The following is a 70000-nucleotide window of genomic DNA, read 5'->3' as shown; positions in this document are numbered from 1 at the left end:
CTATTCATCAAAGAAGCTTAAATCACTTACAATCACATGGGGGGAAAAAATCAGCTTTACAAGTAATCAAAGAGTTGAAAACTAATGTATTTACACTTTTCAATTTGGGGGATATATTTCTTTTTAATAAGGATGCACAGCATAGGAAAGAGTTAGTGAGACATGATCAAACAGTGCTAGCAGACATGTGAAATGATTCCTCCTTTTACAGAACTCTTTGATTCCTTAATTTATTCATACACTTTGATATACGATTTCTACTCCTCAGAGTGTTTAAAACAAATTCAAATAAAGATCCAAGAAAATCATGTGCTATAAAACAAAATAAATATCAATCATGCAAGGATTGATGAGACACTAAAAATTGCATTTGTGAAGGGTTCATTATACGAGAACACTTTAAAATATGTAAAACTAAACAGATGCACCTTTTACGTAGATAAGCAATGTAGGCAGATGTAACACCTAAGCAAACAAAAATAAATAAGAAAAGGGAAACACATTAAAACACTATGAGTACTAGGACTACATGTAATTCTTCTCTTTGGTGCACATTTTTCTACTTCCTAAATGTGGAGCCAGGAATACAGATTGTTGTCCTAATTGAATCTTTCCACTGATTTTCTTCACCAGGTGTGGTACATTGCTTGCTTCATGAAGCTACCACATTTAAATATTCCATTTAGTATATATGGGCTTGCTGAATAGCTGTGTTGGTTTATTTTTTAAGCTATTCTGTTGTCCAGTTCTCCTTGACCTTTTTGCCAAGGTCAAGGTCTTGTTGACCTTGATACCAAGGTCACCGCCATGCTGGCGTGACTCTCCAGGACCCAATAAGCTTTCCTTAATCCCTTGATCCCGACTCACTCCTCTCCTAAAGGGCACCTGCATGCTGACTCTTGACCACTGACTGACCTTGTCTCATCCTCCTCTAACCCTGTCAGTACCACTGACCCCCTCCCTTCACCCTCACTGACACCATCTTTCCTACAGAATTGGGACAGCATCCGGTAGATGGATGGTAGACGAACAATACGAGATTCCCCACACTGACTCCCGTTGAAAATAAATCAGAAATAGTTGCACAGCACCGGTCGCTCACCCCGGTAATCCTAGTTTCTTGGGAGACTGAGATCTAAGGACTGTGGTTTCGAAGCCATCTGAGGCAGGAAAGTCTGTGAGACTCTCATCTCCCATTAACTATGGTGGGGAGTAGTCAGAAGTAAAGCTGTAACTCAAGAAGGAAGTAGGGTGCTAGACTTGAGCCAAAGAAAGCTCAGGGATAGGGGCCCAGGCCCTGAGTTCAGGCCCTAGGATTATCAGATAGATAGATGATAGATAGATAGCTACAGAGATAGATAGATAGAACATAGATAGATAGATAGATAGATAGATAGATAGATAGATACATACATACATACATACATACATACATACATAGCTAGATACATAGCTAGATAGGTACATACATACATACATACATACATAGATGATAGATCCGAAATATAAACATAGAAGAAAGCAAAGTGGCCACACAAAATTATGTCCAAGCTAGCATCTTTCAAAGGTACCCTAAATCCTTCAGGGGAATTTCAGCTAGCTACTCATAACATCCACCAAAGAAAACATCCTCTCTAATGCAAGAGATGTGATTGTGTAGTTGTTCAAGCATACACTCATTTAGATCCTTCCATTGGCTACTGGATCATTTAGAAGCTTAGGGTTTCACACTCAAGGAGACTATAAGGAATAGGACCTAATCAATACTCATTGATCACTTATCATCCTTAGGATCATTATCCTATATATTAAGCACCATCAATTCTGAGCCCCTATGTCTTCAAAAAGCATGGTATACATTATCCAGTTCTCCTGACAAAACTGACGTGTGAAGCCAGGCACCGGTGGCTCCTGCCTGAGGATCGAGGTTCAAAGCTAGCTCTGGCAGGAAAGTCTGTGAGACTCTTATCTCCAATGATCCACCCCAAAAGCTGGAAGTGGAGTTGTGGCTCAAGTGGTAGACCACTAGCCTTGAGCAGATAAAGCTCAGGGACAACACCCAAGGCCCTGAGTGCAAGCCCAAGGACTGTCCCCCAAACAAAACCTGACATGTCTACATCATCTCCACTTTTCAGCAAGACACAGCGTCTCCAAGTCAATACCTTACCCAAGGTTGCATCACTGCAAAGTACCAGGACTAGACAGGTCTCCAGTGCCTTCAAAGCCTGTGAGCCTTCCATCATCTCCAGGGGCTATCTGTGCCTCCTTCATCCCTTCTAATGTGTTCATAGCCATCCAAATCAAGAAATCCTTCTTGCCAAGCACCAGTGGCTCGCACCTGTCAGCCAAGCTACTCAGGAAGCTGAGATCTGAGGCTCACAGTTGGAAGGCAGCCCAGGAAGAAAAGTCCCTGTGAGACTCTTCTCTCTACTTCATCACAGAAAAAGGGGGGCTGTGGCTCAATTGTTTTGTACAGTACTAGCCTTGAGCAAAAAGGAGCTCAGGGACAGCGCCCTGGCCCAGAGTTCAAACCCCAAGGCCAAGGGGAAAAATTCCTTGATGTTTAATTCCTATGGCACCTGCTGTAAGCCCTTTCTTCCTGTTCCTCTTCTTGGGAGAAATTGGTCTCCAGGTATTGAAATCATCACTCTTCTGTCTGAATTGTTAAATCACTGCCCTCCCTGGCCGTCTTTCAAGATGAATCATTCTAGATCTTTCCAGGACCCATTTTTTTCCCTTGGATTATTACTCATTTTCACTCTCCTTTCACACTTTTTCTTCTCTGAAGGTTTCTGGCATTCCCTCTCCATTTTTAAAAGTCGTTATAAATAGCCAGGCACTGTCGGCTCACGCCTGGCATTCTAGCTACTCGGGAGACTGAGGTCTGAGGATCAAGGCCAACCCAGGTTCAAAGCCAACCCAGGCAGGAAAGTCGGTGAAACTCTTACCTTGAAATCAACCACAAGAAAACTGGACATGGAGCTGTGGCTCAAAAGTAGTATCATGCTAGCCTTGAGCCACAGAGTTCAGGGACAGTGCCTAGGCCCTGAGTTCAAGCCCCACAACCAACCAGAACAATAAATAAATAAAACAGTACTTATAACTGTCCAGGGGGGCTGGGAATATGGCCTAGTGACAAGAGTGCTTGCCTCATATACATGAAGCTCTGGGTTTGATTCCCCAGCACCACACATATAGAAAATGGCCAGAAGTGGCGCTGTGGCTCAAGTGACAGTGCTAGCCTTGAGCAAAAAGAAACCAGGGACAGTGCTCAGGCCCTGAGTCCAAGGCCCAGGACTGGCCAAAAAAATTTAAAAAAATAAAAAATAAATAAAAACCAAACTTACTTTGATTTGGGGGCTGGGAATATGGCCTAGTAGTAAAGTGCCTCATATACATGAGCCCTGGGTTCGATTACTCGACACCACATATATAGAAAAAGCCAGAAGTGGTGCTGTGGCTCAAGTGGTAGAGTGCTAGCCTTGAGCAAAAAGAAGCCAGGGACAGTGCTCAGGCCTTGAGTTTAAGCCCCAGGACTGGCAAAAACAAAAACAAACAACAAAATAAGAAGTCTTTGGAAAGGAAAGAAACAAACAATTAAAAAAAAAACTGTCCAGGGAAGCTTTTGTTTGTTTAGAGAGGATTGTTGCTGTTATTGTTAGAGTAGCTTGGAAAAAGGTTGTGGACAGAAAACATTCTAGTCTATCCAAATGCCTTCAAAGGAAAGATGGATTGTACAACAGCTCTGAGAGCTAGGACCAGGGAAATAACTTAGAGAATAAAAATAGATGAGTTAAAAATGAGGGAAGAGGTAACAAGTTGGATAAGAAATGTACTCACTGTCTTTTGTATGAAACTGTAACCCCTCTGTACTTCACTTTGACAATAAAGAAAAAAAATAGATGAGTTGAAATGAAGATGAATCAGATACATGGGATTATGTTTCTCTGAGGCCTTCAATCTTACCAGAAAGCCAGCTGGATAAATGGTTCTTGGATTTGATTTATCAAATATAAAGTTGTTTTTCTTCAAAAAAAAAAGAAAAAGAAAAAGCCTTTGAGCTGGGCATTGGTGGCTAACACCTGTCATCCTAGCTACTCAGGAGGCTGAGGTGTGAGGATCAGAGTTCAAAGCCAGCCTGGGCTGAAAAGTCTGTGAGATTCTTATCTCCAATTAACTACAGAAAAAAAAAATTTAAGCCAGAAGTAGAGCTGTGATAGTGGTAGAAGGCTTGCCTTGGACAGAAAAGCTCAGAGACAGTGCCCAGTTCCTGAGTTCAAGTCCCAGAACTGGCACATACACACACGTAAAGTGTTATGTATACTCAAGGCCTGTCACTCACAGAATTAACTACCACCAAAGTCAGCCATTGGATCTGCCTGCCTGCCTGAACACGCACAGACCTAGTACTTTCTAGAAAGATGGCTTCCAGCAAAGTATAGAAGCAACAACATTAGACTGGGTAAATCCTTTCTCCCTTGCAACTTCCCTAAATGTTTTGTTTTCCTTTTTCTCTTGTGTCAGTGCTGGGAATTGAACTCGGAGCCTTCCCCATGCAAGACCAGCATCCTACCCCTGAGGCTATCTATCCCCCATCCAGTTTCCCCAGATTGAAATGAAAAGGCTTCAGGCTGGGTAGCCTCCACCGTGAGTCCTTTCTAGGTCTTAGATTTCATAATGATCCATTGTTTCCAGACCCTTGGTGAAGAAATCGCTTGGTGGGCCTTGTCCGTGAGACGCCGGATGTGTGGGCGTGTCCCCCCCATCCCCCCATGTCTCCTGTCTGCCTCTGGAGTTGGACCATCCGACAGTGCCTCCCTCTCTCAGTCACGACTTGGAGCGATCCATGCAGAGCTCAAGATGAGCGCCACATGTCTCTGAAGGAACAAATGAGAACTAACTTCCGCCTTGAGGAGAAAACTGGCTGATTCATTTGGAGATGAGAGTTTCATGCACTTTTCTGACCCCGTGGTGGCTTTGAACTAGGATGACAAGCATGAGCAATCAGGGCCCAATGATTGGTGGATTCTCTCTGTGTGAGAGAAACTTACAAAGACACTAAATGGGAGACAGGCACAGAAACAGATCAGCCTAGAACATTCCACTTGGGAAAGTGCCAAGTGAGGAGAATAAAAGATGTCATTTGTTTTCACAATCATTTCGCAAAAGCAAGACCATTTTAATACAAAAAAAAAAAAAAGGAAGGTCATTTCCCCAGAATATAGGACAGTTTTTAAAATTAAATAAATTTGGCTTCATGAACAATTCACTTCACAGTCTTTTTTTTTTTCTTTTCTTCTCAGTCTGCCACAAATGAAAATTCCATCAAAGACCCACACCAGTTAGAAAAAAGAGAAAAAAAAAAAAAGCAACTGTAAAGAAAAAATAATTGGAAGGGAAGTAGGGTACCTATAATTCTAGTGACTCAGGAGGCAGAAAGCTGAGGATCACAGTTCAAAGCCATTCCACACAGGAAAGTCCATGAGACTCTTACCTCCAATTAACCACCAAAAAAAAAAAAAGCCAGCAGTGGAGCTGTGGCTCAAGTGATAGAGTGCTAGCTTTGAGCAAGAAAGCTCAGGAACAGTGCCCAAGCCATGAGTTCAAATCCAGGAACACCAAAAACCCAACAAACAAAGAAAAGAAAAGGAACCTGTCCTCTTAGTTGGGCCCCAATGGCTCATATCTAGAATCCTACTTACTCAGGAAGCTGAGATTCTGAGGATCTCCATTCAAAACCAGCTTGGACAGATAAATCTGAGAGCCATGTATGTATCTCCAATTCACCAAGGGGAAAAAAGAACACACAAGTGGAGGTGTGGTTCAAGTGGTAGGGCAACAACCTTGAGTAGAAACTTGCTCAGTGAGAGTACGAGGCCCTGAGTTTAAGCCCACGCACCAACACACACACACACACACACACACACACACACACACACACTGCCTTGAAGCACACCATTCCTGAGTTCCAAGAGCCTAAGGACATCCTCTCCTCCCTCGGCGACTGCACGATGGGTATCACCTCTGTCTAGAATGCGCTCTACAGGACCCCTTGTGGGGTCAGCCAGAAGTCGCCCTCCTTCCCAGCCTCCTGTGCACCCATCCAGTCTCAGTAGGGACCAGGTACTGACTAGAGCATCCCTTGGATCAAAGGTCACAAACACCCAAGAATCAAAGCAGCATCCAGTACTGCATGGTGACGGACATTAGCACCAGCTTTCTGAGCTTGATGATGCCAGTGAACTCGAAGGGACTGTGTCAGACCAGACAGTGGATGACCGATCCCAAAATGTCAGCCATGAGCAACACCAGCCAGCTATGCCTGTCCTTGCCCTCAGATGTCCTTGAAACGTTGGCTCTGACCTAGTGGACCCTGCCTCCCCAAAAGGCAAAAAAAGTGGAGGCCCCAGCAGGTGCAGTTGTCAAATCTCCAGGGAACCCAGACAAATGCCACCGCTGTCCCCTGTCCATCCCTCAGAGTCCGTGAGCCACTTCCCTACGCAACCCATCCTCCCACTCGCAATCTGCACGCAATCTGTGTGCTTCCATGTCACCCACTGCAGGCTGATGTCGAGGTAGGAACCCCTCCGAGGCAGGCCAGAGCCACAGGAAGGCACTACCCTGAGCTCCCATGAGAACCTGCTTCTCTTCAAGTTTCAGGACCCCTGGAGGTGCCGCACCCTCCCATCTGAAACAGATTCTACCAGGTCTCCTAGGTTTTCTAGAACATAGGGTGTACATTCTCCAGGCAGAGGCTTCCAAGGCCCCATAAAGGACCAAACCTCATCAGGCCTTTCCTCCAGCAGCCCATCAAGATAGCTGGGATCCCAGTGGTGGGGAAGATTGGAGAAAGAACAGTTCCACCTGGTGTGGTCGGTCCATGGAAGCCCTCCAGATATGCAAAATTAGATATGTTAGGTTCTTTAGTCCTGCTCATGCATGCCAGTCCCGGGATTTGAACTCAGTGCTCACACTGTCCCTGAGCTTCTTTTTGCTCAAGGCTATCACTCGGCCACCTTGAGCCACAGTGCCACTTCTGGCCTTTTCTGTTTATGTGGTGCTGAGGAATCGAACCCAGGGCTTCATGCATGTGTTCCAGGTTGGGACAGGATGTTAAGGATGTGGTAGGTGATGGAGTCCCAGACTGGGACTGGTTGTTAAGGATGTAGTGGGGTGCGGGAGTGGCCGGCCTAGATCAGAATCTCATAGAATGGGGTGAGGTGATGAAGGACCTGCGTGGTGATTGTGGGGTGAAGACCCCAGAAGACTTCGGCTGAACCCAGTCCACCAGGCACACCGGGTACGTGGCTAATGCTGACATGCTCTTTACCCCCACTGAGCCTCAGCACTGCTCCTCGTACAGGAAGCACCCTGCAAGGCCCAATCCAGAGGAATCACCACACGACATTCTCCTGCCACTCCCAGCCAGTGGCTACCTACATCTGAGCACCAGGAAACAGGATCAGTCTACCTGAGGGTTTTACTGCCATGATGGTTCGTTCCACCTCTGGACTTGGCTGGTTTGGAGCGACTGACGAAAACACGGAATCGCCATGATTCATTCATTTAAACAGGCAAGTTGGTCATACCAATTGTACTGTACATTCTAAAATGATTATGTAAATGTGCTCATACATAGTAGGTCCTCAGCAGATAAAGGTGAATGGCTCCATGATCAGTGTTAACAGAATTATTTATGGCTGTATGAAGTGATCATCTCTGTAAATGAATGTAAATGTACAAATATTTTTACATGTTTGCTTTGTTTTTTTAAAGCCAGGTGCCGGTGGCTCACACCTGTCATCCTAGCTACTCGGGAGGCTGAGATCTGAAGATCAAGGTTGAAGCCAGCCTGGACAGGAAAATCTATGAGACCCTTATCTCCAATTAGTCAACAAAAAAGCCAGAGGTAGAGCCATGGCTCAAGTGACAGAGTAATAACCTTGAGCAAAGTAGCTCAGGGACACTGTCTAGGCCCTGAGTTCAAGACCCGGGACCAGCACCAAAATACATGATTTAAAAAAAATTTTTTTAAGCAATCCATTGGAAAAACTACTTCATAAATCTGTTGAGAAATATGTATTACTTGCACAATAGAAACAGAAAGAGAAAATCAATTCCCTTACAACATCATAGCCCGGGATTCTATTGCCATGGGGTGATTCTAATTTCCTTCCTTTAGCTCATTCTCTGCTTTGCAACCATGAATATGTGCTGCTTGTATAAAATAATAGATGATGGTTTTTATCGATGGCTTCTTTGGTATCAACCTGTCCTAGATGACAGGAAACACATGAATTGATCTAAGAGATTGCTCCCTGGAGGTTTTTTTTCTCCCCCAATGGAGTTCAGGCAGGGCAGATAAAGATAAGAAGCAAGCATACAAATCAGTGTTTGGCATGCAAATACAGCCAGTCTGTGGCTGGTGCCTCACGCCTATAACCTGAGCTGCTGAGGAGGCTTGAGGTGGGAGGATCAGGATGTGAAGGCCAGCCTAGACTGACAAATCTGGGAGACTGTTATCACTTAGCTCAAAAAGCTGGAAATGGAACGGAGGTGTGGCTCAAAGGGTAGAGCACCAGCTTTGAATGGGTGAGGGGAAGCCCAATGAGAGCTTGAGGTCCTGAGTTCAAGTCCCAGTAATGGCACCAAAAAAAATGCAGATGCCTTGCCCTAGGCAGAGCCAGAGGACCCCAAGAAGGAGGTACCCCCTGGCTGAAGGCCAGAGAAGCACTCAGGCAGTGGTGAGCTTGAAGCCAAGCCTGAGGACAAGGAGAAAGAATATCCACGTGCCTCATAAATACTAACGGAGCCTCCACTTCCTGCCAGGCATCTTTGGTAACAGGATTCGCAGGGTTCCTGCTCCACGATACGAGGAAGGTTGTCCCTAACCCTCCACCCTCAGTGGTCCATCCCTGAGCACTGCACCCACCCGAGAACCTGCGATTGTGGGGAGCAGGGTGTGGTGGGGGGCTGGCCTCTGGGACCAAAGCTACCTAAGGACTCATCCATAGCCATATGGGAATAAATGACAGAAGGCACAGAATTACCAAAAGACCTCAGTTCTGCTCCCCTGCCCTGCCAATCATCCCCAAGAGTACACCCCTTCTTCCATCCCCAGGGATCAGTTTCCACACTGTATGAAAAAACAAAAAAAGATAGAATAGCAAGATGCCAATAGTTCTGCTGCCAGGATTTCTAGGCTCAAAGCCCAGCATCTTGACCTTGGCCGACATAGCTTCAGGAAAGCTCATTTCTCCTTCCAAGCGACTAGGCAGGAAGATAAGACCTAACCCCAAGAGGTTTCAGGGTACAGAGGATTGAACAAGAGAATTCACAGGAAGCTCCTAAGGAGACATCGAAACTGCCTTGTACTTGGCACATGTAAAAGGCAGCTGGAGCTCGCATCCAAGTCTAACCCTGAATGGTTCTAGAAGATTTGAAAGCCCTGAGGCCAAGCACCACCGATAGCTCACACCTGTAATCCTAGTTACGCAGGAGGCTGAGATCTGAGGATCGTTGTTCAAAGCTGGCCCGGAAAGGAAGGTCCATGAGAGTTTGATCTCCAATCAACTGTCAAAGACCCAAAAGGACAGCTGTAGCTCAAGCAGTAGCTTTGAACAATCCAGGCCCTGAGTTCAAGGCCCCCCTGAGGTCAAGCCCCCAGTACTAACACACACACACACACACACACACACACACACACCCCAAAGTCTTCGGGCATCTCCCCTGGAGGAATATAAACTCATGAGTGGTACCAGCCACAGCAAAAGCAAAATTCACAGGTGAGAGCAGCTAGAATGTGCCAAGGACAGAGGCTATAAAACCAGGCCAGGGAAGGGAATGTTTATCCAGCCTCAATGGCACCATCCCCTATTCTTGAGGCAGCACTGCCACCTGCTGGTAGCAAAGGGACCTGGCAGTTGGCTGGAGATCTGAAATAAATCTTTTATTTTTTATTTTTATTTTTTATGTTTTGGTCAGGCCTGGGCTTGGACTCAAGGCCTGAGCACTGTCCCTAGCTTCTTTTTGCTCAAGGCTAGTACTCTGCCACTTGAGCCACAGCGCCACTTCTGGCCGTTTTCTATATATGTGGTGCTGGGGAATCGAACCCAGGGCTTCATGTATACGAGGAAAGCACTCTTGCCACTAGGCCATATTCCCAGCCCTGAAATACATCTTTTAGTCCAACCTAGGGGGAAGGTTGTGCAGTGAGCTCAACCAGGAACCTCTGTGTATATATTGTGTGTGTGTGTGTGTGTGTGTGTGTGTGTGTGTGTGTGTATGTGTGTGTGTTCCATTTCCAACATTTGCTGTGCCTCCAGAAAAAAGAATAATACTGAGGGTCAGGGCAGGCCTTCAGCCTTTTCTCTTTCCATCTTTCCATCTCCCCTCTTCCTCCTGTCTCCCCCTTCCTCCTTGTTTTCTCTCCTTTTCACCTTTCCCTCCCTTTCTTCCCTCCTCTCATTCCTCCCTCCTGCTCCTCCTCTCTGTATGTGTGTGTCTCTCTCTCCTTCTCCCTATCTCTTGCAATAAAGGGAGCTCAAGACCCAAAGCAAGGGAAGGGTTTAATCCCTGCTGCTTTCTCTCGGCTTCCTTCTTTTTTTTTGGCCAGTCCTGGGGCTTGGACTCAGGGCCTGAGCACTGTCCCTGGCTTCTTCCCGCTCAAGGCTAGCACTCTGCCACTTGAGCCACAGCGCCACTTCTGGCCGTTTTCTGTATATGTGGTGCTGGGGAATCGAACCTAGGGCCTCGTGTATCCGAGGCAGGCACTCTTGCCACTAGGCTATATCCTCAGCCCCTCGGCTTCCCTCTTGAAGCCACGAGACATAGATCTTACTTCCCGACCAAGAAATATAATACTAGCTCCAGGGCTATCATTTGTTGTTTGTGTTTTTGTTTTTGTTCTAGTTTGGTGGCTTGAACTCCGAACGTGGACATTGTCTCTGAGTTTTTTGGGCTCAAAGCTAGCATTCTACCACTTGAGCCACGGCACCATGTTCAGTCTTATTTTGTTGTTGTTGCTGCTGCTGTTGTATTGGGTGGTTAATTGGAAATAGTCTCATGGGCTTTCCTGCTCAAGCTGGCTCCAAATCTCAATCCTCAGATCTCAGCCTCTTAAGTCACTGGTACTACAGGTGTGGGCCACAGGTGCTCAGAAATTCCAGCGTTTTTGTTTTTTTAAGGCTGGATGCTCAATCCATGGTTGTGCCTACAAGATACTTTCTGGACTGACAAAGTCCTGCCTAGCTCTGCATTTCACATGGAAGAAGCCTCCATGAATCTCTCTCCTCTGAACTCCCATAGCACGCATACCATTTGGGCATCAATTAGTACCTGAAATTCTAGGTGTTTAATAGTGAGATTAAGAATTCACTATAAACAAACAAACTGGGGAGTGGGGCAATGGTACAGGAATTTGAACTCAGAATCCCTCAAGTATTAGGCAAGTACGCTACAACTCAAGCCACGTACACCTCAGCCTTTATTTATTTATTTATTTATTTATTTATTTATTGTTGGTCATGGGACTTGAACTCTGGGCCTGGGCGCTGTCTCTGAGCTCTTCAGCTCAAGGCTAATGCTCTACCACTAGACCCACAAGGCCACTTCCAGTTTTCTGGTGATTCATTGGAGGTAAGAGTCTCACAGACTTTCCTGCCTGGGCTGGCTTTGAACCACCATCCTCAGATCTCAGCCTCCTGAGTAGGTAGGATGACAGGCGTGAGCCACTGCTAGCTGGCTACTCCTCACTAACTTTGGTCCTGAAACCACAGGCCTGCTCCATCTCCCACCTAAGCCTCCCAAGAAAGCGGTACAAAACATCTTTATAATACCAGCCACATATTTAACCTTCCCTAGATAGGGTGTTGATCGGCTATGGACACAAAGGTTTATAGAAGCTGAGCTGAGAAAGACACAAAGCTGAAGACACAGGCCTCTGCCCTTCCATCCACACATCCTCAGGACCAGAGCTAATACCAGAAAGTCATTCGTTATCTGATGGAGCTGTCTCAGGAAGAAGAGAAGAGAGGCGATCAACTGGGAGAGAAATATTTTTGAGAAAAAAAGGAAGTAGCAGGGTAAACAATATAAATTTGGGTGTCAGGAAACCTGAAGCAAGCATGTGATCTAGAGCGCCCCTTGCTTTTCCACAGGCCTCAGTTTCCCCCATTGGGGAAGTTAGACTCCATGGACTGTAATTTGAGGTTTATTTGTATCACAAGTTGCTTTACTGAGTCTCTGCCCAGCTACCAGCAGCAGATGATCAAATCCTAATTACTAAGGTGACACAGCAAGGCCCTGAACGCTCAGGTCAATACTGGAGCTCCCCGCTTCCCCCTCTTCCACAATAGACAGAGGAGTTTTTCTAGAAGGCTCCAAATTCTCTTTAAGGCAAGAAGATGCAGCGAACAAAAATGAGCAGAAGATGGAGCCACATGCCTTGGAATGTGTTTTTTATTTCTACAGTTGTGTGTGTGTGTGTGTGTGTGTGTGTGTGTGTGTGTGTGTGTGTTTTCTTCCCAGGACTACAGGTGGCAGAAGTGAAGCCACAAAGGCAGTAAGCACCAGGGCTGTCCATCTCGGGCCTGTTTTAATGGCAGGGTGGGAAACAAGATCGCACAATCAAGGCCACCACTCCACAGAGGGGATCCACACCTCCCAGAGGCCATGCTCATCAGCTAGCCCCACTTCCCAGCTGTTTTGTCCCAAGTCCTCCAGGGGTCTCACCCCTCACACGCACCCTGTTTCTACACTCCAATGGCTTACCCTTCACTTCCCTTTCCCTTCCTTCTGGAGCTGATCATCAATGCCAACCCCTAGAGGTGACCGGAGAAAGACACAGGCGAGTGTCTGGCAAGAGGTGTCCCCCTCCTCCCTCTGGCACAGGTGCAGCCTGGCTTCCCATCTTGTCAAAGCCTTTTTCCCCCATCTCTTCTTCCACTTGAGCCTTTTCCATTAGAATGCAAGTGCCTGCCTGCCTGCTGTCCAAGGTCTCTCCCCAGTCCAGAGAGGGCATGATCGCTGATGGAGTCAGCAGCTCAGGCCCCTATCAACCAGAACCACTGGTCCTAGAGATGAAGGCACCCTCCAGGAAAGACCTGGACACACCGGTAAGTACTGCTGTGGAATCCACGATGGTTGCATGAGTGCAGGTCCACGGATGTATGTGAGGACAAGGTAGTGTGCATACGATGCACGTGCGTAGAATTTGTGCGTACTGGCCCATCCATACGTCAGTACCCCCTTCTGTTACTATGGGCATAACCTCTGACCCCGGTACTGTTTGTGTATGAGGTACTGAGGAATGGAACCCAGGGCTCCGTGCATGCAAGGCAAGTACTCTGCCACTAAACCACATTCCCAGCCATGACTATAGTTTCTTTTCTCTGGGTAAATGTGAATGAGCCGACACACAGATGTTTTCTCTTCCCACCACCTGGGTTTCAGGCAAGCAAAAGGCAAACTGGAATATGCATCCAGGAAGGGAAACACATGGGCAGGATTTATTCCAAAGTCCTGAGTCGATTCTGTCTTTGCAAAGGATAACAGATCATTATTTTACCCCCTCATGCTGGCTGCATTTCTCTCTCAAGCTGTCAGGACTCAGGATCTTCCTGCTAGGGTCAAATGGGCAATTTGGAAGTTAATTCTCCATTGTCCCTTGTGACATCAAGCCAGTATTAGCTAAGTGGCTCAGCACCCCTCTGAGCTATGAAGAATCCAACCCACCTGACCTAATTTCCGTTACACGACCAAGATCCAAGAAGCAGTTAGCATGGTGGTTGTGAACGAAAACAGACCTGGGGTGTTTTATTTTGAAACTTCAGCCTCAATGTACAAACAAAACTCAGCAGCTTAATCCGCCATGTGGTTTTTAACAGAAGATCTTTCATTTATTTTATTACTACAGAGACAATGTACAGAGGGGTTATTTTTTCCTAAGTAGGTAATGAGTACCTTTCTTTTTGGACAATGTCACCCCTTCCCTCGCTCTCTCCCAGCTTTCCCTCCCATTCCTACCTACAAATGATAGAGTTCATTTTCCACACAGTGGTAAAGGAAGATCTTCGGTACATTGTAACCCCCAAGGGCCTTTCCATCCTGACATGAACAGCTACAATGATGATGGAGTTCATTCAGGTTTAAACAATGTTTAAACTGGTTCAAGTTGCCCAGGTCACTGAAACAGGAACTCAGGTTAAGACTGGCCCGGAGAAACTGACAAGCCACCTTCACTCCAATTTACAATTGTGATTTAAAAGACTTTAAGCAGGGGCTGGGAATGTGGTTCGGTGGTAGAGTGCTTGCCTAGCATGCATGAAGCCCTGGGTTCAATTCCTCGGTACTACATACACAGAAAAGGCTGGAAGTGGTGCTGTGGTTCAAGTGGTAGAGTGCTAGTCTTGATCAAGAGACTCAGGGACAGTGCCCAGGCCCAGAGTTCAAGTCCTGGAACCAAAACAATCAGGTTAGGAAAATGACTTCCACTTCAGAACTGGTTGAAGTGTTTGGCCGATGTGTGCAGAAAAGACAAAGAGGCTGGCAGGCAGAAACAGTGAGGGTTTCATTCAACCTGCCATCTCTGAGGCTGTGAGAACTTTACAAGCCCACAAAGTTATCCATTATTCTGTGAGGACCATGTGACCACAGATCCTGTGTTACCCTGAGCTCAAGGGAGAAATTAGAGTTCAAGACAGCACGTGGACTCCTTTTCCCAATGAGTTGATCGGAGGAATAGCAGACAAGAAAGTAAGCTTACATAATCCAGAATGAGGCCTCAAATACAGCAGGGAAAAATGATCAGATTAGTGCTTGAGGGTAGGGAGCAGACAACTGAGAGAAAAATGGTGGACAAATACAGTCATAATAACTCAAAACCTGTGAAAACAAAACTGGGAGACTCGAGAGGGTTGATGGGAAGAATCATGGAAGGGGTGACTGTTCATACATGCTATACATATAAACTGACAGGTAGAATGGAAACCCCTCTGTACATAAAGTATTTTTTTTAATTCCCCATATGGGGGCTGGGGATATAGCCTAGTGGCAAGAGTGCTTGCCTTGTATATATGAAGCCCTGGGTTCGATTCCCCAGCACCACATACATAGAAAACAGCCAGAGGTGGCGCTGTGGCTCAAGTGATAGAGTGCTAGCCTTGAGCAAAAAGAAGCCAGGGACAGTGCTCAGGCCCTGAGTCCAAGGCCCAGGACTGGAAAAAAAAAAAAAAAGAAGAAAACCCACAGAAGATGAGGTGTGGCTCAATGTGAGGAACCTGTGAGACATAAAGAGAGAGAGAAAAACAACCACCACCACCTCTGGGAGTGTGGCCAGCCTTTTATAACAAGCCATAGAAACTGCACTAACAACAACAAAAAAAAACAAATAACTACACACAAAAAAAAATAAAAAGAAAGGTAAAGAAGAGCCAAGTATAGATTGAAAGACTTTAAAATCAAGACTCAAAGTGGTAATCTAACCTGCTCGTGCGGGGAGAAATCTGAGGATCATGGTTCGAAGCTAGCCTCAGCAGGAAAGTCCGTGAGACTTGTTTTCCTATCTGCCAGAAGTGGGCACTATTACTTCCTGGCTCGAGGTGGTTAATTTCAGATAAGAGTCTCACGGACTTTCCTGCCCAGGCTGGCTTCAAACCACAATCCTCAGATTTTAGGACACTGTATGTAGTGCCGTTGGCCTCCTATGCTTGAAGCCCTGGGTTCGATTCCCCAGCACCACATATACAGAAAATGGCCAGAAGTGGCGCTGTGACTCAAGTGGCAGAGTGCTAGCCTTGAGCAAAAAGAAGCCAGGGACAGTGCTCAGGCCCTGAGTCCAAGGCCCAGGACTGGCAAAAAAAAAAAAAAAAAAAAAAAAAAAAAAAAATTCCCCATATGTATTCACTGATGTCTTGACATTTTGACCAAAGAGGTTCTAGTGCCTCATTTTTAAGCCTTTTGTGAAAACTGACATGTTAAAACACCATAAAAGATTTAAAACCCTAGATATTTGTGAAATACTCTATTTATGAATGTGCATAAATGTATTTTAAGTTTTAAAAGAGGAGGGGGCAGAGCTTACAAGTTATCTCAATCATTTAAAACCCCCAAATTGGGGACTTTGGAAAAAAAAAGTAGATACCAAACTGCTTTTAGTGTTGCTTTTTGTTGTTAAACAAATTGGAGCTTTCAAAGGGTTGGTCTGTAGGCACCGCTCCAAGATGGAGAGGTGTTTCCTCCCTTCATTTTACACTACTGCAACCAATAAAGGCTGTTTGTGTCCATGTCAAAGACAAAAACTGTGTTAGAGATCACATTATGTTATAATGAACATTATTTCTGAGACCCTATGGTTGTCATTAATAATATTAAAACCCCAAAACTCCATGACTAAAAGACCCTCAATGAGACTTTTTTTTTTTTGGCCAGTCCTGGGCCTTGGACTCAGGGCCTGAGCACTGTCCCTGGCTTCTTCCCGCTCAAGGCTAGCACTCTGCCACTTGAGCCACAGCGCCCCTTCTGGCCGTTTTCTGTATATGTGGTGCTGGGGAATCAAACCTAGGGCCTCGTGTATCCGAGGCAGGCACTCTTGCCACTAGGCTATATCCCCAGCCCTCAATGAGACTTCTTTGGTACTGGGTGTAAAAGACTGTCCTACATGTAAGATAGGCAGGAAAATATCACCGGAAGCAACTGAAAACATGGGACTGCTTCTCTACACTGCACTTCTTGGTCTGGAATCTGGCTGAGTTGGGGTCAGCTATTACTTACTTGAAGCTTGTCATTCGGGGCTGGGGAAATCATTTGAGGCTAATTTTTCCTCGAAGCCAAATATCTGCTGAGAGTTAAAGAGCTCATGACCCTTTCTAGCCAAGAATTCCCATAATAAACAAGTTTATAGGTGCAATTCTCTTAAAACCATAGATTTTATTCTAGAAAGAAATCATCCACAGAATTAATAAACCAAGCATTTCATAAGTTCTAGAATGCAACTTTTTTTTTTGCCTGCTTAACAATGTTATCCACGGGTTACAAGACAAAAATCATTTGTGTTTTGCAACCAACATCTTTGTCTGAATGCCCTACTGTTTACTAGAGCCATTATTCTTAAAATGTCTACAATCATCTTGTTTCAAAGAGTTTATCCATTATAATAAATGGGAGTAGTGTGAGAACCTGGCTGCTTTAAGCCAAGTTAAGAAACAAACTTCCTCTTTACACCTGCTGCCCTGCCTGAATTTTCACATGCTAAAATAACCATTCTCATTCTTGGCTACTGGAGGCTCTTGGAGACAGTGGCCCTGCCTGGCAGTCACACATCCCCGTTTAGATACTCTGTTCTTCAACGCTCTGACGAAAGCCTCTGGACCGGTGACTCCTGCCCAAGTGACTCTATCTTCTTCTCAATGAGCGAGATCTGCAGCACGGGCAAGAGCAGCTGAAAGGCATCTTGGATATATGAGGCACTGTTGGATGCCTGGCAGGATTGAAAAGACAAAGGACCTCAGTCACACAAAAGAGAAAAGGAAAGACATAAAAGAACAGATGAATGGGTGCAAGCTATGTGTGTGTGTGTGCTCGACCCAGGCTTGAACTCAGGGCTTGGGTGCTGTCCTTGAGGGTTTTTTTTTTTCTTTTGCTCAAGGCTATATCACTCTACCACTTGAGCCACCACTCCGAGTCTGGGTTTTTGGCATTTAATTGGTGAGATAAGTGTCTCACAGACTTTCCTGTCCAGGTTGGCTTTGAACTGTGATTCTCAGACTTCAGTCCCCTGAGTAGCTAAGATGACAAGCCACTCGCACCTAGCTAATATGTGCACTCTAACTACATTTGTAGCTTACTAAGTTAAGAACAGAGACTTGACTAGCTCTATAAGGAAGACAAAGACCTAACTTATGCTTAAGAGAGCATCACCCAAGTTATTAGCATTTTTGTTTAAGCTTGTCCATCAGAAATAGTTGCTGTTCTTTGGCATCCTGCTCGCTCCCGACATTCAAAGTGTGTTTATTCTCTGATTGAGTGGACAGATTCTGCCCCAGCACTGGAGTTCATTATTGATGAGGCTTTCTAAGGGCTGTCAATTCTGCGCCAATAGGACTTGCAGCCCCGCATGACAGACAGCTCAGCTCTTCTCCCCAGGACTGAGTGAAAACAGGGAGCATGAGATAGCGACTGGCAAACAAAGAAGGAACACTCCTCTCCAAGATGACAGCGAACACTCTTTTCTACCTGCACATCATACTGACCAGAGGTGTCATGGAATCATTATGCTCGGTTTGCCAGAGGTCATCTGTATCTGACAACAGAATCGTTCATTCCATAAGGATAAAATACACAATTTCAAGGACAAGAGTATCTCAAGTCTTTCCAGAAGGTTCTAGAACTTTCTAGATCTCAAAACAGCACAGGAAACCCATGCCACATGAGATGACCGCTGCTGCCTTCATCACTGGCTGGTACTCCTGCCCCAACGTCAGCGTGACATTTCATTACACATTTTCCAGCCAAAAAGAAAAGAAAGGGGGAAAAAAAAAACAAAACCTTAAAATAATGAGATTGTCCCAGATTGTAAATTCCAGGACAGGATCGGCCCCCAGGTTTGCGAAGTTCTTTCAACTCTACCACTCTGCCAGAGTTCCCATACCACAATCTCCTGGGAGTTCAAAGAAAACTGTGTGTGTGCTGAAAGAATTAAGAGCATCCCTTTAATAGTCATTTTTAAATATGTTTGAAATGGCTGGAAACTAAAGTCAACATCCCATATTTAAAATCCAGTCCATTATCAAAATATTTCTTCTAGACTAAGCATATTCAAAGCAAATCATCCCGAGTCTAAATCGTCTACCCAGACCTTTTTCTGGAGGTTTTGTCAGACTAGAGAAGACTCCTGCAAAGTGCTATTACCACACGGGCCACCGTCCTGGCCCTTCTGCATCTGAGTCAGAGAGGGTCTCCTGGTAGCTTTGCTTCAGATCACCTGAACGGCTGGGATTACAGGCAGGAACCACCATACTCAGATTGTTCTGGAGTAAGGATCTCACTACCTACCAACCTGATCTCAAACCACGAGCCTTCCAAGTAGCTGGATTTTGTAAAGATCAACATTTCACTCACTAGCAGGGTCTCCACAATGTGTGAACCCAGAATGACCCTGGTACACGCTGTCCAGGGGAAGGGACTAAGCAACGATAGCCTACTGCTTTTCCTCTTTGTGCCACCGCTTTCTACCTTATTCCCTACAACTCATCAACAGGGGTACACGGCACATAAACACGACTTTGGTTACATCTGCAAAAATAATGTGAAACTGCCTATATAGATGTTTTAAGAATCAGTAATAAAAGACTTAATACATAGTGCCTTTTGAGTTAAAAACTTAAAAGACCAGGTACTACTAACCTCCAGAAATACCGCAGTGATTAAGGGATTAAGGACATCTGCCTTTTCTTTAACCTGAAATAAAGGAAACAGTTTTGCAATCAGCAGTTTTACATAGTTTTATATAGTTTAAAAAAAAACTATATGTATATATGTATATAATTTTATATGATATACTATACATATATAACTATAAAACTATATATATATACAATGCCACTTTGAAACATACACACATAAATATAAGCATAAGGTAACTAACTGAACTGGAAAGAACAAAACACAGCTGCAAAGTGAAATTTTAAGTGATTTAAAAATTTAATTTCCTTTCTGTCCTATTCAAATTGACAGTGCCTTACAGAGTAGAAGCAACGTCTTCATTTTAGAAGAGGGGATGGGAAAGATACATCTGAACACAAACTTCAGAACAACTTGAAACCAAAACGTGCTTAAAAAAACAACAACAGGTTTTAAGACAGACTATTTGAAAAAATTCATTTCATGGAAATAAACCATGCACATTTAAAACCTAGGCGTATTAGTACATTACAACTGATTTGCAGGCTTCAAGTATCCTTTTGATTTGGCCTCATAAAATTAATTTCAGGAAACCCAGAAGCTCTTTTAAAGAAAACAGTAAGAGGTAAAGAGAAGCTATATCCCAGGATTATCCCTAATAAGAATACTCTAGACTCAATTTTTAAAAATATGAGTTACTGTCTTAATCAGAACAAATTTAAGGCCCCACCATAACTTTTCTACCAAAATGACATTAACATTTTTATTTTCTTTTTAAAATGTTCTTATCTTAATTTAGGATTATCAATTTCTTGAGTCACATTTCATAATTCAAATACCCTTCATAAAAATATTTACAATCCCATTTTTTTAATTTAGGTGTAATTATATTTAGGTTTCATTATAGCTCTCTCACTGACTGGCTATGTAACAGGAATGTTACTACCGTTTAAAAGCAATACTACTCTTTTTGTGCATGTGTTGTGGGTACCAGTCCTGGGCACTGTCCCTGAGCTTCTTTTGCTCAAGGCTAGTGTTCTACCCTTTGAGCTACAGTTCCCCTTCTGGCTTTTTTTGGTAGCTTATTGGATATGTTTCATAGACTTTCCTGCCCAGGATGGCATCAAACTGTGATCCATAGATCTCAGCCTCCTAAGTAGCTAGAACTGCAGGTGTAAGCCATAGGCTCCCAACAAGATGCTACTCTTTAGTCAAAATTTGGGGGTTTTATTTTAGTAAGGTCTATATTTCTACACTGAAGACTTCATAAAAAGAAAACAAAAGTGAGTTGTAAACACAAGTTAGATATAGATATAAGCTGGTTCTAAAATTTATGCTGACATGTATGGGGCCCCAGTGGTCAAAACATAAAACAGCTAGAAGACCCACAATATTTGATGTAAGACCACAGTAAGACAACAGGATACTCAGACACACCAGTAAAATATTGATCAGAGTCCATGGGTCTGTGGTCACTGGAGTTCTGACAAGGGGCCAAGAAAATTCAATGGGGGAAAATAGTCTTTACAAATGGTGCTGAATATTTGCATGTGCAAGAATGAAGTCAGACCCTACACTTCACACCACATACAAAGTTCATCCAAATAAATCACCAACATCAGAACAAAAACAAGTAGAAGAAATACAAAAGTAAATGTTCATGACCTTGGCATAGGCAGTGCTTTCTTGGATACAACATCCAAAGCACAAGTGATAAAAGAGACTACTAATAAGCTGAATTGTACCAAGATTTCTATGAAGAGTATACTACCAAGAAAGTGAATCTGGGTACCAGTGGCTCATGCCTGTAATTCTAGCTACTCACGAGGCTGAGATCTGAAAATCATGGTTCAAACCCACCCTGAGCAGGAAAGTCCATGAGACTCTTACGTCCAATAAAACTACTAAAAGCCAGAAGCTGAGCTGTGGCTCAAGTGGTAGAGTGCTAGCCTTGAGCAAAAGAGGCTCAGGGACAGTGCCCAAGGCCTAAGTTCAAGACTAGAACTGGCATAGACATACAAAATTAAATTTAAAAAAAAATTTTTTTTTGGTCAGTCCTGGGGCTTGGACTCGGGTCCTGAGCACTGTCCCTGGCTTCTTCCCGCTCAAGGCTAGCACTCTGCCACCTGAGCCACAGCGCCCCTTCTGGCTATTTTCCATATATGTGGTGCTGGGGAATCGAACCCAGGGCCTCATGTATATGAGGCAGGCACTCTTGCCACTAGGCCATATCCCCAGCCCCAAATTAAATTTAAAAAAAAATTTTAAAGCAAGTGAAACAAGTTGCCATGGAGAAAACATATGCATTATCATACAACTGATAAGAAACTTATATCCAGAAAAGATTTTTAAAAAAGCCTTCCACAAGTCAATGATAAAAAGGCAAACAATTAAACAATGGGCAAAGGACTTGATTAGATATTTCTCCAAAGCTCAATGGTAAACAAGTACAAAAAAAAAGGTGCTCAGTATCATTAGCCACTGGAAGAATGGAAATCAGAAATACAATGAATACAAGATGGCTAAGAAAAAGACAATAGTAAATACTGATGAAGATGTGGAGAAATTATAACCCTCATATATCTGCTGGTAGAAATGTAAAATTGTGCAGTCACTTTCTTTTGACAGTCAGTGAATTACTATCACCAGTGTGGACTAACAGATACTCTCTGGATATCTAACTAATAATTCACATCCATACTCATGACAACAGTATCCATTAATGAAAAGACAGAAACAACCCAAATATCTGCCAACTAAAGAATAAAACAATGTGATATCTACCCATAAGAGTACACACAGGGTTGAAAAGTACTGACATGTGCTAAAGCATAGATGAACTTCAAAAGCACAGGTTAATGAAACCAGCCACAAATACCACATAGTATAGGATGTCACTTATAAGAAATGTCCACAGCCAATGTAGAGATAGAAAATAAATCTGTATTGCTTAGGACTGAGGGACCGTGTTAAAGGAAATGAGTAATTATGAGGATTTTAGTAGAGATGAAAAAAATGTGTTAAAATTTGATTATAATAATGACTGCACATTTACATAAAACCACTGGATGGTACACCTGAAACCGAATAATTCTATGGTATGTAAAATCTATCCAAGACAGCAAAATACGACGAGGCATGAATTCTTACCCCCGCGGTCGTTAGGCATGTGGTGAACTCTTTTGACAGGAAGGACAGCTCTTTACACAACACAATGGTCATCCTAGGGAAGAAGAAAGAAAGGAGATTTCTTCTCTTTTTTTTCTGTTTTGAAATAAGCCATATTTAACAGCGAGCATAAAGTAATAAATGGCTCTGGTGAAAGAAGGCAGTGTTTAAAGGCATAAAAAAAAAAGTTCAGGCATTTAATGTACTTGGAGACCCATCTAATTAGTCAAAGGCTCAAAAAGAGGAAGTCCACTCCTTAGTAAAATATGTTCCTTTCAGAAACTACTATCCCTTCAAGTTAAACCAAAGGAAGCAATTAAAATGCACTTTTCTTTTTTAAACCAGGTGTGTGCAGGTGGCTCACGCCTGTCATCCCAGCTACTCAAAGCCAGTCACGGCAGAAATGCCTGTGAACCTCCCATTTCCAATGAACCACCAGAAAACAGGAAGTGGCACCTGAGCGTAAGAGCTCAGGGATAGCAACCTAGGCCCTGAGTTCAAGCCCCATGGCCAACCAAAAACAAAAAGCACTTTTTAAGGATATGTTTAGAAATAGAGTTGAAATCAGAATCTTAAGCCTAAATCTTTCAGGAGTTCAAAGAGGAACATGACTCTACTACGTATTCCAGAATGGTTGTCTCTCAAGGGGGCTCCATTTAGAATGCAAAATTATGTGGTCTCTTTAGGTGAGGCAGAGCGATGCTGTTCCTCGCTCTCCGTTCCCCCTCTCGGGTTTCAGCAGCCGCAGGCAGCACTGGAGGGTGCTAAGCAAGGATGCTGCCAATGCCTGGTAACTCTGTTGCACTGAGAGCTCCCTTCCTGCCTTTCCTCTGGTTATTAAATGGAGATAAAAGAGTTTCATGGACTTTCCTGCCAGGCTGGCTTCAAACACAGATCCTCAGATCTCAGCTTTGTGGGTAGGCTAGGATTAAAAGGAGTGAGTCACCATGCCTAACTGGGATGTGCTATCTTTAGAAAGCTGATGAAGGAAGGTGTCTCTGAGAAATTGGCATTTGAATAGGGATCTGAATTCAGTGAGCTAAGCAGGAATACCTGACAAAGCAAGAATTTCTCCACAACAGGTGTCTCTGACTCTCAAGGGTTGGTCAAGTCAAAACTAGGACCCCTGTGGGATTTGACAGAGCAGCACTGATGGTGCAGTTGAAGAGGAGGTTTGGAGAAAGAACAGCAGCAGCCTCTCCCCATCCTACAAATGAAAACCACTATTTAAACACCACTGGGTCCTTTTGTTTTTCTTCCTGGGAATACTTAGATGCTATCATTGTACACTACATTTGCTAAAAATCAGAAAAATGGGTGTAAGACTTTAACTAGTGTTGAAGTCCTGGGCTGTACATCTGGCTGATTACAAATGACCCTGCATTTCCTGTTTTTAAATGCTAGACTAGTCATTTGCTCTTTGTGGTGTTGTATAAATTGGGAATAATCCACCTAAATCCCTTAGCATGGTGCCTGGCATAAAAGTGCTCAGTAACCAATAGCTATTATTAAGAATTACCCCAAGTTCCATTCCTATGAAGACTGAGATGAAACAGATTTTACACCATGAGCAGTTCATGAAAAGGATGGGTTTATAAATGTAGACTTATCATAGCTCAATAAAAAAAGGAAAAACCACCCCCCATGAACAAACCTCTAATCTGTACATAAACAGAATGTGACATTTTGTTAGAAGTATCTAAAACCTCTGGAGATCAGCCAATAACACTCAGTGATTTGCATCCTTTAAAGAGAGGCCCATTCCACATACTGGGAAAGAGTCTGGCTCCGGGCAAGGGCAGTCACTTCCTGCTTCTGGCCGTGCAGAACCAAGGCGGCGGTTTTGTGGAAGAGCTCTATGGAGCAAGCAGTCAACTCTGCCAGGCTGCGGATTGCAAACGCGTGGATATCCTGCATGGTTTTAAACAAAGCATAACAAAGGATCAGTTTTTGTTTGTGCGGTGTTGAGAAATGGAAAATGAACCACTGGGCCTCTCTCTGTAGAAAGTATCAAGACTAACAGTCCCTCATAAACATTCTCTTCTTCTATAGTAACAGTGTAATTTTCCTGTAACTACAAAAAAAAAAAGAGGCTCCCCTTGCAGTTGGATATCACCATGTGACTAAGTTTTGGCCAAAAGATTTAGAAAAAGAGTGTTGTTGGGTGTCAGTGGTTTGTGTTTCTAATCTTAGCAACTCAGGAGATTTGAAGATATCAATTCACAGCCAGCTCGGGCAGGAAAAGTCTTTGAGACTACCAAAAAAGCCACAAGTGGAACTATGACTCAAGAAGTAGAGCACTAGCCCTTAGGCAAAAGAAGCTTAGGGACAGTGTCCAGACCCTGGACACACACACTCATGAGTGTCTGGTAGCAGTTTCTGAGGACCTTCCTCATGACACACGTATTCCTTTATTACTCCTACAGTCCAGAATTAAAATGATCCATCTTGGATCATAACCTGCAGAACTACAATGCTTAAAAGGTTGAAATTATGGATAACACTGCAATGAATCTGAAGGACCCTGGATCCTTAACTTTAATACCTACTTCTTAGGAGGGGAAGAAAAGGAAAGGAAGGGGTGGAGAAGGGGAGGAGAGGGAGGGGAGAGAATAGGGAGGGAGAAGGGGAGGAGGGGGGAGGAAGAAAGAATAACTCAGTTACCTCTATTGTATTTTTGTTGATTTCCGTAGCATTTTCTGTTTCCAACTGTATTTCTCCTTTCTCTTTCTCCGCAGTTGGCTTGGCCAGGGATGTCCTGATCCATTCATAGGTTGCACTTCTTGCCTAAGCAAAGCAAGAGGGACACTTTGAAAGATTCATCCAAGCTAATTCTGACATTGTGAGTTCAACTCTTGGGTTCATAGGCACGTCATTGACTGATTCCCCTGCTTCTAAGCTGGCTCATGTTAAATTCATATTCATCTGCTCTAATGCTACGAGTAAGCAGCCCAGAGGTAAGCATGGATACTTTCTCATCCACTAGACCCAGCCCCTTCATGACAAGTCCCTGAGATGTTTCCCCTGACTATGACTTCAGTGTCCTGGCTTCTTCCTTCTACTTCTCAGTCTCTGTAATGTCCTGCAGCCTTGCCGCCCTCCATCCACGTGCTGTCTCTCCAAACCCTTCCAGAAGGCTAGGCACTCCATCACTTCCCTCAACTCCCATGCTCCTGTGTGCCCTGCCCCTTAGATTCATTACTTAACAGTATGCACTGAGATTCACCATGTGTTACTCTCCCAACTAAACGACATAGTATAGGTAGCCTCAGAGTGTCTACTTTGGCTTTTCAAGTGCCTGACACACAGTCGAGAATAACCACTGCTTTAAGGACCATGCTCTCATCTCCTTTCTAGGACCTTTCAGATACTTGGTTCTTTTCTGTTTATGTGATAGTGCTTAAATGAAGCCACCAGCCATTGACAAATGATTCTGGTTTAACTAAGAATAACATTAATCCTCCTGTTGTCACAGTAATTGGTTACTGGATAGAAAAGTAAAATCCAGTGGGGTCTATGGAACCCCATCACATCTGGTAAACTTCCTAGATAAGGAAAGCCCACTTTAATCCACTAGAGTCCCTCAGTGAAATCAAGGCAAAATAAAGCAAAGCCAAGAGACAGAGACAGCCAAAGCTTTATCTAAAGCCCCAGATCTAATCGTTTCTTGGCTACGGAGCAATTCTCTTTCTTAGTGACTGTCTTGGTTTCTCCTAAAATGCTTACTGCCATTAAATGGAGGCATGCACTTGAATAACTTTATACAGACAGAATGCATGCAAAGCTGTAACCAGGTAACAGGGAGCCACAGGAGACCTTGAAAATCATTCCACCTGAGACTCATGGGCTTGACTGCAGAGAAGGCATTACAGCCTTCTTTCAAGACCATGGGTAGGGTGGCACCTAAGGCTACACACGAATGAGCTGAAGCAGAACCTAGGGCGCCTCAGGAAGACCTTCACAAACTGGCTCTGATCTAAACCTTCCCATTACTCATTGGTAAAGAGCTTAACCTCTCAATTCCAAACACCAAACAGACTGGAGTCACATCCAGGCTGGGAGGCAGGAAAATTCCAAGTGTGTCAAGCAAACCCTGAGGTATCTAACAAGACCATAGGATGGGACACGGGCATTTATTCATTCATTGATTACAAATGTGTAGGGACTACACATTTATGTGTAAATGTTAGGTATTACAAATTCATTAACTAGAGGCCCATACTTTTTAATTCTTATGAGAAAAGCAAGCAAACAAACACAAATAGCCATGAAGAAAATGAAGTGGGGTGATAAAAAGGCAGAACTAGGTTCATGAAAGCTAGCTCAAGTTAGGTGGCCAAGAACTGTTCCTAAGTGAAATGTGAGCTGAACTCAGAAGAATTACAAGAAGAATTACAAATATTAAGCAAAATTGGCTTTTTATGTTTGAGGAACAAAACAATGGCCAATGAGAAGAAGAGAGCCTAACAGGAGAGGAGGACAGAGTGATAAGCCTCACAGAAGAGAATAAACAGCGAGGGAGGCTAGAAAGGATCCTAACAACTGACAGTCCAGAAAGCATGTGAATTCCTGTGAATTCCTTTGCAATTTTGTCTGAGATAAAATGAGAGGAAAAGAAACTAAGGATTCCTTCATCTGAGGTTAAAAAGTGAAAGAAAGGCTGGATGCCAATGGCTCACACCTGTGATCCTAGCTACTCAAGAAGCTGAGATCTAAGGATCGCAGTTCAAAGCCACCCTGGGCAGAAAAATCCCCGAGAGACTTATTTCCAATAAGCCACTCAAAAACCAAAAGTGATGCACAAAGAAGCTCAGGGATAGCACCCAGGCCTTGAGTTCAAGGCCCACAACTAACAACAACAACAACAAAATAGCATGAAGGCCACATAAAAGAAAACTGATAGCATAAGTTTAATATGCTTGAAGAAAATAGTTAATGGGTATAGTGCATACATAAAGTGACTTGCCCTGTAAATAATTCAGAAAGCAAAGTCATGAACTACTGAAGCAACTCAGGGTAATTTATCATTTTTTCCCCAAATTATTCCTACCATCCACCACCAAGATTCAACCTGGCACTTAGCACCGTTGAGGGCGGGAGGAAGAATGAAAAACGTCTATGGCTTAGTTTCTCCAACAACCACTATTTTTTTCTAGTTGAAATTCACGAGGCATGAAGAAGGAATGGCATTTGCTGAAGATCACGTGTGTCAGGGTGAGAATCAGCCACATTTCCACACCTACAGGCTCCAGTGCACTTTGCCCTACAGCATGCCCATGCTAAATCCTAGGTCTCAATGCCAGAAATTTCAATCATCTGAAAACTGCTTTCTGAGACCTATGGGAACCACATGAGAAATTATCAACCACACACAAACTACTGACCTCTTAACAATACTAACATGATTTCCTTTATTCTTGTGATTTTTCTATGTCTTTTTTTGTCATTATTTCCCTAGCACCTAGCAATTTACCTAGAATAAAGGTTGAGACATGTTCGCTTACTTAACATCTAAATGTTTATTTAGGATATGAAGCTAGTTTCTATGGGATCACCAACAATGAGCATTTCTTTACAGTAAGCCTCACACTTTGTAAGAGCTTGGGGTAAACGATGACATGCTGAACCCACAAGGACTCTTTAACATTTGCCAGGCACCAATGACTTCATACCTGTCATCCTAGCTACTAAAGGGGAGGGAGGTGCTTGTTCAAAAATATTAATGTCATATGGATAAGGAAAGGCTGAGGAATTATTCCAGATTAAAAGAGATCAAGTATACACAACGACATATAATTCATGATCATGTACTGGTACTAGTACTGGAGGAAAAAAATTGATACAAAGAACAGAACTGAGCCAATTGGCAAGACTGGAATATAGATAAAAGATTAAGCAAAAGAATGGCATTGTGATTAATTTACTGAAGCTGATAAACTATACTGTGGCTATGTAATAATGGGACATTTATATCCTGAGGAGATGGAGATTAAAACATGTAGGATTAAAACACGTAAAACATCGAAGACTACAATATATACAAGTTCATCTCAAATGTGTGTCCACAAAGAGAATATGCACGCAAGCACACGTGATGAAACAAAGGAAGCAAAAATATGAACCAGAGTAAATTTGCATAAAAAGCCACACATGTTGTTTACGTTGCTTTTGTAACTCTGCTCTAAATTTGGCATTTTCTTTTAAACAATACTAGGTTGAGAATGGTGAAGAGATATACTTGAAAGGTGAGTTTTGTGGAGAATGCAAGCATTCTCAGAGGTTAAAAATAAAAGACCAAGTGTTACATTCTTTACCTTAGGACATAAGAGCGAAGGGGACCCAGCTCTCTCTGGCCAGGAAGCACTGTGTGCCTGCCGCTTACTGCTTTATATGGATATATGATGTATTAAATATTACTCTGGATATAGAGCCTCCCCACCCACTCTGATCTTGGATAAACACACATAGTTCACAAGTCACCAATGAACAACAAGGCTTTTACCCATAGGTCTTAATGCCATAGGGTAAATGGTTGCCATCTCAGTTTTTTTATCCACTAAACTGTTACAAATAAACAAACACAAATCAGTAGGAAGTAATAACTTACTCTGGCAAGTTTCTCTGGTTTGCAGGAGATGTGCAGCTGGGAAAACAGCTCTGTTATCTCTTCAGAAAAATCTTCATCCCCTGAACAAACAAAGTCTTGCATGAAAGACATTCCAGAAAAAAAAAAAAAAAAACTGCTGAGGATCACAAGGGTGAGAAGGAAAGAGGAATGAAGGCAGTAGAAGTAATCATAACAATTTATCTGAGCATGGAATTTGAGTGCTTACAGACTCTTGTGTATGGTATGTCGATGGATATGTTCTTAATGGGCATGTAAGAGAAGTGGCATTATCATTTCTTACTGATAAAGATAATGAGGGCTGGAAGAAGTCAAGGATTTCCTCAAGATCTCTTAGCAAAGATTAGGAGTTCAACTTTGGCCCTCCCACTTTCAATTCTCTTTGCATCACATTACAGAAAAATGCACAGAGTACCAAGCAGATACAGCATATAAGAAAATGGAAATTGGGGCTGAGAATGTGGTTTAGTGGTAGAGTGCTTGCCTAGCACACATGAAGCCCTGGGTTCGATTCCTCAATACCACATACACAGAAAAGGCTGTAAGTGGCGTTGTGGCTCAAGTGGTAGACCAGTAACCTTGAGCACAAAGAGGCTCAGGGACATAGCCCAGGCTCTGAGTTCAAGTCCTGGGACCAGCAAAAGGAAACAAAGGAAATGGAATGCAAGTTGGGGCAGTAAGGCAGCCAGGAGAGTCCAGGTTAGCCATGAAAATGGGAAGAGTTTGAGGCAGATAAAATAAGTGCCAAGATTAGGGGTGAAAGCATGGCAAGAAGTTTAGTATGATCACAGTGTTTAATGTAAGAAAAGGAAAAAAGCTACAAAGTAGGATATAGCTTATACAAGGCCTCCAAACCCTAGGAAGATTTCTAACTTTTCTACACAACAGATGAGGAACCACTGAATGATGTTTAAACAGAGACAGGTCAGATCACATTTTAAATCACAGAAAGATCACTTTCCTGGCTGAGCAGAGAAAAAGCGAAGGGAAGCTGGGGCACTAACCCATGACCCAGGTGAGCGATGGTGATGTGCAAATGGGGGTGGGGGGTTCCTGAACGTTGGAAGGGTGCTAAGGCAAACATTGAAATTATCCAGATGATGGGAACACAGAACACCTTACTGGAGAAACATGTAAGCAAATAGATAGATCAAGAGCAAACTATAATCAAGGGGATCAAGAGGGCTGGGAATATGGCCTAGTGGTAAAGTGCTCGCCTCGTCTACATGAAGCCCTGGGTTTGATTCCTCCGCACCACATAAACAGAAAAAGCCAGAAGTGGCGCTGTGGCTCAAGTGGCAGAGTGCTAGCCTTGAGCAAAAAGAAGCCAGGGACAGTGCTCAAGTCCTGAGTTCAAGGCCCAGGACTGGCAAAAAATGTGTGTGTGTGTGTGTGTTGTGTTTATAAATAATCAAGACAGCTAAACAAATAGCCAGGAAATGTTCTTTCTCTCTTTACACATCTAAATCCTATCCATTCACTCCTTAGAGACCAGCCTAAGGTTTTAGCCTTTAGAATCTATATATTTCTTTTTTTTTTTTTTTTTTTTTTGCCAGTCCTGGGCCATGGACTCAGGGCCTGAGCACTGTCCCTGGCTTCTTTTTGCTCAAGGCTAGCACTCTGCCACTTGAGCCACAGCGCCACTTCTGGCCATTTTCTGTATATGTGGTGCTGGGGAATCGAACCCAGGGCCTCATGTATATGAGGCAGGCACTCATGCCACTAGGCCATATCCCCAGCCCTATATATTTCTTAATCACCAGTCTATCTTGAAAGGGCAAATTATTACTGCTTTATACCTGCCATTTCCAAAAAAAAATCCTCATGGCTCATGCCTGTCATACTAGCTACCCAGGAGGCTGGGATCTAAGGACCACAGGTTGAAGTCAACCAAGGAAGAAAAGTCCTTGAGACTTATCTAGAGTCACCAAAAAGAGCTGAGGGGCTGGGAATATGGCATAGTGGCAAGAGTGCTTGCCTACATGAAGCCCTAGGTTCAATTCCTCAGCACCACATATATAGAAAAGGCCAGAAGTGGAACTGTGGCTCAAGCTGGCAGAGTGCTAGCCTTGAGCAAAAAGAAGCCAGGGACAGTGAACTCAGGCCCTGAGTTCAAACCCCAGGACTGGCCAAAAAAAAAAGAAAAAAAGCTGGAAGTGGATGTGTGGCTCAAACCACAGTGCTAGTCTTAAGCAAAGAAGCTCAGGGACAGCATCCACACCCAGAGTTCAAGCCCCAGGACCAACACACACACACACACACACACACACACACACACACACACACACACACACTAAAGTTATTTCAAAGACACATCTTCACATTCAGCTACTGAATGTTCATATTACCTTTTTTCTCTTCTTCCTCTTCCTCACAAAATTCTGCTAGAGAAAATGCTTCTTTGAGTTGTTCTAATTCAAGTATTATAGCCTCTAATTCTTCTCCACTCAGAGAATTAAGGATAGATTTCACCTGAATGAAGATAATAAAATATTGCAGAAATATTAATTTAAAAAAATCTCACAAGGAGAAAAGACTGGAGTCAGAATTATGAGCTCGCTGCTAACACAGCTATTTGTGTGTGTGTGTGTGTGTGTGTGTGTGTGTGTGTTGGTCCCTGAGCTTTTGTGCTCAAGTCTAGCACTCTATCACTTGAGCTACAGCTCCATTTCCAGCTTTTTGGTAGTTAATTGGAGATAATGTCTCAGACTTTCTTACCTGAGCTGACTTCACACCACAATCATCAGATTTCAGTCTCTTGAGTAGCTAGGATTGCAGCACCTGGCTCTAATTTTTTTTTTTTTTTGGCCTGTCCTGGGCTTGAACTCAGGACCTGGGTGTTATGGTGTTATCCTTAAGCCTCTCTGTGCTCAAGGCTAGTGCTCTAGCACTTGAGCTAATGCACCACTTCTGGTTTTCTGAGTTGTTTATCAGAGATACCCTGCCTGGGCTGGCTTTGAACTAACCTCAGACCTCAGCCTCCTCAGTAGCTAGGATTATAGCCACATGTATTCTTTCATAATCTAGGATAGATGTTATAGGAAGATAGATAGAATTTATATTTCAAAACATAATATAGGCCGGAGATAACTGGAAATTATCAGTGCTTAATAAGAGCTTAGATATCTGAGGAGATGAACTAACAGGAAATTATATACAAATTAGCAGCTGTTAACAGGCTTTTCAACAACTAAAACCCAGGACACTGAAGAAAAAAATAGATAATAAAAGTCTAAGGTGAAAGAAAACAACATGTGACAATTAAGACCTCTTTGTTGTTCTGTCCTTTTTGTATACTTTTAGAGAAATAACATTTGACTTACTCAATCTTTTTTTTCCCTAGCAATTAAACATTAGGGGATTTTTCTGTTCTGGTATAATATTTCCAGAGTCCCAAGCTTCCTTTGGAGATACATTTCATCTTGCAGATACACAAAGAGAAAAGAGACTATAACATTTCTTGTTGGAGGACTCTTTTTCAGCTGCGAGTTTGGGATTGGAATTACCTTGATTTCACTTTCTCGGGAAAGCATCTCCAGAGCCTCGAGATGTGAAAGGCCTTGAAATTCATCAAAGAGTAGCCCATAATGAGTTTTCTTGTCTGTTTCCATGGTTACCTCATTGGAGGTCCTTAGTTCTTCTTTCTCCTTTGCCTCTCGTAAAACCTAAGAAAGGAAAAAAAGATGGAAGCATAACATTGCAGCAAATAATGAGAGCTCAAGGGTAAGTTTTAAGTGTGGAGAGAAGCAAGAAGCTGAGACAAGTTCCAATACAGAATATTGCCCTTCAATCTTGGCATGGTAAATCAAATTCAGTAAGGATCAGGAGCTGCATGGAAAAAAAGAAGAAGAAGCTAGACATAATTAGATGCTAGACAGTGTCACCCAAGGAGCCACGTGCATTTCCAAAAGTGGAAATTAACCATTAACTAAGAATTAACCTAATGAGCAATCATAACAGCGCTCAGCATTTCGCACTGCTTTGGCAGGAGGCTACTGCGGAGATAAAAGAGCCGGCCATTCTTCTAAGCATGAGAGCTCTCAAAGCACATCCAAATCAGAAAAAATAAAAGCCTTAATTTTATAAGGCATTGAAAATTCTTTGCAAGGAAACACTAACAAAGTCCCAAGTTAACAAAGGCAAAAATACAAATCAAAAAACACAGAAACAGAAATCAAAGTAATGAAGGTAACAATACCTGAGAGAGTGTAGAATTCCGGTTCATCAGACCCTTGGTCCTTTTAAAGCCAGGATCCCCTTCTGCTATTACATCCATTGTCTTCTTCCCAATGAATTCTAAGGCATCTAAACCCCCACTAATAACACTCTTTCCCTAGAAGACAACATACAATGGCATTACTACAATATTGGGAAAATACATTTGTATGTTTTGTGGTTTTGTGGGTTTTTTTGTACCAGCCCAGAGACTTGAACTCAGGGCCTAGGTGCTGTCCCCAAGCTTTTTATCCTCAAGGATAGCACTCTACCACTTGAGCCACAGCTCTACTTCATGCTTTGTTTGCTGGTTAATTGGAAAGAAGAGTCTTGCAAACTTTCCTGCCTTGGCTGGCTTTGAACCACAATGCCCAGATCTCAACCTCCTGAGGAGCTAGGCTTACAAGCATGAGCCACCAATGCCCAGCCATTAGTATGTTTCAATTCTGTAAGAGTAGCCAACAATATCAAGCACTAGGCAGAAGCAATACACACTGCTTGTGGAAATATATAATAGGTAGAACCACTTGGGAAAACTGCTGGCCAGTATCTACTAGAGCTACTACTCAAAAAAAAAAAAAATTCAGGAAATAGAGCTCAAGTGGTAGAGAGTAGTCTTGAGAAAGAAAGCTCAGGGACAGCACCCAGGACCTGAGTTCAAGCCCCACCACTGGCACACACATACAAAAGGTTAAAATAAAAACTTAAAAAAAAACAAACCCAAACCACTACCTCCTGCCTTTATGTAGGAAAGATATTTAGGGTTCTATGTCCTCTTAAAATTTTTCTAATCAAGTATAATTTTATAAGTATCTCTCTTTTTTTTTTTTGGCCAGTCCTGGGGCTTGGACTCAGGGCCTGAGCACTGTCCCTGGCTTCTTTTTTTTTTTTTTGCTCAAGGCTAGCACTCTGCCACTTGAGCCAGAGTGCCACTTCTGGCTGTTTTCTGTATATGTGGTGCTGGGGAATTGAAGCCAGGGCTTCATGTATAAGAGGCAAGCGCTCTTGCCACTAGGCCATATCCCCAGCCATATCTCTCATTTTAAAAGATCATTTTTCCCTTCTGCTTAAAGATGCAATTATGAGAAAAATATTTTGTAAAGCAGACATGTTCTAGGGCCCATAAACACCAGAATTTCTGGTCCATAAAATGCTATGTGTTGGGCTGGGAATATGGCCTAGTAGCTTGCCTCATATACATGAAGCCCTGGGTTCGATTCCTCGGCACCACATATATAGAAAATGACCAGAAGTGGCGCTGTGGCTCAAGTGGTAGAGTGCTAGCCTTGAGCAAAAAGGAAGCTAGGGACAGTGCTCAGGCCCTGAGTTCAAGCCCCAGGACTGGCAAAAAAAAAAAAAAGGCTATGTGCATGATCTCTCTGTAACAGTCCAACCTATAATCCTGTATTGTTAGGGAAAGTCTTCACATAGCTTTTACGCTACCCTTCAGAAGTGATTGATCCTCAAGTGACTGGTGTCCTTGAAGAGCAAGCAGTCCCAAGACCTTGCAGGAAAAGAACAAAAAGATGCAGAAACGCGCAACAGGAATGGGAGGGAGTGGAACAGCTGCCACGTCTCACTCACTGTGCTCTGAACAGCAGTGGAGATGGTGGAGAGGACTCCAAATGGCCCGGACACTGGAGAGGAGTTTTCATTCTCTTTGGCACTGGTTTCTCCTACCAAAGGGAGAAGATATATAAGCACAAAAGGAATGTTCATGAACCATTGCGCTTTAAAATCATGTGACTTTTTTTTTTTAAATTTGGCTCTTCCAGACTTAAGACCTTAGGCCTTTTTGTATACAGTAATCTTAAAAGACTATTTTAAGGTGAAGGCGAAGATAAGCGGTCTTTTACATTTTCATTTCATTTCGAATATAAAAGTATTGATCTAGCTGGGTGCCAGTGGTTCACCCTGTAATCCTAGTTACTCAGAAGGCTGAGATCTGAGGCTTGCAGTTCAAAGCCAGCCTAGGCAGGCCATGAGCCTCTTATTTCCAATAAACAACTCAGAAAAAGCGGAAGTGGCCCTGTGGCTCAAGTGGTAGAGCACTATCCTTGAGTACAGAGAGGCTCAAGGACAGCACCCAGGCCCTGAGTTCAAGCCCCAGGGCCGGCAAAAGAAGAAACAATAATAAATATTGATTTACACAGCAGTAGAACAAACAATTTCAGTGATATGACCTTCTACACAGAGAAACTATAGTCAGAAACAGATCAGTTGTTGGCAGCTGTAAATCAGCAGAAAAATTTAGCTACAAGCTAGTATGAAGGAACTCCCTTAGGTAATAAAAATATTCTTCTAGCTCAGTGATCCACATAAATATAGGAAATATTCTATACCTGTGTATCACAATATATTGGGATTACATAGTATAAATGTAACTATTATTTCTCCATACAAGTAAAGTCATATTGCAAAAAGCTGTACTGTATGTAAATTGTAACTCAACTTTGTCCCGGAAGATTATGCTGATTAGTAGTAAAGGAACCAGTAGACATTACAAAGATGAGTATGTTCCAAAACTAATCAGTCCATTTGAACTTTAAAAATCTTACACTCAACTAGTATATCAAATAATTTAATGATGGAACATATGCTTTCAAATATTATAAAGAAGCTGGTGTTATACCTGCCTTCCTACCACAGCAGCTACAAGACTGGGCAAAACATAAGAAAGAACTATTTTCAGACACTGGACCAAAAAAACAGAACAAGATTTTGGTCCAAAAGAAAAGAGTAGCTAGGATGGCATTGCTTCCTCTTAGCATTCTTAAAGTTCCAGATCTTTCTATCCTGTCTATATTGATGAAAATCACTTCACAGAACAAAGGCAGCTAGTGTCAGGATGAAGGACAAGCAGGAAGACCCAGGAAAAGGAACAGTCAGGAGAAGAGGGGCAGACATGTGATTGGCATAGCTTTTCCAGGAGAATTTGAGAAGATGAAAATGCAAAAGAGACATAGAAACATTTGAGTCTGAATTCTTCCTTTTGTGTTTTCTACACATGATCACTTACTATACCATTTCCATAACATCTGTCATAGCTGTGTTCTACCTGGATTATTATAATAGTTGTTTTGAGTCAAGTCCAGTAAATTAGTTAAGGTGTATGTGTGTATATGTGTGTTTGTGTGTGTGTATGTGTGTGTGTGTGTGTGTGTGTGTGTGTGCCAGTATTGGGGTTTGAATTCAGGTCTTCAACACTCTTATTTGGCTATTTTGTTCTTGTTCGTGGCTGGTACTCTACCACTTGAACCATACCTCCAGATCTTGCTTTTTGCTGGTTAATTGGAAGATAAATGTCTCAAGAGCTTTTATGTTCAAGGCAAGTGCTCTACCATTTGAGCCATAGCGCCACTCCTAGATTTTTGGTAATAAAATAGAGATAAAGAGTTTTAGGGTCATTCATGCCTGGGCTGGCTTTGAATTGTGATCCTCAGATCTCAGCCTCCTTAGTAGCTCACTAGCATAAGCCAGTAGTGCCCACCAATCAGTGGCTTTTTCAATACCAATATTAAAGTCACTGAGAAAGAAATTAAGAAGACAATCTAATTCACAATCCCATGCAAAAAGAACAATATATCTAGAAATAAGCAGGAATAGTATAATCGTATACCTAGGAATAGATCTAACCAACAGGATGAAAGGCCTCTACCATGAGCTCTTTGAAATGACTACAGATGCAGAGTAGAAAGACATGATTAATTATGAGACTGCTAACTGGCAGATGGATTCACAATGCACCCCACTACAGCCCTAAGATGCTTAGTATCAGAGGGTCACTAAACAGTGAATTGGATCCAAAGTATTCTAGGACTTGATGTTTCTACATACTGACCTCCAGCATGCTTGGCTTCAGCTGAAATTTCACTGGGACTAGGAATGCCAAGGGAAGTCTCTGCCTTCTCGATGACATTTGAAATACCTTGTCCTAGAGAAAAACCACAATGTGTTGCTCCTTGTGACCCAAATTGAACAAATAAAATAGCAAAAGTACGTATATCTAAAATCATTATGGCTACATGTTATTTTTAGCAATTAGGGTAATGAATCCTTGAAACTATCTCCTTAATAAAGAAAAAAACTTAAGCTGATATATATCATCACTAAAGAATAGACTTTTAGCAATTCCTCAACTTCATTTTAAGAAGAAAATGCTACCAATTATAGAGGCAATGTCAGGGCTGGGAATATGGCCTAGTGGCAAGAGTGCTTGCCTCGTATACATGAGGCCCTGGGTTCAATTCCTCAGCTCCACATATACAGAAAATGGCCAGAAGAGGCGCTGTGGCTCAAGTGGCAGAGTGCTAGCCTTGAGCAAAAAAGAAGCAAGGGACAGTGCTCAGTCCCTGAGTTCATGGCCTAGGACTGGCCAAAAAAAAAAAAAAAAAAGAAATATAGGGAAAAAAAATATAGAAGCAATGTCTATCAGCTCCTCATTACTAGTTTTCAAACAGTAAACCCCTTGAATAAACATGGAAGGAAGGATTGTTAACGAAGTCATTTGTGACACAAATCTGTAAAATGCACACAGAAAACAATGAAATGACTGATGACCTTACCCACAGTGGCTACTGTAGCTGAGGCTGAGGAGAGTAAAGACTTGCCCCAGCTGCCCCAATATCCCCATCCGCTCTCTGGTACATCTTTGGAAACAGTCTCCTATTATTGTTCCCAGTAAATAAGAGGGGAAAAAGAGACACAAGAAAGTGTGAAAAAATTAGAGAGCCAAAGTAATGTACATATATTACCTAATTATTAGCCAAAGTATGGATAAACAAATAGTATTTTATTTAATACACAGCTTGACTGACAGACAATTCCACGTTTTCATCACATTAGGCACCATGCAGGAAAGGAAATTACTTCTGTAGGCATTTAAAGAACTGGGAAACTATAGTTTATGGTTATAAAAATGTGAAAATAAATGCAATCTTAAATTAGCATTAAGCTTGAGTCTCGTAACCCCAGCTTGTTTTTTTCTGGTACCAGGACCTCACACTTGCGCAGCCCACTTGCTCATGGCTGGCACTCTACCACCTAAGCCACACAGCTTTAGCCTGGCATTTGGCTGGTCAGTTGGAGATGGAATCTGCAGTTAATCTGGAATAACTAAACCTAAGACCCCTCAGGGGCTAGGACTAGGGGTGACCCAGAAGTAGCAGGTTAACCCCAATAGTTCTGAGTCCCAGTATTTGAACAGATTCTTTTCAGCGGCAGTCTGTGATACCTGAACAGGGAGAACTTCCGAAGTCTCAGGGTCTCTGGAAGATGCAACATCTGGTCTTTTCCGAGTGGATACTACAGGTTCCGACTGACTCTCTTGGTTGATGTGTTGCTCCGCAGACTCAGCATTCTTCACAGACTCCAAATTCTCCACTGGCTCACAGTTTCTATCTTCAAGGACAGGACTTGCTTCAGTTTTCACTGGAGTCTCAGGATCATCTTTATCTGACATGATTAGCACATCACCTGATCAAAGAAAAGCCCAAGAAACAAAGTGACTGATGTCAGCTTTTTTGGTATAAATTATTTGTCTGAATATTTTGATACTTTCATAGAGTCACAGGCAGATACATGACTAAATTAATACAGACAAGATCCCACTTAACTTCACCAGTTGTCCTAACAACCTTCATAAGTGCAGCATAATACACGGTGGCAGAATCCACCAATCTCTTCAGACTTCATCAGTTTTCCATAAACTCATTTGTGTGTACATTAATTAGGTAGCTAAAATTTTATCACTCCAGGTGCCAGTGGCTTATACCTGTAATCCTAGCTACTCAGGAGGCTGAGATCTGAGGATCGTGGTTCAAAGCCAGCCCAGGCAGGAAAGTCAGTGAGACTGTTATCTCCAATTAATAACCACCAGAAAACCAGAAGTGGCATGTGGCTCAAGTGGTAGAGTGCTAGCCTTGAGCTGAAGAGCTCAGGGCCAGTGCCCAGGCCCAAAGTTCAAGCCCCACAACCGACCCATAAAAAAAAAATTATCACAAACCCTTTCACTATGTCTCCAGAATAGATAAGATTATAGATGTAACCCACCAGTGCTGAGTTCTTTCATATATATTTTAATTATCTCTATGCTACTTATAATGTATAATATAGTGTAAATGGTAGGCATATATTTATATTGTTGAGGGAACACACACACACAAAGAAAAAACTCTGTACAAGTTCAGTACAGACAAAATTTTTTTCCAAGTAATTTCCAATTAGCAGTTGGTTGAACCTGCAAGTTCAGAACCTATTTACAGAGGCCCAAAGGCATACAAAAAAGTGTACGTGTCCAATTTCCTTTGAAAACTGAAAGATCTGGCAACAAAGGCTCTATACAGACAGGCTAAACAGCCACTGGGCCCTTTTAGGTGATGCTCCCCCAACTCCACTTCACTCATTTAGGTTAACCTGACTAGGCCCACAGGCATTTGCAAACACCTGCCAGGAAAGGATTGTGATAGATGAAAATGCCAGGAAGAGAGTTCAAAGGTATAAAAGTAACACATGTGAAAGCTCAAAGGTATGCATGACACCAGTTACCTGGGGCCATTAAAATGCCAGGGAGAAAAACAATCAGGAGGCATGAAACTGGAAGGCAACTTTAAGGCAACACCTTGGAGATAAGCTCTGTGTGTGTGTGTGTGTGTATTTCATACGTATATGTAAAATATACAAATACTATACGTAATACATACAAAATACAGTATTGTGGAAGTTTAATCCGTGTAACTTCATATAAGATTAGGACATGCTCCAAAATACAGAACACTGGTAAATCTCTATTCTTCGGTCGTTACCACCTAAATTTCAATCTAGATCATCTAGAACGTGCTAGGCTGGAAGAGAATGCGCTTGTATTGTTTATTCCGTCGCTATGATTAGGGGAAGGACCGTGGTTACTCTCCTCTCAATGAATTCAACATCTAACAGCAAACGTACCTAAAGTAACATTATTTCATGGTGCATCATACTGAATGGCTTCCGAAAGTTTTTCCGGGTATTTTGTGATGATGCACTGGGAGAGGCAACACTCCAGTGGACTAAGGAAAATAAACCGAGTGACGATGCACTGGGAGAGGCAACACTCCAGTGGACTAAGGAAAATAAACCGAAGTGATCCATATTTTGGAAGGGACAAGAATGCAGACGCTCTTCGTGTGTCTCACTCCAAGGGCCCGTCTCAATAAAATCCTTTTTGCAATCACTGAACCTCAGGCCCGCGCCCGATCGCATCCGGTCCACGTGAACCGACGCGCTCGCCAAGTATTTTGTCCCATGCCGGTTACCATAGCGACCCCGGCGAAGCGACTCCGCCCCGCCCACACTTCCGCCTCCCACCTGGGCGCCCGGAGCCCGCACGTAGCCCGGCACGGCCGCTCCCAGGATCGGCGCGGCCGTCCAGAGGAGTACCCGGATGTCTCCAAGTGGACAGAGCGCTTTACGCTTTCCCGCTTCCCCCCTTCCCCACCCCACTCCCACAGCCAAAACCAGATACCGGAAGTCATGAGCAGATACCGGAAGTCAGGAGTAAACAAACACCCGAAAGTTCGTTGACGGGACGCGGCCGCCTCAGGCCGCCTTCTCCCTCCTTCTCCCTTCCAAAGCGATCAAGGCTCCCAGCACCCACTTCGGGACCTACCTCGCTCCTGCCGACCTCCACTTGGAGAGAGCACCGTGCGCCCAGCCAGCTGCCACTCAACCACCTTCACCACAGCCGCCGCCGACGCGACGCTCCCACTGCCCCGGAAGTACTTCTCCTTGGGGGACAGGAGAGGAGAGGGGGGAGGAGGGCCTTCCCGGGAGCACTTCCGGGTGGCGCATCCTCTCAGGCGGAAGCAGCTCGGCTCCGGATCGGTGAGTTTGGACTCCGACCGGCTGGTTGAGAAAGGTTGGCGGCGGGCCGTAGTCGCTGGGGCGATGTCGGCTGTGGAAAGGAGACTGGGGTGCCCGTGCGCCTTTGTTTTTTTTTTGTTGTTGTTGTTTTGTTTTTTAATTTCTTGAAGATCTGGCCGTCGACACGTCCTGAGCGCCTTGTCCCCGCCCGGGGTCAGGGGTCACACACAGGCCCCTGACTTTCTGGTGGGCGAGGCCGACCGTGAACCCGTGGACGGGACAGGAGCGAAGTGCTCCTGTGGACGCCCCGACCCGCGAGTGGGGCGGGAGGAGGGGAGGGAGCACTAGCTAGCGGGTGCAAAGGCCGTAACAAAATTCAGGGATCCAAGAAAATGGTGGGGGGGGTGGAAATTTTTAAAAAAGGGAGGAGGCAAAAAGATAAATTAGATGAGGCCAGGGACTTGGACAGCCAGTCTTGTCAGGCTTATGTGCCGGGGTAAAGAGTGTGTGTGTGTCAGTGTCAGTCAGTGACAGGGCCTGGGGTTGCACCCAGGGACTGGGTGCTGTCCCTGAGTTTTGTGGCTAGCAGTCTGCCACTTGAGCCGCAGCCTCGTGTGTGTGTGTGTGTGTGTGTGTGTGTGTGTGTGTGTGGAGATAAAGAGTCTCAGGAACTGTTCCTGCTCAAGCTGGTTTCGAACCATCATCCCCAAATCTCAGGCCTCCTGAGTAGCTAGTATTATAGGCATGAGCCACCGGTGCCCAGCTCCCATAGATTGAGTTTTATTTAGCGCTTACTCTGGAATTTCATGGGAAACGATGCAAGGTGTCTAAGCCAAAGAGAGGGATGCTTTTGATTTGTGCTAAAATTTTTAAGATGATCCTTGCCCTCATCAGAAAGACGCACCTCATTAATTTATCCTTTAGCAGCATAAATGGGTGAAATCTGACAGGGCTAGAAAGGCAGAAGGTTGTAAATAGGAGGAAAATGGAATCTCTCAGAGGTAAAGAGAATTGGCTGGCTCATCGAAGAATCCAGATATGTGGCTGGGTATGAAGCTCCGTGGTTAGAGCTCTTGTCTAGCATGGGCAGGGACAGAAAGAAGAAAAAAAAAAAAGAAAGAGAAAATAGAGACAGGTGAGCAGAAATAAGAGAGTCCATGTTGTCCATGTGGTTTCTGAAGAGCCCTCTTCCTAAACCTTCCCCCAGAAATTTTGGTTTACTTTTTTGTTTTTGTCAGTTGAGAGGCTTTAGTCTAGACCCTGGCTGCTATCTCCTTCAACTCTTTTGCTCAAGAAGCTATCATGCTACTACTTTGAAGCCATAGCTCCACTCCAAGTTTTTGAGTAATTAATTGGAAATAAGTCTCATGGGGACTTTTCTGCCCAGGCTGGCTTCAAACCATGATCCTCAGCTCTCAGCCTGCGGAATAGCTAGGACTACAGGGATGAGCTGTTGGCACCCACCTTTATTTGCTTTTGATGATAACTTCCTAAATTTAGGTGCATTTGTACCATCAGGGAGCTTGTGAAAAAATGCCTGTTCCAAAAAAATAAATTGTATGAAATATATGATTTCCTCTGCTTTTCTGTTGCAGTAGAAACTGGATAGAACCGGAGACTTAGCTTTGTTATTTTGATAAGCTGTTTAATTTTATCTTTGTTTTTTAATGTTGGTAATGTTGCTCTTAGGTTTGTTTGCCCAGCCATTGTTGTCCCTACTGCCCTCACCCCTGGCTGGTTATTTAGAGAAAAGTCTCAGATTTATCTGCCTGGGTTGGCTTCAAATCTGGATCCTCAGATCTCAACTTCCTTGGGTAGCTAGGCTTGAACCACTGTAGCACTGGCCTCTTAACCTGATGTTTTAATTAGTGGCTGTTAATTTCCCCCTACCCTATTCCTGGAACTTGAGTTCAGGACCTGGGCACTGCTCCTAAGCTTTTTGTTCAAGGCTAATGCCACTCGAGCCACAGCTCCACTTCCAGCTTTTGGTTTGGTTTGGTTTGGTGTTTCATTGAAGATTAGAATCTCACAGGTAAAAAGCTATTTAAAGAGAGCCAAAACAAATGTAGTTAAACCATTGGGGCTGGATGTGAGCTCAAAGGACTGTAGAATTTAAGCAAAGGGGATTATAATGATCATCAGCATCCAAATCAGAAAACTAAGACCACTGGTGCACATCAGACCTAATTTGTGACTGAGGTGCCACCAAAGACCCTATTAGACTTCTAAATCCGTGTCAGAACGCACTTCAGTGCATCTGTGCAGTGCTATGGTTCCTGTTAATTGTGCCCTCTGAATATGTGTGCACAGCTAAAATGAGGCTTAAACCAAAGGCCTCACACTCTTCCTTGTCTTTTTCACTCAAAGCTGGCACTTAACCACTTGTGCCATACCTCCACTTTGAGCTTTTTACTGGTTAATTGGAGCTAAGTGTCTCATGGACTTTCCTGCCCAAGCTAGCTCAGAATCATGATCCTCAGATCTCAGCCTACTGAATTGCTAGGATTGTAGGTATTAGCCAGTGCCTTTTTCTTTTTTTCTTTTTTTTTGGTGGTCCTTGGGTTTGAACTCTAGGCCTGGCCCTCTCTCTCTCTCAGCTTCTTTTGCTCAAGGCTAGTGCTCTACCATGTGAGCCACAGCTCCACTTCCAGCATTTTCTGAGTTTATTGGAAGTAAGAGTCTCATGGACTTTCCTGCCTGGGCTGGCCTTGAACTGGGATCCTCAGATCTCTGCCACCTGTGTAGGATTACAGGTGAGAGCCACCAGTGCCATGCTACCTTGCTTGACTTGCTTGAATTTGTATTTGTATTTGTATTTGTATTTAGGACCACCATCTCTAATAGATAGTGTTTGAATACATCAAAGGAGGGTAAGATTGGCATTAGAAAACCCATTTAGAAATAAAAAGATTGTGAGTGAGGAACAGGAGGACATAATTGAAAATCACCTAGGAGGTGGAATAATAATAATAATAATAGCAGCCTGGCTTATGATTTACTCACATCCATCTAATCCTCCCCTATGAGGGAGTTAACTGTTAATAACCTTTTTCAAGAGATACAAAAACTTAAAACCACTCAAGCTCAGTATTCACCCAGGGGTAACACTACTCTTGGCTGGAAAGCCCATTTTCCTAACCACTTAGCCACCTGATCCTTTAATTATAGGGTTACAAAAGTAGACCTGTGCCTGGCACTGGTGGCTCATACTTGTAACACTAGCTACTCGGATGGCTGAGGTCTGAGGATCATGGTTCAAAGCCAGCCCGAGCAGGGAAGTCCATGAGACTCTTGTCTTCAATTAACCACCAATCCCTTGAAGTGGAGCTGTGGCTGAATGGTAGCAAATGCCCACTTTGAGTGTTAAAAGGTAAAGGACAGTGCCTAGGCCTAGAGTTTAAGCCTAGTGCCAGCATACACACACACACACACACACACACACACAATTGTGTAACTATCATGCAAGCTATGCATGTACTGGGCATATAATTTGAAGGTAGACATGAGGAGTTGTTCATGTACTGAGTTAAAGAACAGGAAGGTATTTCAAGTTACAGAGGGGAAAAAATGGGAGTGGAGAGATGATAAATCTAAATCTGTTTCATCTGTGTTTCTGTCCTTGCAGTCTGTACTCAGGAAATGTTTATGGTAAAAAGTCACAGATACGATTGAAATAACTTTAGATTTCAAGCAAAGCTCTAAGTAACTACTGAAGGTCTTTGACAGTGTGCCAGAAAATATGTTGAGCCAATCTATCCAAATGCTAGTTAGGAGCTCTGTGGTGGCTCCATAATCCTGTTGGAGGCATATAGGTTATTGTAATCTGAAACGTGTACATGAATGGTCCTCAAAATGGTCATATCTATTTGACTATCATGAACTTTTTTATGTTACAAATACCTGTAATCATACTTGCATTTGAGCAGTACAACTTTTCTTGTTCTTGGCATTGGATAGATTCATGCTAACAATCTCCTTCATTTTCTTGCTTTTCTCCTTGCCAGTTCAGAATGCCGCTTTGTTGATGTGTGTGCCCACTTGTAGGAACTCCTCTATTTTCCAATGTGACAGTACAGGCAGAGTGAAGTAGATGAGCTGTAAATACAGCTTGGCACATATTTAATTATAGAGAACAAAACATTAATATTCCAGTATAATTGGAACAACAACAAAAAAAATACCACCTGGCATCAGTGTTTCTTTTTTTCCCTTTGATTAGCCCAGAACTATTTCTACAAACAGCAGCTTCCTCAGCCAAGTTAATATTAAGCCACCAGAATGAAAATCAGCCACATTACTTCCTTATTTACTTTTGTTGGGAATTGGAACTGAATGGAAATATTTCTTCTCTCACGAGTTGGCAGAAACAGCAACAAGGCAATCTGTTAGGGATGACAGCTATACTCTCTACCTCTCCCTCTCCCTCTCCCCCTCTCCTTCTCCCTCTCCCCCCTCCTTCTCCCTCTCTTAAAATAATGTAGTCACTAGTCATGATGATTTTCAAGGATAAATATCATCTACATATCTGATTATTCATGATCCAAGCAAAGCTTACATTTGGCATTGCAGAAAGATAAAAAAGATGTTGGATTTAACCAGTATCATGCTTCTGTTACATTCTTACTAATGCCAAAGAAAGATGATAGAAAATGGGACCAAGTGATCTTCCACAAGCAGAGGATAGCCCTTTTTTTTTTTTTTTTAACGTATTTAGCTTTCTACCAGTCTGTTTGTTTATGCAAATACTGGGGATTGAACTCAGGGCCTAGATACTGTCCCTTCACTTTTTCACTCAGGGCTGCACTTCTGGCTTTCTCTATGGTTAATTAGAGATAAAGAGCCTCACACAGTTTCCTGCCTGAACTAGCTTCAAACCTCCATCTTCAGATCTCAGCCCTCTGAGTAACTAGGAATACAGGAGTGAGCCACTATATTTTTTTATTTCTTTATGGGGGAAGTGGCACTTGAATTTTCCCTCTCAACATTTTATTCTTCATCTTCAAATGCATTGAGAACAGACAGGCATACATTCCTAAATTTCCTCCTTTCTCTTAGGCTTTTCATCAGTATGTCTCACACTACATATCATATATAGTTAGCGGAACAAACCCCCACCATGCACGCTTGTTTGTAAATTCCCGAATGTCTGAGACAGTGTATAACTCACCTAAGCATCATTTTTAGCACCTGGTACCATATCTTGCATGTAAATGGGTCCCTGCTATAACTGCTGATGTAAGTTCAAGCTAGAATGAGCTGAACGATTATGATCATTCAGCCGTATCAGAGGGGGGAAAAAACATTTATATGATCCTAGTTGATGTAATCTTTCTTCCAGAGTAGCAGAAATCCATTCCAGCTGATTTAAGTAAATGGAGACTGAAGAAGTCCATGATATCAGTAGAAAGTGCTTAGTATTGACTCGACATAGAATGCATTTATTAAAGTCATCTAGGCAACTTTAGCAAGCTTAGCCTAAGAGTTTCAGAGTGATCACAGGGCTTTTCTAGATACAGTCTTACAGGTTTCTGTGAGCCAATGGCTTATATCTGTAATCCTAGCTACTTAGGAGGCTGAGGTCTGAGGATCGCAGTTCAAAGCCAGCCCAGCGTAAGTGCCTTAGATTCTTTATCTCTAATTACTACCAAAAAGCTGGAAGTGGTGCTGTGGCTCAAATGGTAGAACACTAGCATTGAGCAAAACAGCTCAGGGGCAGTGCCTTGGCCCTGAGTTCAAGTCCCAGGACTGGCATATTCACATACATACACACACATACACAATCAGAACAGGAAGTGTGAACAAGCCTCTTGCTTCCTCATCCCCACCCCCCTCCTCCTCTCTCCTTTCAACTTCTTCTAGAGTGTAGCCCAACCTGATTGCCTCAATCATCTATGTGCCTTCCTCAAATCCTCCTAAACCACACGTGTCTCAATTTTAAAATTCCAACCACTGAGGTTCTCATCTTACTTAACTAGTGGATTGACTTCCTCCTGTATCCACAAAGACAAAGTCAGGGCTTGACGAAAAGGAGCCATAAGTCGAGAAGTTCACAAGCAAGGTCCTCCACCACAATCTCAGGACACCTTAGCATCGTGATTGCAATCCAAGTTCATTTTTTATGTGCCTGTTTGATCCATATTATGGCAAAGATATTGAATTGCAATGCGAAAAAGAATGTGAAAATTGTAAATAAGCTAAAAAAATGGAAATAGCATAGTGGTGACCCTATTACAGTATGTGGGGATCTTTATTTTTAAATGGTTGTATAGTATGCTAAGTAAAAGTGTTTCACAATGATGAGATTGTATAGTATCTATTCGAATTCAGTAACTGAAAGAAATATCAACAAACTGATAACTACAGTAAATTCGGTGATTGGTAAACTGTATGCTTAATATAGACTGAGCTGGTGCCAGTGGCTTCTCCTTATAACTTTTTCCTACTCAAAAGGCTGAGATCTGAGGATCACAGTTTGAATCCAAAATGAGACACTTATCTCTAATTAACCACCACAAGAAAAAAAAAAAAAGCCAGAAGTGGACTTCCAGAAAACTAAAAGTGGCGCTGTAACTCAACATGGTAGAATCCTAGCCTTGAGCTGAGAAGCTCAGGGATCAGGGACAGCACCTAGGCCCAGAGTTCAAGACCCAAAACAGACCAAAAAAGAAAAAAATACTACGTAGTCTCTCTGCCTTTCAGGCCTTCCTGTGAGAAAGCAGGATTCCATCCAGATTCTCCTACTACTTTCTAGCTAATACTAATAAAAAAGTCCCTGCGAGGTTTACAACATAGATTACATCATTTGTTAAATCCAGTCCAGTGCCAAAATCTTTATTTTCTTCAGTGTCATTGTAATAAGGTTTTAAGACAAAATGGAAACGAGCCTGTGTTTAATCCCCCAAATAGAGCCAGAGTCTGTAGTCTTTTTTTCTCAATAATCTAGCCTTAAACTTTGAAATTTCAAAGATTATTTATTGTCATTATTCAACCATCCTTTCAAGGGCTAATGAAAATTAAATGACATTTAAAACTGCTTGTAATTCAGACTTTGAGGAGTCTAATGGCAAAATACAATGATCCATTGCTTTTTTTATGTTCACTGACCAGGCAGCCTTCATATGAGTATAGACGGTTTAAATGTCATTTCCAAAACTAATTATCTTGAGCCTTTACAAGAATAAAACTAGACATTTAATCCCATTTTTTATACAAGTATAAATTGAAATTTTTCTTTGAGAGAGCCAGTGATTTAAAGGGGGAATGAAATTAGCAGCCAGATAATCACAAACACCTAGACTCTTAGACTGGTCTTTTATTTTGCTTTTTATTCAGGATGTTTGGTTCTTTTAAGTTTTTGTGATAATCTTCCCTTATATTTTTTAGTTTGCATTTCTACCAACTACATACTTAGGCTGTCATTTCCCTTAACTAATTTTACTAGACTTTGAGCTGGAAATTTGGCCTTCCCATACGCTGTTAAAAATACTGTTTGTCTCAATTCTGGAGAAACTCCTAATGGAAAATTCCTCTAAGACGTTTGCCAAAGAGGAAGGTTTTATAGCCTGAGAAGGCACTATCTCTATTTATGTAGTTGATACAATTTTGTTTCTAACATTAAGATAAAAAATCCACCTCAAGCGTATCTGTATTATTTATACTTAATTTATATATGCACTGGGATTACACCAATTTTGAACTCCATAATTATGGTTATGATGAACCAGTTGATTTCCATTATTGGTACTACAACAGATGGCAATGGTAGAGGTAGAAATAAAAAGATCATTAAGCTAAGTATTTTAACCTTCATTGGCTCCCTGATACATAGAATATGTCAGTGTGAAATAGAACCATAGCATTTCTGAACTAGAATTGTCCTTAGTGGATGCTTCATTTGACAAATGAGAGAGCAGAAGGCCCAGAGAGAATGCTACTTGCCAGGGCTGTACAGCTAGGAGCAAAGCTAGGCCCTGGAGCTCACGCCTATTGTTTCTCAATTCATTGATGATTCTACCATCTCTTTGTAAGATTTTTGAGGTACTCTTCTCTCTGATCACTGCCTGATGTCAGCCCCAATTATTCTAATCAGGTTCATATCTATTTATTTCTAGAACATATAGTTTCACCCTATTATAAATCCCACTTGGTTAAACCTTATATCTGGCTTTCTTTTAGGTTCATCTCAAGTTACCTCTTTTCAGTCTTGGAGATTTCAACATATACTTGGATCTGCCTTTTTTTCCTTTTTTTTTGAAGAACTTCTCTACCAAGCAGTGCATCTTCAATTGTGCCCTTGTTACAGCAGAGCTGCTTTTGTGTTTCCTAAATCCAAACAAGATTTTTCTTTTTGTTGTTATTGTTGTTCTCTCTCCCATGAAGCCACATTGTTGCTTATTCATTTTAGTGGTGATTGTGCCAGCTGCTTTTGTTTGGGAAGATGTCAATTTCAACCACATGGCTACCCCAGAAGCAAATCAGACATCTGACAATGCCTCTTTTCCCCCAAGCTTTGAATTCTCAGCAAGTTCCCACTCAGGTGATGGAGTCATCATAGCCAAAGAGGGCACCAGCATTTCTATGGAGTGTCTTCTCACAGTCAGTCCCCATGAAGATGTCCATTGGTACAACTCAAAAGGACAACAGCTGGATGGCAGGGGCAAAGGTAATTGTGTCAGGATATAATGTATCGGACTCCTTCATATTTTTTCTTCTCAGTTTGATGACACATGTAGCAAGAAATCTCAAAAAAACGTGATGCCAGGATGAATAGCTTAAAGATTCTTGAAAGGCCCAGGATATTATACCTTTCAAAAGGAACAAAGCAATTATTTAACCAGAAAGGGAAAAAATGTATTAAGGAATAGTTATAAATGTAAAAGGTCTTCCCAGGATGACAGTGAGTTATTTTCCTTCCTTGTTGGAAGTTTGGTTTCCTTCTTCATGGAAGTTAAATGAGGGCAGCAATGTACAGTTGTACAGTCAGCATACTGTTCAGGGCCAGAGGTGTCAGCCGCATGTGTATGTACATCAAAGAGGGATTTGGCTGGACTTTAAAAAAAGAAAATAAAAGCCAGGTGCTGATGGCTCATGCCTATAATCCTAGCTGTTCAGGACGCTGAGATCTGAGGATCACAGTTTAAAGCCTTTCTAGGCAGGAAAGTCCATGAAACTCCTATCTCCGATTAACCACCAGAAAACCAGAAGTGGCACTGTGGCTCAAAGTGGTAGATCACCAGCCTTGAGGAAAAATACTCATGGACAGCACTCAGGCCCCAAGTTCAAGTCCCGCACCCGACCCAACAAAAGAAGGGTAATAGGTTCTAAAAGTCCTTTCAGCTCATGAGTACACGTGTGTGCCTCTGTGTGTGTATTTGGGGGTGGGGGGTTGTATGCATCTATTGGTACTAGGGCTCACACTTTAGTTTGGCTTTTTTGCTGAAGGCTACCTACCACTTTAGTCCTTGAGCCACAGCTCCAGTTCCAGCTTCTTGCTGGTTAAATGGAGATTAAGAGTCTCACATACTTTCCTGCCTGGGTTGGCTTCCAGCCAGAATCCTCAGATCTCAGCCTCCTGCGTAGCTGGGGTTACAGGTATGAGACACAAGGACCTAGCTGCTCATTTCTTTTCCATTCCATACTTTACTTGAAAACAGGGAAGTTTCTCTTCCATTTTTTTATTCCTAGCTCTTAAAAATTACACGAACATGATAATCAACTAAGATTTCCTTTTTGATAGGTTTATATTTTATTATATTTGTGGAACTGTGAATTAGTAATCAATACTAGAACGATGTTTATAATGAGTACTTAAACTATAATGTCCCTCAAAAGGAGTTGCCATGAAAAGCCAGACGTGAAAATTCAGTTCTAGGATCTCTACAAACTAAAAACCCTGGAAAAAGCTACCTTATCTTTTTTGGGGGAGGGGGAGGTGATCCTGGGGCTTGAACTCAGGGCTTGGGCACTGTCCCTGAGCTTCTTTTGCTCAGAGCTAGCACTCTATCACTTGAGCCACAGCCTCACTTCCAGCCTTTTCTGTGTATGTGGTACTGAGGAATGGAACCCAGGAGTTCATGCATGCTAGGTAAGCGTGCTACCTCTAAGCCACATTCCCAGCCACCACCTTAATTTTTGTTCGTTGGTTTGCTGGAGGTGTTTTGCTAAAAAGAGTCCAGCCCCTTGAACTATAAAGGATGTCAGTTATTCATATTATCATGGAAACTACTGTAGGAGGTAATTAGTAATTCCTTCTTTGGTATTCATACACGAAGGGTAAGAGGTGTCACACAGCTCCTGAAAGTAAGGGTGCTTGCCTAGCATGCATGAGAAAACTAAGGGGCAGCATCAAGGCCCTGAGTTCAAGTCTCAGGACTAGCACATGGAAAAAGAAAAAAAGTATCCTTTTAAATCAGACTCCCTAGAATGGTGCCCAGAATGTATATTTCAAACATTATTTGGAGTTCCACATTTGAACCTACCACACTATTACCCCCTTTCTCCCCCTTCTGTACGATAGCCTGAAGAAACACATCTGAGACTTGAATTATTCAATGTGACCATTCTAGACTGCTGCATAAACAAAGCCTTACATTAGGACAAAACCTGCCAAGACCAATGTCAGTTCATTTTCCTGGGTGTTTTGTGTGTTGTTTTTTTTTAACTTTGAAAACCACTAACATCGATCATTGGTGCGTTCAGCAACAGCCCTGGAAAATTGTATTAAGTTTTATGAATCTCAAGTGCGGGGAGTTTGAAGAGCATGTCAGTCTAGAGTAAGGTTCATAAATCTTGAGCTATTATCCGCAAGTGGGCTGGAGTTTCCATGATGGTCATTGCGCTCTGGTTGATTAATGGAGTCTGTGGAGTTCTTTGATTCAAAGAGCATCCTTTCATAGCTCTGAGTTCAGAGAACAGAAACTTATAGGATCCTTTTTTGCATTAATGAAGTGACAGCTACTAAAAAATAAATCTAGCTTGAATTTAGCTCAATTTTGATGGGCACAGTACATATTAATGTGTCCATCCCTAAAATAATTCAGACCCATAGATCCTTGATGAAAGCTTTTTCTTTACCTTTTTTGGGGGAGTGGCCAGTCCTAGGCAGTGTCCCTAAGCTTCTGTGCTCAAGGCTGACATTCTACTACTTATGACACAGCTCCACTTCTGGATTTTTGTGGTTAATTGGAGATTAGAGTCTCACAGAGGGCTGGAAATGTGGTTTAGCAGTAGAGTGCTTGCCTGGCATGCATGAAGCCCTGGGTTTGATTCCTCAGCACCACATAAACAGAAAAAGCTGGAAGTGGCACTGTGGTTCAAGTGATAGAGTGGTAGCCTTGAGCAAAAAGAAACCAGGGACAGGCTCCAGGACTAGCAAAAAAAAAAGTGCATTGTGAAAAGTAAGCAAGCCAACACAGTCACAATTAAATAAAAATAATAGAAATTATAACCCATCACTCCAGAAATGACCATAGTTTCATATTTCTCAAGTATAGTATATGCTTTATATTTCTGGCGTGTATCTTAGTATCTTTACAGGCAGAAGTTGTGGTATATACACATATATGTGAAAATTTTTTTTGTAGAGATTACTCATTGAGTCTTGAGTACTTCTTAGACACACCTGTCTCCCTGACTTTTTTTAATCAGTCATGAGGCTTGAACTCAGGGCCCGGGCCTGGGCACTGTCCCTGAGCTCTTTTTCTCAAGGCTACCACAGTACCACTTCTGATTTTCTGTTGGTTAGCTGGAAATAAGAGTCTCAAAGACTTTCCTGCCCAGGCTGGCTTCGAACCATGATCCTCATATCTCAGTCCTGAATAGCTAGGATTACAAAGCCACCAGCACCCAGCCTGAAACACTTTTTATGTCTAGCAATAAAAAGGAAATGATGGGGGCTGAGAATATGGCCTAGTGGCAAGAGTGCTTGCCTTGTATACATGAAGCCCTGGGTTCAATTCCCAAGCACCACATATATAGAAAACGGCCAGATGTGGCGCTGTGAATCAAGTGGCAGAGTGCTAGTCTTGAGCAAAAAGAAGCCAGGGACAGTGCTCAGACCCTGAGTCCAAGACACAGTACTGGCAAAAAAAGGAAATGATGACAATTATTAGTGTCACAAAGGAAGATCTTGGTTTCATTTTTTATTAATTCCAAGCTAATTAAATTCTGGCAGTAGATATAACGTGTGTGTGTGTGTGTGTGTGTGTGTGTGTGTGTGTGTGTGTAATTTAAACAGTGGAATCTAACCAATGCATTAAATGTCCTTTATAAAAAAGTGGGACACTGAAGAGGCCATTTGCCTGTTAATTGATATTTTTATGCATAAATATATTTTTTAATTCTGTTGGATTTATCAGGTGGAAAATGGCTGGTTTCTGATCACTTTCTAAACATCACCAACGTAGCCTTTGACGATCGCGGGCTGTACACATGTTTTGTCACCTCTCCCGTGCGTGCTTCCTACTCTGTCACCCTCCGTGTGATCTTCACCTCCGGAGACATGAGCATCTACTACATGATCGTTTGCCTCATCGCCTTCACCATCACGCTCATCCTGAACGTCACACGGCTGTGTATGATGAGCAGCCATCTCCGCAAGACCGAGAAGGCCATCAACGAGTTCTTCAGAACTGAAGGGGCCGAGAAACTCCAGAAGGCCTTTGAGATCGCCAAGCGCATCCCCATCATCACTTCCGCCAAGACTCTGGAGCTCGCCAAAGTCACTCAGTTCAAGACCATGGAGTTTGCTCGCTATATCGAAGAGCTGGCCAGGAGCGTGCCCCTCCCACCTCTGATTCTCAATTGCCGGGCGTTTGTGGAGGAGATGTTCGAAGCCGTGCGGGTGGATGATCCTGATGACATGGGGGAAAGAATGAAGGAGAGACCTGCCTTGGATGCCCAAGGGGGCATCTATGTGATCAACCCAGAGATGGGGCGGAGTACCTCCCCAGGAGGAGATTCGGATGATGGGTCTCTCAATGAACAAGGCCAAGAAATAGCAGTCCAGGTGTCCGTCCATCTCCAGTCAGAGACCAAAAGTATTGGCACAGATTCTCAAGACAGCAGCCACCCCGATGAAACAGGGTCTGCAGAATCCAGCTCCAACCACAGAGACGGGACAGACGAACACTCCCAGCTGTGAGGCCACTTGCTACCAACCACAGCGGCTCAGGAAAGAACCTGCTTCTCAAAGTAACTTTTCTTTTTTACCATAAGATGACTGGGATTTTCCCCTCAAATAGGAAGCACATCAGAGTATGAATTGCCAAAAATCTTCAAAAAACTGTGGCATCCTTTCTGACATTTCTTTGTCATTTTCCCTGAGCTTCCTTAAGCAACTCATGTTAAAAATTTAAAGGCATCTGAGCAATAAACAGGTTGAGGGAGAAAAAGGCACAATTCTCCTGCTCAGAGGTAACCTACCCTTCTGTTGACATGTGAGCTTTTCCCATCAGTAAGATCAAAGATTTGAATTTGATGAGATCTAAAGTTAGTTTCCTTGCCCATAACTTCTTACCTTTAAACTTTATATAACCATCTTCAGTACATCTCTTGAGTAAACTTTTCCCTAGAGTTTTAGTCCCTCGTTGTGGAAAAGACCAAGCTGAGATTTTGTTCTACGTTCTAATTTAATCTACATCCATGCATAGCACACAGAGGTATAGATACTTTTTCAGTGGTCTGCCACCTTAAATCTTCTTGGTGGAGCACATGACTGTGTTATATGTCAGCTCCTCTGCCTCTGATGAATAATGGATTTTGATATTCTATTAATACTTTCTCAGACTTGTCCTTAAAAAAATATACTGGACTCTACAAGTGGGTTGTGTGTTTAGGATCCCGTTCTAGGATAAAACCCATATTCCTTTTCAGACTTCTATCGACACTCTTGCCCTCTTTGGTCTTAAAATGGTGCTAAAGGTTGCATGCCTCTCTGTGTCTTTGCTTGTTTTCTTTATACGTTGATGGTTTGAGTGGGCTCCCGAAGCGGAATTTTGAGGTAGGACTGCTTTTGTGGGCTCCCTGGGAAGCACTTACCTGAACTAAGGTTAGACGAATGTGTTTGGCCTATTATTGTGTTAAAGTACACACATGAATCACCTAGACATAAAGGAGGAGAAAAATGATGGATGAGACCACCCCATTCCGCTCTGTGCAATAAACACCTCAGGTGGCATTATTTGCCTGCCTGAGATCTGATATCATGGAATTGTAAATACTCTCCAGGAAGCTTGGTGCCATGAAAGTTTAAGAGCTCGGCTGTGGGGCTCCATTTGGCACTTCATGTGGCTTCATTAGGTTCCTGGTTATGGAAGCATTACTTGAACCTGTGTGTCTCATTGTCAAGACTCACCAGAAGTGATACCAGTGAGCTTCCACAGCCAGATGATAATGCTGCCTTCTCTGTCTCAGGCTGTTTCCATGGAAACCTCCAGAGACAAACAAAAGCTACCAATCGTTTTCGCCAAAGCTTGCCTTGGCTCCTAGACATTCTGTAAGGAAAATCGTTTTCATACACATGGTTATGAAAACAAGGGCTCTTTAGCATATCTTAGAGCATAGGACACTTTAATTCCCTTTCCACCATGTTTCTCTGATAATAGAAATGAGAAATCGTTAAAATACCTTGTGGAAGGGTAGTCTCCTGAATGTTCCTCAGATCTTCAGTTACTGAACTCCATTCCTGCCCTAATCTAGCAGGTTTGAGGTCATTTCTTGGGGCCTATTAACAGGAAAGGTTTTTACTTCTTGTGTTCTCAGAAGGGGTGTCAGTGTTTAGAACCCTAAGGTAGAACACAGATAATGATCCAAGTGCTAGAAAACAGTGCTGTCGTAAAAACAAAATACTGAAAACAATCTATAAGCTTGCACAAATAGTATTGCATTTAAAGTTAAGTGTAGGCTGCTCCACTGTATCCTGCATATAAGTTATTTTAGAAACATAATTGTAGGTACTAGGTATGGTGGTACATGCTGTTATCTTAGTACTTAGAAAGAGTAGGTTCAAGGTCAGCCTGAGCAGACTTTTTGTCTCAATCAAAGGGGAAGTTGATGGGAATATTACTCAATAGTAGAGTGCTTTCCTGTTATGCTTAAGGCCCTAGGTTCAAGCCTCAGAACCAACAAAAATATGTATATAATTGATGGTCATTCTTCCAGGTTATAGTGCCACTAAGTAAGTTAGAATTAATTAGGTGTTGGTTGTTACTTTGTAAAGGTAGTCTTTGGTTGTTGTTCATTTGTTTGTTCTTTTGTACCAGTACTGGGGCTTGAACTCAGGACCTGGGTGCTGTCTTTGAGATTTTGTGCTCGAGGCTGGCCCTCTGCCACTTGAGCCACAGCTCCATTTCTAGCTTTTTGGTGGTTAATTACATGTAAGAGACTCCCAGGTGTTCCTGCCCAGTCTGGCTTTGAACCTCAATCCTCAGATCTCAGCCTCCTGGGTAGCTAGGATTTCAGGCACAAGCTACCAGCACCTAGCTATGAAGCTAGTTTTTTAGAAAGTGGGGGAGAACCACCACCACTTTAGTAACATTTAACCCATTCTCTTTATATGTATCTAGCAGTTTCATCTTCTTGTAAGAGCCTTGATCTTTGAACTTGACCTCTGAATTAGTCTTTTGACAATAACTGCTGTAATTAGTTTTTTACCTTGCTGAATTTTATAATAAACAAATGCCTGCTCCCAACAAAATGTGTTTAGAATAAGTCTTTTATCTCATACATAAATTTTGCATTTTCGCAGGACCATCCTTAAGTGAAATAGTTTTGTGAAATAAATTTCCCCCAAATTGACACTTAAATATCTTCCTATCTGTGTAGATTGCTTATACACAGACTCTTTGAGTTGATCTCCTAACACTGCTTATGGTCAGTTTGATAACTGCCTGTCCTCAGATGTGCATCTGTTATAATGGGTTAATTCTTTGTTTTCTGTTCCTCCTTTTTATTGAGGGAGGGGGAAGGGGACCAGGACTTGAACTCAGTACTTGATGCTTTCACTCACTGGCTAGCACTCTACCAACTGAGCCACATCTCCAAGCCCCTTTTTCTTTACTCTTTCTTCCTCTCCTTCCCTCTCATTCTTTCCTGACAGGGTCTTACTGTGTAGGCCAAACTGGCCTTGAATTCAAGATCCTCCCATCACAGCCTTCCAAATGCTAGAACTACTGATGTTCTCCACTCTATCTGGTTTTAGAGCTTACTTCTTGAGTCAGGCCCCCTGAGGTTTCTATTTTCTACTCACCACTTTCATATAAGCTTTCAAAAGTACTAACCTGAGGGCTGGGAAGGTGGCTTAGAGGTACAATGCTTGCCTAGCATGCATAAATCCCTGGGTTCAATTCCTCAGCACCACATACACTGAAAAAACCAGAAGTGGTGTTTTGGCTCAAGAGGTAGAGTACTAGCTTTGAGCACCCAGGGACAGTGCTCAGTCCCTGAGTTCAAGCCCCAGGACTGGCAAAAAGAAAAAAGGAAGCTACCTGCACAGGTGTGGTGCAGGAATTCCTGAACCTCCTCCTAGGGCAGATCACATTGGGAAAACCACTGGAGCAGTCACAAGCAGTGCCATACAGCACAGGAGGAACCTGGCATCCAGAGAGAGCCTACCAGCCTTCTCTTGGAGGCCCTGGGGGCTGGGGGCAGGAGGGGAGGGCCAGTGTGACAGCTATGGGAATGGCTCTTCTAATAGTAGTGAGACTTGCGTAGACACACTGGCAGCCTAGAGAGACTGGGAGTCACAGAACAGGAAGTGGAGAGACAATCAGAGGGTAGCCATACCACAAAACACGCAGCGCATACCTTCCAGAATTCATAGTTGTTTTGCTCAAGGCTAGCAATCTACCACTCAAGCCATAACTCTACTTCTAGCGCTTTTGTCAATAGACGGAGATAAGAGCCTCGTGAAATGTTCTGTCTGGGTTGGCTTTGAACCGCAATCCTCAGATCTCACCCTCCTGAAGTAAATAGGATTACAGATGTGAGCCACTGGTGCCTGGCTCAACACTTCCTAGTGGATACAATTCCATTTCCAGTCCTGTCACCACACTGCCTGTCCTGGTAACTACAGCGCTGTTCTAGCCATGGTGTGAGCTAGTGATCCCAGCCTAGCAGCCACATTATGCTCCACTCAAGGATGACATCGGCAGGCTAGAATATTTCTTTGAATAGATACCACCCAGGTAGAGGCAATTACGACACGTGGAGAGGAAGAGGCTGAGCTGGAATCTGTCAGTCCCTTGAATTCTGAAGCTCATGAGATCAGAAATAGACAGCAACTAGTAGCACGGCATTCTAGAATGCCCTAGGGAAGACCACAGGAGCTCCCTGAGGAAGGAAGCTCATGTACATGAACAGAGTAATTGTGTGAGATGGGGATCCATTGAGCCCCCTGAAAGACGAGACAGCCCGGCTCGTTATCCATGGAGTTTGAAACTTCCAGAACACAAAATCTGCCCATGCCTGGCAGCAGCAGTTTTCTCCAGGGAAGGGTAAGATCTGATCGCAGTCATGGTTCTGAAACAGGTGAGTGAAGAGCTTCCTAAGGAAAGCTTGGCCAATACCCCATCTAGTGGGAGGTGAGAGTGGAAGGGAGCCCCGAAACTAGAGAGGGAAAGCTGGGGGTCTGACTTATCACACTGGCCAGAGTTCACAGCAGGCCTCCTGTCTGAACTTCAGCATCACATAGCGACCTGATACTTTGGCTGAATCCAACTCAACCTACATACAACCTACCAGTGTGCCTGCCCTCCCTTCTCTCTGTGTCTGTCTCTGCCTATCTCTGTCTCTCTCTCTCTCTCTCTCTCTCTCTCTCTCCTGCCCCCCTACATATTCCAGGCACTGTGATTCTTCCAGTGATGACCAAACATGGAGAAAGAGTAAGAGATGGCTATGCCAGCAACATGCCCAGTCTAGACTGGAAACCTATTTTTTACATGGGAACATATTCTCAAGATCAGAATTGGACATAGGCAATGTTTGGAATATTCTGGAATTACAGAAAACTCAATGGTTGCTTATTTGACCCATTAACAATAGGAATATCAGGAATATCAAGTTAGGTTTGGGGGCGGCGGGGTGGAGGTGTTTATTTGCTTGGTCCTGACATTTGAACTGTCCCTAGCTTTTTAGTTGAAGTAAAGGTGATGTACAAAGGGGTTACAGTTACATAAGTAATGACTACATTTCTTTTCAAACAGTATTGCCCCCTCCCTCATTTTCACCTACTTACACACACATACACACACACACACACACACACACACACACACACACACACACACACTCTCCTCTCCCTATTTCTGTGGAGTTCATTGGAGATAGGAGTTTCGCAGACTTTCCTGCCTAGTCTGACTTGGAACTGCTGTTCTCAGATCTCAGCCTCCTGAGTAGCTAGGATGACAGGTGTGAGCACCGGCAGTCCGCTTCACGCTAAGTTTTAAGAATGACATGTCTTCACATCTCAACCCTTAGCATCAGGAAAACCTTCACTGTAAATAAACCTGGTTAACCTGTGAGAACTTTCAATCATAGCACCCAGTGCTTTGCACAGAAGATAAATTCGCTTGGTGTGTCCTGGTCATTATTGTGATAAATTCAGAAACACTGTAAAGGGAGCTCAAACTCAGCTCAAGAATCCACAGAAGAAAATGTAGGGAGACACTGAAGAAACAGCAAACGTCGTGCAACTTTTTACTGAGACCGTGAAAGTAGGGTACTTCTGTATATTCTGTATGGACCATGACCTTCATGTTTGTGCTATGTACTTCCCACCTCTGTCATCCTGTATATTCCTTGTAAACAGATGATGTATTTTATATCTATTTGACTGAACCCATCACTCAAAAAAAAAAATCTAATGACCTTATGTCTGTTTCAATTTGTCTTGACTCTATCCAGATGATTTATCTATAAGGCACCAACATCCTATAAGATCACTTTAATCACATGAGGGATTTTCCAATACCATGTTTCACAAGCATGCTGTCTAGTTCTATTCCCATTGGTGGGGGTGTGGGAGGGATGGGGAGGACTGGGGGGATCTCTGCAGTAAATCAGCAAATGAGTGTCCCCTAGCCTTTCCTGATGATGAAATGAACAAGAGAGGCAGGATTTGGGCCTACTTTAGGTCTAAGAGGCACAAAGCCCCCTTTTTTATATTAATAGTAAAAAATGTACAAAACAATGGCACCTGTTACCTGCTCCCTTTAGTTCTTTCTGGGAGAACAGAAGTGGTCACCTCTAGCAACCTCAAACCCTTAGGCAACCAGCTCAGAGGGAGGTCTCTTAGTATTCTAAACTATGGAGATTTCTCTGGGTCTACAATGGGTGAGCATGGGGCTTCCTTTTAGATAAGCTTCCCATCTTAAAGTCTCTAGCCTTTACAGAGGTTTGCGAAGTTTTTACCATTTCAAACGAGTGGGGAGGACACTATTACTCATTAAAGAATAAAAGGGCAGGAAAGTATTTAAGGTAAACAGTATAGTTTATTTGGAAAGGAAACCATTGAAAGAAAGAACCCTGGCCCTGGTGGCTCCAGCCTGTAGTCTTTGCAGAGGCTGAGACCTGAGGGTCCCAGTTAAAAGCCAGCCCGGGCAGGAAAGTTCATGAGACTCTTATCTCCAAGGAACCAAGAGAACACTGGAAGTGGTGCTGTGACTCTAGTAGTAGAGCAGTTAGCCTTGATCTGAAGAGCTCAGGGACAGCGTCCAGGTCCAGAGTTCAAGTCCCACAATAGGCAAGAAAAAAGGAGGGAGAGAGAGAGAGACAGAGAGACAGAGAGAGAGAGAAAGAGAGAGAGAGACAGACCCACCACCGGGAGAGCAGACTGAAGGGGAGTTAAAAGTCCTTTATATCTTCACTGATTAATTGTCCAGGCTGGTTGCATCTCTTGGTCTCTTCGACGTGGGCTCAGGAGAATTGGCTCAAGAGCTTGACCTACAAGGAATTCTGTTTGGGGAAGACTCATAAGTATTCTTTAAAAATTTGTATTAACACATACTAGTTGTGCAAAATAATGGTTACATTATGACACTTTATGCATGTATAGAAAGAATGCTGATCATTTGTACTGCTCTCCATTACCCATACTATTTATTTTGTGCCATTTAAATCTTGAAATGTAAGTGGTAGGCTATAATGAGCATTCTCCTCCTTCCCTTCCTCCTTCTTTGTCTCTCTGTCTCTGACTCTGTGTGTGTGTGTGTGTGTGTGTTTGCATGGCTACATTCCAATACCATGAATAATTCTTTAACTAGAAAGAGTGAAATACAATAAGAAATTGTTCAACAGAATAAAGTAGAGCAAGCTTTCCTTCACTTGTGTGCAGGTGTGTAAGTGTGCATGTGATTACTGCATGAAACATTTTGGGTGCTGTTTTTTATGCCTGTCCAGGGCCTGGGTCAAGGTGTGAATCCTGATAACCCTGAGCAAATACAGAAAAGCATACAAAACTTGGGAAAAATTGGCAGGCAGTCTCTGAGTTCCATCCTTAGGAATGGCAGCATTATCACTCAAAAAAAAGTCACAAGCTGAGCTTTGGCTGAAATTGTAGAGCCTGCTAGAAGAAAAACACCCAACTACACCAGGAAGGAAGGAAGGAAGGAAGGAAGGAAGGAAGGAAGGAAGGAAGGAAGGTAGAAAGATAGAAAAAATAGAAAGATAGATAGAAAGAAAGAAAGAAAGAGAGAGAAAGGAGGGAGGGAGGGAGGGAAGGAGGGAGGGAAGGAGGGAAGGAGCGAAGGAGCGAGGGAGGCAGGTGTTATGCCAAGTCGCGAAAACCACCACCAAGAAGACCACCGAGACTCAGACTTTCTGAAATTCAAAAGCAAGGCAAGGCTTTATTTAAGCGAGCTGCAACTCGGGCCTCGTCCTACCCACCGACACAGCGGAGGTTAGGAGGGAGCCCCGAGCTGTGATTAAACAGGGCTTATAGAGGAAAAGAACAAGGTTACAACAATCAGGTGTTCAAGCAAGCAAGATTAGGACACAGGTACAAATCTGATTGGCTCAGGGTTCGATTCTAAAATGGGGTTCATGTGGTAAAATGGGGTTCACGTGGTAAAGTGGGGTTCACGTGGTAAAGTGGGGCCTGACTTCAAAGTCTGGCACTTCATTTCCCCCTTTTTCTTTTTGGTTCCTTGGGAGCCAATCATGGCTCCATTCTGTCCATTTCAATGGCTTGCATGTCTAGGGGATGATATAGAGATAAGGCATGGGCCAATAGGGCCCAAAATAGTAGCCAAATTTCTTACAAGTACAGTTTCTGTACCTCGGTTTTGCATGCCTCTAGTTTATCCTGCCTCACCTTCCCAAAAACAACTCTGGTCCCTCGGTTTTAAAGGGGGGCTGATGGGTGAAGATCATCCATCTTCTGTAACTTCTTCAGGCTGACTCAGGGGAGTTGACCTTACCTAGCCAGGAACCTATAACCTTAGTCTACTTTACCAAGGGACTGCAGGATTACTGCAAACTGAAAATTAACTTTCAGCTATACAGACTTACCATTAGCTGTATAGTGGTTAGTACCCAAATGTAAGCAACAAAATAATACATAAACTTCTCAACTGTGCTCTAAGGGTCGGGTGGCTATACCCGTATTCCTGAGCAAGCCCAAAACTACCTAAAATAAGGGGGTCACTTCAATTTGGAGTGAGCTGCCAAAATAACATCAATACTAGCCAGGGTAGTAAGGAAAGAAGGCAAAAAGAAAATTATAACAATATTCAGTCTAACTTTCTTTTCTTGAGACAAAGGTGAAGTGGCTGAGTTGGGTGCTTGGAGACCTCCCATGTTCCACCACGTAGTCGTCGTCCAGGGCAAAAGGTTCAGCTGGCCTGGCGTGGGAGCACTGGACCCAAGTGGTGATGCCATCTACCTTAAGGGCGGTGGGAGTAGTCAGTAGCACCACGTAGGGTCCCTTCCATCGTGGTTCTAAGGATTTGGGGTTATGCCTCCGGACGAACACCCAATCTCCTGGCCTGAATAAATGGGGGATAGGGAAAGAAGCAGAATCATATAATGCCTTAAGTTGGGGCCACGTTTTCTTGTGCACGAGCTGCAAATAATCAAGTTTACACAAAAATTCAGTATCATCCAAATCAGCAAGCAATTCAGTCTGAAGGCTAGGGATAATGGGCGCAGTGTACCCGTACATTATTTCAAAAGGAGTAAAGCCAAGCTGATAGGGAGAATTTCTTACTCTAAGCAGAGCAAAAGGAAGGAGTGACACCCAGTCTGCGCCAGTCTCTAAGGCCAATTTAGTTAAGGTCTCTTTTAGAGTCCAATTCATTCTCTCTACCTGTCCTGAACTCTGGGGTCTATAAGCACAATGCAATTTCCAATCCATCCCCAGTGCAGCGGCTATTCCCTGACTTACTTTTGAGACGAAAGCTGGTCCGTTGTCCGACCCAATGGTGGATGGGAAGCCATACCTGGGTAGGATTTCTTCCTGAATCTTCTTAGCCACTACATTCGCGTTCTCATGTTTTGTTGGATAGGCTTCAACCCATCCTGAAAAGGTGTCTACAAAAACTAGCAAATTTTTGTATCCAAATTTTCCAGGTTTAAATCTACTTCCCAATACACTCCTGGCCTATTCCCACAGAGGCGAGCTCCTTTAGTAATCTGTTGATTGGGGGCATTGGTGAGCTGACAGGCCTTGCAATTTTTAACAATATCTTCAATAAGTTGATCTCCTTGTCTAATTTTCACTTTGGAGTGTCAGAGGAAGTCCTGCATTTGTCGGGTTCCCATGTGAGAAGCTCAGTGGATTCTCTTAAGGATCCCCTTACCCAGCCCTTGAGGCAGGATAAGTTTCCCTTCACAAGTTTTCCACCAGTCATTGTTTCCTTCTCTTTCCAGGGGTTTTGTGGGCCATGGGAATTTTCTTTATCCACTCCAAGCCTTCTTGGAAATACTGGGGCACAGGAGGCAAAGCTCGTGGCCCTGGGTCTACTAAAGTCTGTTCCCAGGAACTCTGACTTGTGTGGCTGATTTAGGCACAGGGATTTTCAGCACAGTCTACGTGCATCTGACAGCCAACACTTGCTCTCTTTTAACATGAAGCCCAGATGGGTGACTTCAGGTTTACAAATTTGTACCTTTTAACATTCTCGTTTGTAAAAGTTTTTTTTTCCTGACTGGCTGGGGAACTGATCTCCGATGACCTAAAAAAATTACCTTTGCAGGCCTTTAACAGATCTCAATAAGGACACAATCTCAGGTCTACAAGCTTTCTTTCCTGAACATATGTATCAGCTTAAAATTCTCACTGCCAGTCAGAGCTTTGAGTAGATGCGGGGGTTTGAGATTTTAAACTATCCTCTCATTTGACAAACTTACCCTTACTAACCACTTTCACAGATGACTGGCAAGTTCCTGCCCAGTAGACAGACATGGGCATTGGAAAGGCATGCTTATGAACTATTCTTCTAGGACTTCCTGGCTTTGATTATCTTTTGAAAGGCCAAACGGAAGTGACTCTAGGATCTGAAACCATCTCTGCCATCCAAGCAGCAGCTTACTGCCTCTGGATGCTCCATCACTTTTGCCCCAGGAGGAGTGGCTTTCCACTGGACTTGGACTCATGGCCTGAGTGCTGTTCCCCAGCTCTCCAGCTCAAGACTAGCACCCTACCACTTTGAGCTCCACACAACACCGTTCCCAGCACTGTGCTGGCTGATTAGAGACAAGTCTCTCACAGGGACCTTTCTCTGCCCGGGCTGGCTTCGAACCGCAGATTTCAGATCAGCAAGTCTTACAAAAGGCCACTTTACTCCAATTAGAAGCAACAAGGTGGTCCACACAGAAGTAGTTTTTAAGCATGCTCTCTTACATGGAATTTATTAAGGGCCAGTATTAGATCTTGACAAACTTGTAGGAATCACCTTTGATTCTCTGTGGGCCTGCTGGAAACTGTTACAAAAAAACCTTCAAGGAAGTTAGAATGGCAATTAAACATTTTGGTAGCCATAATCCACCTTTTCTCACTTTGCGATAATTATTTAGGACAATTTTACTTCCAAATTTGTTATCTAGAAATGTATTCTTGATTTCCAAAGTCTTTTTAACAAAAACACAACACTTTAGCTTTTATCTGCATCGGAAAAACTGAAGCTCACAAGCATTCTGAAACCAGGTGCCGCCCTTTGCCTACGGGCTGCTTGTTTCAAAAGAGCCTCTTTTTTTTCTTCAGTCCTAGTTGCTGCATGGCATGAAGACCTTTGAATTTTTCCTTAATGCAAGAATTACAATTAGAAATACTTATCCATTCAGCTTTCCAATATATTAGTGAGAAACATTGGCCCATTTTGCAATTTCTTCCTACATACATAGAGTTAATGAGAGTTTACTTTTATCCCCATTAGTTTAGTATATAAATATATATATACATATATATATATATATATATCCTTTTAAATCCAAATTTCTGACACTTAGCTCTGATTTTTTTTTAATGTTTTTTTTTTTTTTTTTTTTTGGCCAGTCCTGGGCCTTGGACTCAGGGCCTGAGCACTGTCCCTGGCTTCTTCCCGCTCAAGGCTAGCACTCTGCCACTTGAGCCACAGCGCCGCTTCTGGCCGTTTTCTGTATATGTGCTGCTGGGGAATCGAACCTATGGCCTCGTGTATCCGAGGCAGGCACTCTTGCCACTAGGCTATATCCCCAGACCTTTTTTAAAATTTTAATTAGAGAACCCTGAGAAATCCTTTTTTAACTGTAGTTCTTCTTTAAAACAGTGCAACAATAACTTTAAAGCATTTGGTAATGCCCAAACTTGATGACCATTTGAATTTAAACTTAAACTTAGTTTTGCATCATACTGCAGTCTTGAACATGTTCACACTCACCCATGCACACACACATACATTTTCAAAAGATCTTAAAGCACGCAGAATTAGCATCGGCTGTACATTTTAAGACAAAAACATTTAACAAATAATTTTAGCATTCTCCAGCCTCATTTTCCAGTGCTTGATAGATTTAGTAAAACATTTTTAGTCTTAGTAAAACATTATAGCACACCAAACAATTTTCTGCATAAGAAGGCTGGGTGGGGATCCCCTAGAGTTCTTTTTTTGCGGACACTCAAACTGATTGACTGATTGTGGGCTGTCACCTGTACATCTTCCCAGTGACCTAAAGTCAAGTCCAGGGGAAGGAACGTTCCCCATCATCCCTTTGTCAGTCAGGCACAGCGCAAGAAAGAAACAAAAATAATCACAAGCACAAAGACCAGACAACACTTACAGACAGACTTAGGGAACCGCGGCTTACAGGTTCGACTGTGTCTCTCCTGCCCCTGTGAGGGGGCAGACCACACAGTCTCACCGTGTCTCTCCTGCCCCTCTGAGGGGGCAGACCACACAGTTTTGAGGCTCTCTCTCTCCCGTTCCTGTGTAGGAGCGGACCAGACAACCCCAAATATAGAGTGGACTGGACGGGCACCCATTAGAAGGGCCTCTGGGTCCAGTCCTTCAGGTTCGGGGTGGTAGTGGGAAGCCTGAGCCCCCTGTGGAGGGCTTGAGGTGTTCTCCAAGTCCTCCAGGACTTCCCATATGAGCGTGTCCATTCCGGCTGGTCCTTCACAACCTACAGGTTCAGATTCAGGCGGCTGGCCAAAACAGAAAACAAAACTACACATCACACAGACACAGACACACAGAATGAACAGCGCTATTTTCTTACCTTCGGAGTCTGGGGTCTCGGGTGGCTAAGGGGCCATCTCGGACGAAACCCCAGATGTTATGCCAAGTCACGAAACCAACACCAAGAAGACCACCTAGACTCAGACATTCCGAAATGCAAAAGCAAGGCAAGGCTTTATTTAAGCGAGCTGCAACTCGGGCCTCGTCCTACCCACCGACACAACGGAGGTTAGGACGGAGCCCTGAGCTTTGATTACAAGGGCTTATAAAGGCAAAGAACAAGCTTACAACAATCAGGTGTTCAAGCAAGCAAGATTAGGACACAGGTACAAATCTGATTGGCTCAGGGCTCGAAGCACCACAGGGGTGGTCAGAGTTAAGCATTCCCAGAGGCTAGAGTTCTAGACCGACTGGGCCCTAATGGGCTTATCCTGGGTCTGCTGACAGCCTGCTTATCTCAGGTTCACGTGGTAAAGTGGGGTTCACGTGGTAAAATGGGGCCTGACTTCAAAGTTTGGCACTTCAGCAGGGAGGGATGAAGGAAGGAAAAAGAAAAACAAGAAGCATGTTCAGGCCTGAGCATGAATAAGCGCTAGTTAGCAGACCCCAACACTGTAATAACAATAACAATATAATAATAATAAAATGAATGCAAAGGAGGGCAAAATACTTAAGGTGAGTGGCTGGGACCGAACAACAACAACAACAAAAAATATATATATATGAAATAACAAAACAAGGACCAATAAATGAAAAGGAGGGTATAGAAGAGAGGAGCCAACAAATGATTTTTAAATTCATGGCCCACAACTATAATCATACCTGCTAAGATTGTTGAAATCTGAGGTTCGTGGTTTGAAGCCAATCTACGCAGGAAAATAAGCGAGACTTGTTTTAGTGAGTATCAGTCTTGGGCTTGAACTTGCTGTGTTTTGCTCATGGCTAGAGCTCTACAACTTCCTGCCTCGTGGCGGTTTTACTTTTTGAGATAAGAGTCTCATGGACTTTCCTGCCCAGGCTGGCTTCGAACCACGATCCTCAGATTTCAAGTCTCTGTAGTGCCCGGGGCTACCCATGGTCTCTTCTCTCATATTAACCATGAAAAAAATTAAAAAGAGAAAGACAGAAGTTGAGCTTTGTCTAAAAAAAAAAAAGATAGAGCCTGCCAGCAATGAGGAAAACAAATACAAAAATACTAAGGCCAAGTGGCTTTGCATTGAGTTCAAGTCCTAGAACACACACACACACACACACACACACACACACACACATACACACACAAAGAAAAAACAGAAGTTGAGCAGTGGCTCAAGGTGTGAAACCTGCTCTGAAAAGACAGACAACAAAGAACATCAGGGAGAGTGGCCAGGCCTTTAGTAATAAGCCATAAAACCTGCAGGAACAACAACAAACAACAAAAAGAAGAAGAAGAAATTAACAGGAAGGCAAATGAGCCAATTACTGATTTTAAAATTGAGACTCACACCTGTAATCTAAGCTGCTTATGGTGGGTGAAAACTGAGGATCATGGTTCGAGGCCAGCTAAAGCAGGAAAGTCCATGAGACTCATGTTCATACATGAACACCACATATATAGGAAAAGTCAGAAATGATGTTATGGCTCAAGTGGAAAAGGGCTAGCCTTGAGTAAAAAGAAGCCATGGACAGTGGTCAGGCTCTGAGTCCAAGGTCCAGGACTGGCAAGTAAAAAATTTTTTTAAGCTACTGATCAAGGTGTGAGGCCTGCTCTAAATACAGAGAAAGAGAGAGAAAGACAGAGAGAGAGAGACACACACACACACACACACAGAGAGGGAGAGAGAGAGAGAGAGAGAGAGAGAGAGAGAGAGAGAGAGAGAGACAGAGAAACTTCAAGGAGAGTGTCCAGGCCTTTAGTAACAAGCCATACAAACTGCACTAACAACAAAAAAACGTCAAGAACAAAAACTGAAAAAGAAGGTAAAAAAGAGCCAATTAAAGATTTTGAAATCAAGACTTTATATCTGTAATATAAGCTGCTCCTTGTAGGTGAAATCTGAGGATTGTGGTTTGAAGTCAGCCTGGGCAAGAGAGTCCATGAAACTCATTTTTGTGTGTGCCATGGATTGGATTGAACCTGTGGTGTTCTACTCAAGACTAGGCTCTTCTTCTTTCTGTCTATTGGTGGTTAATTGAGATGAGTCTCATGGACTTTCTTGCCCAGGCTGACTTCAAACCGCAATCCTCAGATTTTTGGACACTTATCTCTTTTAACCACCAGAAAGATAGAGAGGAAAGAAAGAAAGAAAGAAAGAAAGAAAGAAAGAAAGAAAGAAAGAAAGAAAGAAAGAAAGAAAGAAAGAAAGAAAGGAAGAAAGAAAGAAAAAAAGAAAGAAAGAAAGAAAGGAAGGAAGGAAGGAAGGAAGGAAGGAAGGAAGGAAGGAGAGAGAGAAAGAGAGACGGAGAGAGACAGAAAGAGGAAAAAGAAAACTAGAAAGAGCTAGAAAAGAGATATAGACAGACAAAGAGACAGGAAGAATAAAGACAGAGTAATAGAAAGAAAGTGAGAAATAGAGAAAGAGACAGAAAGAAAAAGAGAAAGAGGAAAGAAAGAAAGAAAGAAAGAAGAAAGACAGGCAAACAGGCAGAAGTTGACCAGTGATTCAAGTATTAGAGCCTGCTAGCCTTGTGGGGGAAAAAGAAACTGAGTCAAAGTAGCCATGCCCTGAGTTCAAGCCCCAGAGCTTCTACAATAAAAAGAAAAAGAAAGAGATAAAGAAAGAAAAGGAGAGACAGAGAGACAGAGACAGAGAGAAAGGAAAGAATGAAAAAAAAGAAAAACAAGCCATGTGGGAATGGCTCACGTCTATAATCCAAGCTAACCCTGGAGGCTGAGATCTGAGGATCATGGTTCAAAGCCAGCCTGGGCAGGAAAGTCCATGATACTTTTATCTCCAAGGAACCACCTGAAAACCGCAAGTGGCACTGTGGCTCAAAGTGGTAGAGCTTTAGACTGGAGCTGAAGAGCTCAGGGACAGTGCTCAGGCCCAGAGTTCAAGCCCCAAGACTGACCAAAAAAAAAAAGCCAAAACAACAGGAAGAAGAAAACCCATAGAAGATGAGGTGT

At 43.0% G+C, this 70000-nt stretch overlaps 2 protein-coding genes across 2 annotated transcripts; one reads left to right on the top strand and one right to left on the bottom strand.

Moving 5' to 3' along the window:
- Positions 1–16903: 16903 nt before the first annotated feature.
- On the bottom strand, positions 16904–41159 carry Fam114a2 (family with sequence similarity 114 member A2). The gene is made up of 14 exons (XM_048334037.1): positions 41052–41159; positions 38640–38881; positions 37972–38071; positions 37248–37340; positions 34991–35082; positions 33390–33524; positions 32698–32856; positions 31540–31663; positions 29174–29253; positions 25231–25353; positions 24338–24477; positions 22549–22621; positions 19402–19455; positions 16904–17476 (listed from the first exon to the last, which is right to left on the bottom strand). The coding sequence occupies exons 2-14, from the start codon at positions 38865–38867 to the stop codon at positions 17342–17344; spliced, it is 1536 nt and encodes a 511-aa protein (XP_048189994.1). The 5' UTR covers positions 38868–38881; positions 41052–41159; the 3' UTR covers positions 16904–17341.
- Positions 41160–49480: 8321 nt separating this feature from the next.
- On the top strand, positions 49481–55117 carry Mfap3 (microfibril associated protein 3). Its single transcript, XM_048334038.1, has 2 exons — positions 49481–49907; positions 53602–55117. The coding sequence occupies exons 1-2, from the start codon at positions 49619–49621 to the stop codon at positions 54384–54386; spliced, it is 1074 nt and encodes a 357-aa protein (XP_048189995.1). The 5' UTR covers positions 49481–49618; the 3' UTR covers positions 54387–55117.
- Positions 55118–70000: the final 14883 nt, after the last annotated feature.

Source organism: Perognathus longimembris, chromosome 25, assembly GCF_023159225.1.
Source record: "Perognathus longimembris pacificus isolate PPM17 chromosome 25, ASM2315922v1, whole genome shotgun sequence".
Taxonomy (NCBI): domain Eukaryota; kingdom Metazoa; phylum Chordata; class Mammalia; order Rodentia; family Heteromyidae; genus Perognathus; species Perognathus longimembris.
The sequence above is the reverse complement of the archived record's forward strand: the minus strand, read 5'-3'. Positions and strand labels throughout refer to the sequence as shown.

What these genes read in the sequence shown, in the direction of transcription:
- Mfap3 (XM_048334038.1), top strand. Translation starts at nt 49,619, where the DNA reads ATGAAGCCACATTGTTGCTTATTCATTTTAGTGGTGATTGTGCCAGCT. An exon ending in GCTGGATGGCAGGGGCAAAG is followed by an intron (nt 49,908 to 53,601) that starts GTAATTGTGTCA and finishes TGGATTTATCAG; the next exon opens with GTGGAAAATGGCTGGTTTCT.
- Fam114a2 (XM_048334037.1), bottom strand. Translation starts at nt 38,867, where the DNA reads ATGTCAGATAAAGATGATCCTGAGACTCCAGTGAAAACTGAAGCAAGT. An exon ending in AGCTACAGTAGCCACTGTGG is followed by an intron (nt 37,341 to 37,971) that starts GTAAGGTCATCA and finishes GTTTTTCTCTAG; the next exon opens with GACAAGGTATTTCAAATGTC. An exon ending in CGGAGCCAGACTCTTTCCCA is followed by an intron (nt 22,622 to 24,337) that starts GTATGTGGAATG and finishes CTTCTTCCCTAG; the next exon opens with GATGACCATTGTGTTGTGTA.